Below are 72,089 nucleotides of genomic sequence, written 5' to 3'. Positions count from 1 at the left end.
CCAGCCGCTGAAAAGTGGCAGGGGCGTTCTTGAGCCCAAAGGGCATCACACAGAACTGGTAGTGACCCTGAGGCTTGGTGATGGCTGACCTTCCCTTTGCTCCATCAGTAAGGGAGATCTGCCAGTACCCTGAAGTAAGGTCAAAGGTACTTAAATATTGGGCAGCTCCCAGCCGGTCAATGAGTTCATCCGCCCTGGGGATCGGATGGGCATCAGTCTTTGTTACAGAATTTAGTCCTCGGTAATCCACACAGAATCTTAATTCAGGTGTGGTGCCCGGTCGGGCAGCTTTTAGTACCAAAACCACCGGACTGGACCAAGGGCTATTGGAAGGTTCTATCACTTCCAGCTCCAGCATCTTAGCGACTTCACCCTTGATGCTGGCCTTCACCTTGTCCGACAGCCGGTAGATCTTAGACTTCACAGGTGGGCTGTCTCCTGTGTCCACATCATGGGTACACAGGTGGGTTCTACCCGGGACAAGGGAGAACAGTGAAGAAAATTGCTCCAGGATTTGGCGGCAATCTCTCTGCTGTTCAAGAGTCTGGGATGGTGAGAGAATCACTCCCTCCACCGACCCATCCTTCTCTTGAGACGAGAAAAGATCAGGGAGAGGTTCGCTTTCCTCTTCCTCTACTCCATCGGTCACCATCATTAAGACAACCTCGGGCCTCTCATGGTGTGGTTTGAGGCGATTGGCATGTAGCACCCGGTGGGGCTGTCTCGGGGTCTTAAGGTCCACCAAGTAAGTGGCCTTACCCTTTTTCTCCAATACCTCAAAGGGGCCTGTCCAACGATCCTGGAGGGCATTTAGCTCTCCAGGCTCCATCACCCACACTTTTTGTCCAGGCTCCAGTTCCACCGGGTGAGCATTGTGGTCATACCACTCCTTCATTACTGCTTGGCTGGCTTCCAAGTTGTCAGAAGCTTGCTTCCACAACTTGGCCATTTGGCACCGGAAGGCCAGCATGTAGCTCACCACGTCCTGGGGAAGCTTCCTGGGAGTCTTTTCCCATCCGTCCTTCACCAGGTTGAGAGGACCCCGTACAGGGTGCCCATACAGAAGTTCGAAGGGGCTGAAGCCCACTCCCTTCTGTGGCACTTCCCTGTAGGAAAACAAGAGACAGGGGAGGAGGATGTTCCATTTCCTCCGCAGGCTCTCAGGCAGACTTCTTATCATGCCTTTCAATGTTTTATTAAACCTTTCCACAAGACCATTGGTCTGTGGGTGATAAGGAGTGGTAAACCGATAGGTAACACCGCACTCCTTCCACATAGCCCGCATATAAGCTGATAGGAAGTTGGTCCCCCTGTCGGACACAACCACCTTGGGGAAACCCACTCGAGTGAAGATCCCCATCAGGGCCCTTGCCACTGCAGGTGCAGTAATGGTCCTCAGAGGAATTGCCTCTGGGTACCGTGTGGCATGATCCACTAGAACCAGGATGAACCTGTGACCCGCTGAAGTTGGTGGATCCAATGGCCCTACAATGTCGATGCCCACCCTTTCGAAGGGGGTGCTAATGACGGGGAGTGGTTCCAGGGGAGCCTTCAGCTTCACCCCTGTTTTCCCACTGGCTTGGCAAGACACACACGTCCGACAGTAGGTATCAGACGCCACTCTCATCCGAGGCCAGTAAAAGTGGGGGACAAGCCGGGCAAAGGTCTTGTCCTGTCCTAGGTGTCCCGCCAAGGGTATCTCATGAGCCAGTTCTAGTAGAAAGGCTCTAAAACATTGAGGGACCACCAAGGCCCTGGAGGAACCATGTCCGGGTGCCTTGGCCTCACTGTAGAGGAGTCCATCCTCCCAGTAAATCTGGTAGTTCCCCACAGTGTTCCCTGCTGCCTGGGCTTTGGCCTGTTGCCGTAGCCCCTCAAGAGTAGGACACTCCTTTTGAGCTTTGCAGAATTCCTCCCTGGATGGACCTTCCTCCACATGCCACTCAGCAGGGATGGGTAGGTTCTCCAGGGAAGTAACATCCTCCTCCGTGGACTCCAGATCCACCTCCGCAGGTGGCCCATCTATCTCACGAGGTAGAGATGCTGAGGCAGGTTCCTCCTGCCTACTGTCCTTCTCTTCTCTGGCAGCAGGCTGGGCCATTGTTCCAGGCTCCAGCGTAAGCGAACTCCCCCCCTGGGTAGTCGCGGACCTTGTGCTGACACAGGCCCTGTCAGGTGTACCCAGCATCTCAGAATGAGTCCGGTATTCCACCTCCCTCCAAGCATTGTGCTCCATATCATTTCCTAACAGGCAATCAACAGGCACGGCAGGGCTTACGGCAACTCGAAGTGAACCTGCAACCCCTCCCCACTCAAAGGGTACCTCGGCCACGGGATAGTGGCCCAACCTGCTGTCAGCCATCACAGCGGGATGGAGTACATTTGGGATGACCTGCTCCGGAGACACCAGATGACTCCTCACGATAGTCATACTGGCTCCTGTGTCTCTCAGAGCCTCCCCTCTATGGCCATTGATGGTGACCCACTGCTCATACTTGGTAGTATTTGAGGGCAATTGGGTCTTTGTCACCATCTCCTTATCCCCCAGGGACACTAAAGTGACACCCGCCCGCTCCCCTCCCTTATCCAAAGGCATCTCCTCCCCGAGCACTACACTAGTTATTCCCGGGGCTTTTCCTCCAGTGGGAGGGGGTGGTCTTTTTGGGCATTTCACATCTCCTTTATAGTGTCCCACACCACCACACTCGAAGCAATGGACAACCCTTGGCTGCTGGCTTTGGCCAGGATTAGGGTTGCGGGGTTGGTTAACCTTAGGGATGAATCCTCTGCCCCTTCCTTGTGAAGTATTTTGTGGACCTTCTGAGAACTCCCTTTTGTTATCTCCCCCCTCTTTCTTCTGGGGGGCGCCCTGTCCAGTCTTATGGGAATCCCCTCCAGTCCCCTTTGAGGACACCCGGGTACTAGCCCAGATGTCCGCCTCCTCAGCAAGCTTCCTGGGGCTGGTCAGCTTGCTGTCCACCAGGTGTTGTCGCAGCTCGGGAAAACATTTCTCGAGTAGGTGTTCCTTGAGTATGAGGTTTTATAGACCTTCATAATCCCCTACCTCGCTGCATTTCACCCAACCCTACAAGGCTTTCTTCGCGTAATCTAAGAAATCCACCCAATTCTGTGTACTTAATTTATGACTTCCCCTAAATTTTTGTCGGTATTTTTCGGGGGTTAGTCCGAACTTTTTCACCAGCGCCACTTTCATTGTAGGGTAGTGGGTTTGCTCATCCCGCTCCAGAGCCAACAAGGTATCCCTGTCAGCAGGTGGCATGTACTTATACAGCCCACCCCCCCCCAGTGGGTTTCCAAGATCCCATGGGCCCTGAAAAAGACCTCATAAGCGGCTAACCATTTGGCAATATCATCACCTGGGGTGTAGCTAGCAATTACATCCTTGGGTAAATAGGGTCTGGGTTCTCTGGTGTTTTCTTTGTTTTCGCTGCCACCATTGTTTGGATTAGGGGACCTTAATGTCAAGGCTTGAAGGTCTAGCTCCTTTATTGTTCGTTCGTGGGCCAACCTCCTCTCCTCCCGCTCCATTTCTAATCTAGCTAACTCCAATTTCAGTCTCCTCTCTTCCCTCATGTCTTCCAGCTCGGCGTCAGTAAAGCTCCTCACTGACCTGAGCGTGTCACAACTCCTCCCAATCTCCTCACCAGTGCGAGCGCTGTACCTTCCTCTGCGTAGGACCGCCTTCACCGATGACGCTCGGCTCTCCTTCAGAAGCTCTTCCTCGGCCCGCCTTCGCTGGCGTTGGTCCGTCTTCCACCACTACAGAACCGCGGAAGTGCCGGCCCTCAGATACACCAATGCCGCTTCAGGTGATTCCGAGAGGGACGGATGATCTCTTCCTCGACCGCTGCCACAGGCTACTCTTCCTTTTACACGGTAAGTGTGCCTCGCCTGTTGTGAAGTCAGACACAGCGGTTGTAATTTCAGCTCCTCTTCCTTCTTCACGTTAATGCCGTTTCAAAAGGGGTAATCAAGTTGAATGTTGACAGGAGCGACCCAGGGGTGTAAGAACCCCCGCTAAGATCAAAGTACACCAAGGGGATTTCCGGTGCCTTTGAGGTGAAAGTCCAGGTGTGAAGATGATACTCAGACTCAGTGGGGTTTGATCGGATCCAAGGGGGTCACATCCAAGTAGGACACAGTAGGCCACAGGACAACTGTGCCCCTACTGGTGCAAAGCTCTCCTCTGTAATTCGCCTCTCTCCACACTGGTCACTGCTACCTCTCTGGTCACAGGCTTACACAAAATGGCCACCTGAGTACTGGCCTTTTATAGGCTGACCCTAGTCCGTTGGAACTTGCCAGTTGGTTTCAGAACCTTCCTCAGGCAACTCAATGGGTCAGCTTGGTTGTGATGACCGTTATGTCAGTTGGTGGACTCGATTTTAGGTTTCTGGGAGCTCACTAAATTTTCATGTGGATGACTAGGCCTCAAGGGTAAGGCCCAACGTCCTACTCAAGGAACACCTAGATCCACAGTCAATGCTGACAACCAAAAATCTGGGTGGACATAAAAAAAAAGAATAATAACACTCAGAGGCCAAAGGGGACAAAATAAATCATAGTTGTGAGAGGACCCTCAGAAGCAGACAGGTCTCACACCAGCGCACTAATTTACATCAGACTGCGATACAGACACACCCTCTGCGCTGGCATGGGACAGTCTCTGCTCTGCAAGCTCTTGACTATGCAGAACAATGTCACCACACTTGGGCTTGTATTCACACTTTCCTCATGGGTCCTGACCCTCCATCACACCTACTTGGTTCCCACCTCTCCCAGCATTTGCAGCTGTATGACAGAGGGGCAGGACCTTAGATGGAAGTTTGTCTCCAAGGCTACCCCCAGTGACTGCAGTCTCTTCGGTTCTTCTGTATGGTGGGTGGACATATTTCAAGGCATGTTGTATGACATTTGCTACATGTGCATTCTCACATTTGTGTGCTACATGATTATGGACTTGATATATGTGGTGTGCTCAGTTGGTACTTTCCAACAAGCAGTCCATTTCCATATATGCCAATGTTTTCCCTCATATGAATAAGGGGAAATAGCCTTTTGTTATTTGTACTTTGAAATTTCCAGGGCATTGCGGGAAAGCAAATGTGCTGGTATGAGAAAAAGACTATTATTGCTCCAGGTGTGGGGATGCAGCCATTTGCAACTGATTTAAAGAAGAAATCTTCCTAGGCATCCAGTGGGCTTTTTATCTCCACCTTTTGGAGGTTAAGAAAGACTGTTCGATCTTTTAGGGATGAAGTTATGTTCCAATGCCTAGTTGTGCCGACTCTGACCTCATATCCTTTTTTTATAACACAGTTGAAATCATTGGATCCAAGTGGGCTTTGTGCCTCCCTCTCTGGGAAGGTAGGAGGTTTGTTGGGCCCTTCATGGGCAAGGGTCAGGCCAGATGGCAGGGCAGGCCACCCCACCCTTTTGGTATCTTTATTATTTTGTGCCTCAATAGATTGGCGATAAGCCACCAATCTTTCCAGGGGGGGGGGGCAGACATGCTGTTGAGCCCTTTAATGTTGAGGGTCAGGAATGACTTCCACAATTGTTCCCTGCCCCATTTTTCTTTGCAAATGCAGAAATTACATCCCTGCATATCTAGTGGGCTTTCTAGCCACCTGAAGTGGGTATATGCGAGAAAAGCCCCCAATCTACCTCCCTTGGGTGCAGCAAGTCTAGCCCATTTGGATGACGGTTAACTCAGTGCCAGGGTGGGCCTGTAAACTATTTTTAAAAGAAAAAAATAAACCCTCCCTCTGATGGGCATTTTGCCCCTTTGGGTGGTGATTGCCCGTGAACCCTGTGAACTTTTTATTGAGAGGAACTTCCCTCACCTATGTGGGTCTCCTCTACCCACCTATAAACAATATCTGGTGCCTAGCGTGTGGGTCTGTGCTTGGAAATATGCCCTGCTGTCATCCCCAAGCAGTGATTTACTAGGCAGAGGAACCTGTCTTATTGTACCTCTCTTGCTCTAATTGGTGATCAGAGGGCAGAGTTTTGTACCCTGAGCATTAATCAAAATAAAAGCACTGGGCGCCTAATTTTGCCCACTAGTTTCTCATTCACATTGTGTGATGTCCGAGAGCTGTGTAAACGTATCATCATATAATGTAAAAAAAATTATAATCTCACAGTGAGAGGGAAACCCTCCCCTCATAAACCAAGATTCTTTAAAAAAAGACAATCCTTTTGGCACAAGCACCACAATGATTTTCTTCTGCTGTTTGAAGGACAAGACTTTCATGTCCTACACACAGCGGAGGTAATGAAGATTTGTGTAAATATTCCTTATTCTACTTTATTTTGCACATCCTTTCCCTGCTTGTATCTTAAAAATTGTAAATGGAATAGTGATTGTGGTGTACAAAGAAGCCAGTTGGTACATGCTCTGCTTCAAACAACTAGCTAAGTGGTAATGTATTCAGTAAATCTGGCATAATCCAAGACGTTTGTATTTTTCAAACAATATAATGCACAATTGGCTTTGGGACAGCATCCTTCAGCCATTGGCTTCTTTAGTTCAGACAGAATCCTTCCCAATCAAATCTTGAATCAGACCACATGAGTGGCTTAGTCCTAGCCTCTTTCTGTTGAATGTTTGAAAGTATCCTACCACCTCCAGTGAGATGCATGAGAGATTATTTTACAGAAAAACAGTAGACACTTATTACAAATTAAGTACTTTAACCCTCCTCTGCACTTCCACAAGGATGCAGTTCACTCCATGAGCCTTCTCCCCTGCCGCCTTGCTCACCCTAAAGCATTTTCCAGCTGCAGGCAAACCTTGGCAAAGTCAAAAGCTGTAACTTGGAAATCACAATTTGAGATATAACGATTGCATTTAATGGGACGCTTCAGGCTCCACCAAGGTGGGCAAATGGCTCTAAGATGCAAGCTTGAACTTCACTAACAACCGCCCTGTGAACTACCCCACAATTTAATAACCAAATTAAGAGACCTTCTAACGGGACCCAGTGCCCCTTGCCTACATCCCAGGAACCCTCAGTGGAAACCCTACTATAGGGCCATTGTCAACCACGAAGAACATTAGGGAGAGCCACTCATTCGCACAAACAAAATCTTACAGCACTGTCCATTAAGAACTTGGTCATTCTACGCAAACTGTACAAAATATTAACATGGGAAGCCAAGAAACTTAATTGACTGGAGGAATCAATACACTGCATGTTAAAAGAGAAAAGCTCAGCCCACTTTTGGAATCACATCAACAAACTCTGATCCTCCAACAGTTATAGGGGGAAGGCAGTCCCAGAGGCAGCCTGGATATGGTATGTCAATATACAATACAGCTGCGAGACTCCAGGCCCCCTCGACATTCCTAGCAGAGGGACAAACGACATCTCACCAATGGAAATCCATGCTCTGACTACACCGGGCCAGGTACGCAGATTCTTGAAAAACATGAAAAAAGATTCAGCCCCTGGCCCCACTGGCTTCCCTGCTATCAAATCAAATGTGCCCTGGAAGACTGGGCTAAGTGGTAAACATACCTCTTTAACCATGCCTATATCACAGCACAGATCCCTGACTCATGAAGAGTCTCGACCTTATGCCCAATCTTCAAAAGAGGGGACTCTACCCTTCCTTCCAACTATCACTCATTGCCTTATTACATCTAGATGCCAAGGTCTATGCTCGGTGTGTCCACACCTTGCTGGAAGAATGGGTTGCGAAAAAAAATCCCACCCTATTTCCAAACTGAGTTCCGCGTAGCCACCTCCACAATCGACAACATCACTGTCCTAGCCATCCTGAGTCATCGAGCAGCCCAAAAAAGTTGACTTCCTCTTTCCTGCTGGTTTATCAAATACAGTGCTGCTTTTTACAAAGTGGTCTCTGGCGGAAATTGGACGCCTGGGGGATACCCGTGGTTCTGCTTTGAGCTCTCATCTCCCTGTACAAGAATACATGGGTACAAGTGAGAACAGGTCCTTCAACCGTTTCTACAAAAATAACCACCTCAGACAGCCTGAAGCAAGGATGCGTTCTCGCACCCATACAGTTCAACCTCTACACAGCCGATCTCTGGAGAGTTTTGAGCACAACAGCATGCTTCCTCCACTACTGGGCCACTTGAAATCGCACATCTTACAATATTCTGACGATAACGTCAATAATCGACCACACCAAATCTGGACTCCTACGTGCCCTGAGCAGGCTCAACGAATATAACAAAACCAACTCTCTCAAAATTAATCAGGACAAGACAAATGTCCTGATCTCCGCTTGCTGCAAAACAAAAAAAAATAACTTTTTAACCTGAAGTATTGGAGCTGCCACATTCAAAACTACACCCAAGTACAACTATCTGGGTGTATGATTTAGCAAGCCTTCTAGGCCATTAGTCCATCTAGCCACCTTGAAAAAGAGAGCTGGAGCTATAACACACAGCCTAACAAGCCTTAACCAGACCCTACGCTGTGCTCAGCTGACCCTATACTAAATGTCATAAAAGCCACTCTTCTTCCCGCCCTACATTACGGACATCAGAACTTCCCACGTGCGAGTGAGTCCATCCTAGAAAGCATCCAATGCATGACCTACAAATGCGTCCTCCAGCTTCCCTAATATATACATAGGGCAAGATTAAGACTCGAGCTGGACCTTCTGAGACAATCACTTACATGCAAGGCTGATATTCTGAAATTCTTTATAAGGGTATTTAAAGCCCGGATAACACCCTCAAAGCTGCCTAAAAGAAACCTTTGAGAGCCCTGGGGACCCATGGAGCCAACAAATCCAAAAGGCCACAAGACCTCTACAAATTGAAGAAACAGTGCTAAAATTGGACTCCATCCCCTACGTATCCTGGAAAGAAGTTATAAATTGAGCTCCCTGTTTTCCATTTTTACAGAATTTTACAGATAAATACAGACAGAAAACAATGTATTTTGGGTCTGAATTTATTGTTAAGAGTGGATAAATACAGAAAATTGTGCTTCTTTTAACACCTTGGCTGCTAGTGGTTTCCCTCCTGTGCTGAAGAATGCAGGATGCTATTGTTCATGACGAGCTCAGCTCGTCATAAGCACATGACCAGTGTACTGCATAACGAGCTGAGCTGGTCATGAGCAGCGAAGGGGTTCAGTGACTCTCCGTGCTTTCTTTCATGAATTGTAGGAAAGCAGCTGAGCAGATGGACAGCATTGGAAATTAAAAAGCAGGATGATTTTTTTTTTTAAATAACTGCATATGTCAACATACATTTATAGTATAATGCTAATATTTGCCATTGGATGCATTGGTGTGTGATATCTGGTAGTTTAAATAGCTAAAACATGACAGACATCAAAGTAGGAGTGCTCGTCTATCAGTTAAATAGATATGGAAATGTACAGTTTTACAACTTTATTTACATGGAAAACACAAAATAAATATGGATAAATAAAGATAAAATGGGCAAAATATAAATATGGATAACAACAGATGGAAATGGCCCAAAAATAAATACCATAAAACCGGGTGCCCTAGTTATAAATAAGCAGGCGAAACAAATTTGATTCTTATTTACCAGGGATGTCTCAACCATACCTCGCAGACAGCCTAAAACAATCAGCTGTAGGAAATCATGTTTTTGCGCCTTCTTGGTCTCTGAATCACTGACCTTAACCAATGGGCCCCACAAGGAGTAAAGGGGGCCTGCAGACTATGCAACTATAAGACCAAATCATGGCTCCACCCCCTGCGCTGCTGTCCTTCCCTTGACGCCCCCAGGAGATCTCTTCTGAAGCCACTCTACTTAAAAAGGGGCATCCATACTTGCCCGAAGGTGTCAGAACTATGTTTCTCCCAAACAGACACTCAAACTCTAGCAAGCTGTGGCAAATATGTAAATAACCTGGAAGACCTACCATTCCCTTGCCCATCCCTTACCAAATCCGCTACCGCCATATAAAACTGATAATTAACTATTTCATGGTGCGCCCCAGAGTTTTACCAACACACTAAACCTCTTTAGACGAGTTTACCAGTCTCTACATCCCATATTTATATCTTCTCCACCATCTGCCCATAGGGATTGGCCCACCACCAACCTTCATGCTGCTTAACCACTCCTTGCACTAATCTATTTTCATTAAAGCGAACCGTGAACATCCATGCAAGAAATCATTTTGATAAAGCGAGTTACCAGCCGTTGGTCGATTACTCCATTGACACACCAGATGAGTCTGGCCATTACAGAAGTAACAGCAGGGTATCAACTACTTTGGAGTTCGACCGATAGTATCCTCTGTATATGGCCAAGCAATCCCAGTCCTCAACGATTCGAAGCAGCCCTCAATCAGGTCCTACTCGACCCTCAGCCTCAGCTTCGCATTTAGCATCCTCTGCCACAAACTTGCATTTGCCATTCTTTCTCCTAGGGGCTGACTTGATACTGCTCGAACCCTTGCACTGACACTTTAACAAGAAAAAGATGACAACTAGCTGCTGGTGTAAATAATGTTTTAATACTCATATCTATGGTTTTATCCGTAGCCTGGACATTGTGTAAGACTTCCTTTTACGAGTAGCGATTTTATCCTAATACATGTGCAATACATTACTACTAATGTACTCAAGGTTTTAGAATTGGTGTTATTATTGCAAAGGTTTTAAGTAACTGCACAAACAAATAAATACAAATAAAATGCATTTGTCAATACTTTATTTTCTTAGGCTAAATTGTATGCGGAGTCATGGCTTCTCCTTATCCACCCTTCACCTTTCTTTACAAGTGAATATTTCCGACCTAACATTGTTTGTCCTCTGAGACAAAACAAGTAAGATTCATTCAATAGGTAGAGAAGGGCACTTCTTTATACATTGAAAGAGATTGTGCTTTACAAAATTAGGAAACCCTAGAATGAAGGGATAGCAGATGGTTGCTTACATCATGATTCTGAATCTTCACTTCTTTCATGGGGAATTAGAGATATACAAGATTATTTTATACTTATTTAGAAATGTAGGAAAATTGAATGAAGGCACTGTTCAGTCCAGATTGTATGTTCAGCCTCATATTTAGACCCTGTGGTGCTAGTCTCTGTATTCATAGCAGGCAGAGCTCTAGGCACTAACACGTGGTTCAGGCAATCTTATACTTTTTCTTCCTTATTCAACAAATACAATTCCCTACAAGAATACAGATAAATATTAGTGCACTCTCTCTCGGATAGGGGCTACGCATATATGTATCATTTGCCACAACATCCACACCAGCAGACACCAAATGCCACCAGGCCTCTTCTAGCTGCCTTGAATGACTCTTTTTTCAATTTGTTGAATTTAACCAGACTCCCTCTTGTTTTATGGTTCCAGTATGAAAGTATATTGTTTGCTCTCATATACTTAACTAATTACACATACAAACCACTTACAGCATTCATTGGGGCATATGTATCAAACAAACCTTTTGTCCTTCATAGCGATTTTTAACGAATCGCTATTAAGGACTTGCAAAATGCAATGTATGTAAGAATCGCAATTATAATTCCGATTCCTACATATTCCTTAATTTCGAATTTCAAATTGTGATTCGCAATTAAGGAGCACCTTCCCATTCATTCCTATGGGCCTAGAGGCCCATAGGAATGAATGGGAAGACATTTGCAATTTACGAGTAACCATTGGGTACTCGCAAATGGCAAATGCAATTTCAAGGGTGCAAGGGTGTCAAAAGGACACCCTGTTGCACCCCTGTAATAATCATGTGTGCACCTGTGGCGCACATACATGCCCTAAGGGCATGTATGTGCACCACATGCACTTTGAAATATGCATAAAAGTGAATTTTTCAAGGAAATCGCAAATTACCACCAACTTGAAGTTGGTGGTATTTTGCGATTTCTTAAGGGCAAATCGCAGTTTGTGGCTGCTCCCAGAATTGCATTTAAGGAATCGCAATTTGCGATTCCTTAAATGCAATCGCAAAATAGGGTATAGCACATTTTTTAGATTCCCTAATTTGCGACGGCCTTTTGGGATGATACACCGCAAAAGGCTTTTTTCCATTTGCAAATGGGCCGATTCTGAGAATCGGCCCCTTTGCGAACGGAAATAAGGCTTGATACATATGCCCCAAAGTTCTTCCAGCTATCCTCTCTTCCTTCCTCTCAGTCTGCCTGTGACTCATTATATTCCAAGGGATGCTTTAGGAGATAGTTGTCTGTACACACTGTGTGACAGTTGAGTAACAGCTGGCATCACAATGTACCAACAAAAGACCCAGCTTTCCTGCATGTTTCTTGGACTAACAAGCTGTTATAACCCTTGTTGTTTCTATGACGTAAAAAATATTGTGATACAAAAATATAGACTATAATAATATAGTAGACAAATATATTGACATTACTTAGGAAAGCATATATATATATATTCACTGAAAAAAACATAGGTTTCACACCAGTTATAGTTAGCTGGAAATTTTACTGACATAAAACCATTGAAATTCCACGTTATAGTTAGTTGGACTCACTATAACTTGCGCGTGTAATGCACTGCTGATGACGTCACATATTACATCACTCATGAAATGGTCAGTGACATCACTCATGACATCACTGATGACACCATCCAGTGAATGTGTGCCTTTCTGAAAAATAAATATGTTTTATATATGTATATGTAAAGGTCGATGGAAGAATAAATGTTTAAATAAGTGTCTAAATGGATGTTTTTTTTTTAAAAATGATCGGTTAACTGGCTTGTTATGTGTATCTTAGTGAATACATATATTAACGAGTAATGTTTAAATATTTAAATATATGTATCAGTGTTTCACTTTGTGTATAAATGGCTGCATGGGTTGGTGAGTAGCTACATGTGTGTGTATATGGGTTATTAGATGTTTTTTTTAGTATCAGTATGAGTGTCTGTATGGTTTGGTGGGAGTGTTACTTAGCACATAGATGCATCAATGACTGACTCACTGTTTGTATGTGTTTTGTAGACGGCATATGTGCAGGACTGTATGGATGGATGATTGTGTGTATGGGTGTGTTAGTGAGTGAATGACTGACTCATTAGTGTCTTTATCACTAACTACATATGTTTTAATCTAGTATATGTGAGTAATGATGTATATGAGTGAGTATATGTGAGAGTGAGAGATTGAAAGAGTTCTTGTTTAAATAAGTATGTGTTTCTATAAGTGATTGTTTAAGAGAGTAAGTATGTGTAAGTTTCCTTAGAAGTAAGGTGGTAGTGTGTGTATAGCTGTATATGCAAATAAATGGATGTTCAATAGTTTATTTGCATGTGTGAGTATGTGTGTGAGTAACTTTCGGATGACTGTCGGTGTGTAACAGGATGTATCGGTGTATCACTACATATGATGAGTGAGAATATGTATGAGGGACTATATAGAACTGTTGGTGAATGAGTGAATGTGTATATAGATGGTAGAATCATTGAATTGGTTGTTATAACTGGTATGGGTATCTCCATTTTTTAAAAAAAAATTATTTATATTTTTCAATATGTGTTTCATGGGTTGCATTACAATGAAAGGAGGTATGTCACTCTGTCACAAGGATGATGTCATCAGTGATGTCATGAGTGATGTCACTGACCATGTCATGAGTGATGTAATATGTGACGTCATCAGCAGTGCATTACACGCGCAAGTTATAGTGAGTCCAACTAACTATAACGTGGAATTTCAATGGTTTTATGTCAGAAAAATTTCCAGCTAACTATAACTGGTGTGAAACCTATGGCTTTTTCAGTGAATTTAATATGCTTTTTAAATGCTAATTCCTAACTATAACTGGTGTGAAACCTATGGTTTTTTCAGTGAATTTCATAGGTTTTTAAAATGCTAATTCCTAACTATAACTGGTGTGAAACCTATGGTTTATTCAGTGAATTTCATAGGTTTTTTAAATGCTAATTCCTAACTATAAGTCTCACTTTATAAGTAAGACTGTTAGCGGTCTAGTTGTTTAGAACACTCTGGTACATTCTGTCATTGGGCTACAGTTGGGCTACATCTGGCTGATATTTGGGCTACATTTTTTTTTGTCTCTTTTGGCCATCTTTGGGCTACATTGGGCTACATTTTGGCTCTAACATATATATAGCCCAATGTAGCACAATATATATATTTTTCAAAGTTAATTTTCGTAAAAACCACTTGAGAATAGGGCTACCAGTCCCTACAATTTTTCCCAATTTATTTTTTTTAATTTATTTATTTTTTATTTTTTATTTGGAGCGCTCCCGGTGCGCACCCCGGGGAGAGCCCCAAAAAGCGTACTTTTATAAAGCGCCCCGGGGCGCGCTCCGGGGAGCGTCTCGTAAGCGCAATATCGCGAACGAAAACATGATCGTGACGAATCGCGTAGCCGCATCCGCGTGATACGCACAGCGTAAGCGCACCCAGAAGCACTCGAGTGAATACGATCGTGCAACGTAAACATCCGAAGCTCTTACGCAACGCGACCCGGGGCGCGTAGCGTAAGCGCGTCGGGTCATGTGACCTGAAAATAACAATTTTTATTGGTTCATAACAGTTTTGGTTTCATAATGATGAAGCCCCTGGTCATGTGACCTGAAAATAACACTTTTCATTGGTTCAATACATTTTTTTTTTTTCAAAAGGATGAAAGACCCCACCTTTTTTCCTTATTCTGACTTTGTCCTTTGACTTAGGAAGACCTGTTTGTAGCTCTCTCTACTTTTTTGCTCAAAATAATGGCTTCAGTAGTAGCAGCAGCTGGTGCATCTGCACCACCACCACAACCACCAAAAGGACCTCCTCAAGATATCATTGGTGGTCTTCAAGAAGAGGAAGAGGAGGAGGAGGAGGGGAGTTCAAGATGGCTGGAAGAACACAATACCCCATACCAGCCAAGACCACACATTCTTTGGGAGTTTTTTACTCTCCCAGAGGGGAAAAAAAAAGTAAATGCACCCAAGGTCATTTGCAAAATTTGTGGCATGGAACTTTCCAGGGGAAACCCAAATAAAAAATATTAATTTGGGAACTACACAATGATACGCCACATGCATCGCAAACATCCTATAAACTATTCTGCTGCAGAAATGAGGGAACTGGCCAGTAACCCTCCCCGATCAACAAGAACCAGCTCAAAAAGGAAACAACCCACTGCGTCTGCACCAGAGGAAAGTGAGACGATGCTGTGCATTCAGCCCCGATTTGCAGATTTCAGAATTATCTGTAAATATTGTGGGAAGACCATCTCCTACGGAGAACAGAGCGTAAAGCTCATCGTCCTTGCTGGGGACAACCATAAATGCCCCAATCAACCCTAATTTTTTCTTTTCTTTTAGTTTTTTGCTCCAGTTGAGCCATTTTCAATTCCCTGTTTTTTCGTTTTTCCCCATGAAAAATACAAAAAAAATCTAAAACTGTTCACAAAATCCAAAAAAAGTACAAAACGTTCAAAAAAACAACATAAAAAATATAAAACAACAAAAAGAAGAAAAAAAACAGTTCTTTTTAGAACTACCTCCAATTTCTAAAAAAAGGCTACATTTTTTAAAAACTCTATCATTCCTTTTTCCTCATGGTACGCTCCCCGCTCCGCTCCCCGGTGCGCGTACCGGGAACGCCCCCCGCGCCAAACAAAAAAAAAAATGTTTTGCCCCGCGGGCCCTTTTTAAGCCCCCACATCAAACCTAGGGGGTCAGGGGGAATCTACCCTGCCCCCTTATGGTAATTTAACCCTTTGTTTTGACCACCTCTTGTGTCTCGATACTACTGAGACACAAGATGGCGGCCGCTCCGGACTGTTTGGAATGTTTACAGACACCCAAGAGCCAATCAGATTTCCGTGCGCACCTCGCGTGTCTCGCCCGGGGCGCTCCCCGGAGCGCGTACCCGGGTGCGCTTACAGATATATATATATTTTTTTGAACCTAAATTACTCAAAATCCACTGGAGCACATATCTTGAGACATAGCAAAGGCACATCGGGCTACCAGTCCCTACAATTTTGCCAAATTTGGTTGAAATCCATTCAGCCGTTCGGGCTAAAAGTGAAATCGACCGCCCTATGGAAATTAACATGGGGAAAACGTGTTTTGGGACCCCCCTTTTATCTCGACCCCTGCTTGACGAATCCCCCCTAAACTTTCAGGGAAGGACCGGAACGCCGCGAGGCCATTTTGAGGAAATTTTCTGTCAGATTCGTCAACCGGCGCCAAAGTTATTCCAAATAGAATTTTGAGATTTAACATTGAAAAAAATCCTAACTATAACTACCTACTGGCGACCGCAAGTAGGTAATATATAAATATAATCCAGGACACACAAGAACATATGTACCAGGAAGTGGTAGAGTGAGGCGTTAGCTGTCATGCCTTAAAGCCTCACTCAGCCACTTCAGAAATGCTAGGCTGCACCATATTTACAACGATATGGTGCACCCTTGCATTTCCCCCTGCGCTGGAGCTACACTTAGCAGCCTAGCTTCAACGCAGGCACCCTTGCACCATGGTTCAAGTGTTTCTGCGTGTATGGGAGGATTGTTTATGTGCAGGAAGGTGTCCATTCCTGCACATAAACAATCCTAAAATATCATTTTGTCACTTTTATGTGTGCTGCTTCATGCAGCACACATGAAAGTCACAAAATGGAATTTTTTAACAGGTTGTTTATGTACAGGAAGAGAGACCTTCCTGTACATAAACAATCCAGGCAAGTTTGCTTTTTCAATGTGTGCTGCACAAGGCAACACACATCGAAAAAGCAATACCGAGGAGAAATAATGCATTTCTCCTCGTTTCACCAAGTCGAGACCAGGTTTTCGCTAGTCTAAATTTTGGCGCTGCCGCCTATGTATGCCACCCTTGTACATAGGGGGCAGTGTCAAATCCATGGGTGTTGCGGTGGAACGCCCACAGCAACACCCACTGCCCACACCTTTCATGCAAACCACAGCTTGAAAGTGGGCCTTATTTACAAGGCAGCTTTAAGCCACGTTAAGTGGCTTAATGCTACATTGTAAAAGAGGCGAAACCCTTTTCGCCACCACAACATCAAAAAAGTGACGTTGTGATGGCGATATGGGCTTGTACATATGCCCGCAGTGTTTTATTCCAAAGAACAGCAGCACATTTAAGTTTCCCTTTCCTTACGCCTTCGTCTTGAAGTACAGCCTTGATCACAGGTGAAAACAATTCCCTGCAAAGTTCATTGATGCATGTTTAAAAATCATTCTGTCACATGATTCAATTCAAAAATAAATTTCCCATAGTGCACTGTAAAAAACTCTTCAATGTTGAAATGTAAAAATTCTCTTTTAATGTCCTGTGTTTTCAATTCATTCTTTTTCAGTGCACTAATGTTCAAAACGAAAATACTTTAATAGCACTCTGGTTTACTTGACGTATGTGCATGGTGCTCTAGAAAAAAAACGGGGGGGAGTGAAGAGGGATAATAGTAGAATTGTCCTTCTCTAAATACTATTTCTCAACAAAAAGATTCTGCCGTTACATTACTGTTGGACTTGGTCCTTTTGGTAGGTTCACCCCAAAACTTTTTGCATTCTCCTAGCCTTTTTCTGTAACCTGGTGTTTGTGATTTTAGGCCTCTGAGCACTTTAGCAATGTGGTTCAGTGTAAAGTGTGTGCGCTCTGTGTGTGTGTGTGATGGGATTGGCCTGCCCTCCCATAGGAATGCATTGGGGATAAGTGTGTGTGTGGTAATTCCTGGTATGAGAGGATCAGCAGGGACGAGTGTAGTATGTATGAACTTGTGAGAATAAATGCTGCGCAATGGTGTGCGCAGATTTATATGGCTGAGATACCCGCCACCCCCTCTCAACACAATCCCCAAGAATTGGGAAACCGGAAACAGTTCTGAGCTTTTGGAAGGCGGGAGGGAGTTACCCTCCCGGCCGTATTTATTAAAATATGAAACAAAATCAAAACATTAAAATAACAGTTTCATATCATGTACAACTTCATATCCACATAACGATGTTTGGCTAACCTTAACACATATCTAATACAAAGGTTCTCCTAGCCGATACTAACATCCTTACAAAATGCATTTCAAATTGAAATTGTACATCCTAACGTTAAGGGCCAACGGCAAGGTCGTAACCGGTGTCAGATCCCTAAACCAGAACTCCCCCCTCACTTGTGAGGGGCGGCCGCACAGAGGACTGCACCTCATGTGCCATACCAATTTCCCTTGTCTTGACGGGGGCCCCTGTTAACTCGACGCCATCTACGTGGTCGTCCGAGGACTCGTGTGAGGTGTCTAGAAGGTAGCGTAGACCCCCCTCCCCGCCCCACACAACTTACCACATCTGCCGTCGCAGATGTCCTGGCCCCGGGAAATTCCCAGGAGGGGCCCGTAGCCCCTCCTATCCAGGGAGGGGCCTTGACCGCCTTCCCTTTCCTTTAGGCGTCCCGTCCTTTAGAAGGGACCGCCTCCCCGTTGAGGGGCCAATGGCCACCTCCCCCCGGGCGCTCCCATCCGTAATGGGTGACGCCCCCCCCTAGGGATCTTCCAATGACTGCTCACCGATCATGACCTTACCGCCCGACCAAATAATAAATACGACAAGATTAATTACTAACGAGAAAAAGACATTCCTACTTTAAACTGATCAAATATAAACCCTCTAAAACATTACTAATCACTCTGATGCAAGTCTTTAATAAAGCATACTGCAAAGAATTATCCACTTTATTGCAACCGAATCACAAACTTTATTCAGAAACAACCTGCAAGAAAACAACTACTACGTAAAATGACTTTATACCAAAACAACTTGCTGTCTTCAGGGGATGGTGGGTGGGTTCAAATTTGGCTCTTCGTTCCGTCTCGAGCTCACGTGCAGCGAGGAGGTGCAGCTTCAGAGCACAGGAACAAGAGGATGCTTCCTTGGATTGTCGCTCCTTTTATTCTTCTCTGGGCGGGCGTAAACCCGCCTCCTCCTGCCTCCAGGGGCGTGGCTGACGGCTTCAGTGTCTAGGACAACCCACTCTTGGGCGGGAAAAAGCGCGCCCCGGCTACGCCGCTTCGGGCCTACCAGCCGAGACGCGCCTCCCGCCCAAAATGGCTTCCCGGGGGGATCGAGGTACTCCACCATACGTTCGGGGGGACCGAGTGGTCGCCCCTTTCCATATGGCTGAGATACCCGCCACCCCCTCTCAACACAATCCCCAAGAATTGGGAAACCGGAAACAGTTCTGAACTTTTGGAAGGCGGGAGGGAGTTACCCTCCCGGCCGTATTTATTAAAATATGAAACAAAATCAAAACATTAAAATAACAGTTTCATATCATGTACAATTTCATATCCACATTACGATGTTTGGCTAACCTTAACACATATCTAATACAAAGGTTCTCCTAGCCGATACTAACATCCTTACAAAATGCATTTCAAATTGAAATTGTACATCCTAACGTTAAGGGCCAACGGCAAGGTCGTAACCGGTGTCAGATCCCTAAACCAGAACTCCCCCCTCACTTGTGAGGGGCGGCCGCACAGAGGACTGCACCTCATGTGCCATACCAATTTCCCTTGTCTTGACGGGGGCCCCTGTTAACTCGACGCCATCTACGTGGTCGTCCGAGGACTCGTGTGAGGTGTCTAGAAGGTAGCGTAGACCCCCCTCCCCGCCCCACACAACTTACCACATCTGCCGTCGCAGATGTCCTGGCCCCGGGAAATTCCCAGGAGGGGCCCGTAGCCCCTCCTATCCAGGGAGGGGCCTTGACCGCCTTCCCTTTCCTTTAGGCGTCCCGTCCTTTAGAAGGGACCTCCTCCCCGTTGAGGGGCCAATGGCCACCTCCCCCCGGGCGCTCCCATCCGTAATGGGTGACCCCCCCCCTAGGGATCTTCCAATGACTGCTCACCGATCATGACCTTACCCCCACAGGCCGGATAGTTCACCGGCTATCCGGACCCCCCACAAAACTCCTACCTCAAGGTCATGCTGTAAACTCCTTAACCAGGCTACGAGGTCTCCTATGAGTAAGGAATTCCCCACCCGGGACAAATGGACCCCATCTTCTAGATACATATTGTCCCCCCTGATACAACCATGAGGAATCGAATGCAATGTACTGGTACGGAACAGTCTACCCAGCTTGTTATTCACCTTTTTCACAGAATGATTTAAAGCAGACACTGAATTAGCCCCCCGCCACACTTTTCGTGGAATCATATGGGACCATGCAATCGTGCACCCTGGAACTCTTCTCGCCAACCAACTTACTGTGGATAGTATCGCCTCGAGAAGTAGTCGTCTACCAGTGGTCACCAAATCATTGCCCCCAAGATGTACTATGAGTATCGATGGCGGTGACCTTGTCCGCCCTAACAAACCCTCGAGAAAATGTTGAAACTGGTCAATACAGAGCCCGCCCCTTCCGTAGAAGGTCACCCTGTACCCGTATTCCCCAGCTGCGTGAATCATGTCACCTGCTTTGAATACGTCCGCGGCACGCCTCACGTATGAGTGGCCCACGACCCACACCACTCTTTCCTCAGCCGGTGATCTCTGACCGCTGGTTCCCAGGTGTCGGGTCGACTGCACAGTCCGCCCCGCCTCGTAGGTTTGCGAAACTGTAACCAAACAAAGACAAGAAGCGTGAGTACATGATATCAGCTTCACAACATGTGCAACCGCACATACCTTTTGTAACAATTCGAGGACCAACGCCCCAACTGTTTCACTTTTTCCACACTCAGACCCCTGGCTGTAGCCTCTGTAGCAGCCCCTATCCGGAAGGAATGAGTCCCAAACTCACCCGGGTTCAAGCCCGCGGCCGAAATTGCCATTGCAAACACCCGCTGGAACTGAAACCTTGTCAGTGGGGTGGCATCTGCGTGCCTCAGCAATGTCCCCCCCCATGATTCCGCCCTCTGCGCCAAATACTCCTCAACGCATGCAACCGGGCACATGGGAGATCCGGGAATCCGCTGAACTACTACACTGTCCCCGATCGCACCCTGATCGGTCTTGGACCTGACAAACGAGACAATCATCGTCTCCCCTTTTACTTGAATGTGCTCTCGGCACAAACCACCCCCGTACCCTGCTTGTTTCTTGCCACCAGTTCGCTTACCCGCATAGCCCCATGGAATGCTAATGCAAAAGCGGCCCGGAATAACACTGTTTCCGACTGGGATGAACATGTTGCAGTGAGTACGGACAGTAACAGGGCCAACCTATCCAGACCTATCGGGTGCCTTTCATCTACTCTGCGACCCTCAAGGCGTTGCCACCCACGCAGCGCTTTCTGTACTACGAAAGACGCTGTAGGATCCTGGATACCATGGGCCCGCGCCATGAAGGAAATGGCGGCCCGATGCCTCTGGGCCGTAGCCACCGATTTGCCTGCCCTGCGTAATGACAGTAAAAACTCTATGACAAATTCTTCTTGGCCCCAAAGCTCCCTCCTAGCAGAACCCAAAAAGGACCAATAGGAACGGAACGCCCCTTCATATGCCTTCCTTGTCCTGGGTGCTAAACTCTCTCCCACAAGGTTTTGTAGTTCGGGGCACCGAGAGACCAGAGAGCTTCGGGAAATGGTGCCGCCACCGGGTCCGCTGTGGGCAGAAAACCCCAGAAGGCCTGCATACGGAAACGAGAGAGCGCATCAGCAGCCTGATTCAGCACCCCTGGCACATGCCTCGCTCGAAAGAGCACGTTCAATTGCATACATAGTAAAACAATTTCTTTGAGCAACCTCAGAATCCATTTACATCGTGCTGCCTGACTATTGATACACTCAACCACGGTCATGTTATCAGACCAGAACACCACAGAGTGATCCCTAAACCCCTCAGGCCATGTTTTCAAAGCCACCAGAATAGGGAACAGTTCGAGAAAAGCAATGTTACTTGTAAGCCCACACTTGTGCCACCATGGCGGCCACCTTTGAGCCGTCCAGTGATTGCCAAATATGGCGCCAAAGCCTATACTGCCCGCCGAATCTGTCCACAGCCCCAACTCCTCGGAGGACACCGCCGGCTTGGTCCAGACAACCCGACCATTGAAATCCGCCAGGAATGCCAACCAAATGCGCATGTCCTGGCGAATCTCTGCCGAGAGCCTTGTGCGGTGGTGCCCCTCTTTAAGACCGACCATGGCTTGTGCAATCGAGCGGGATAAAGGGCGGGCCATTGGCATTATCCTAAGGGCAAAATTCAACTGACCCACAGTCTGCTGCAATTGATGCAAGCTCACCTTAGTTTCCCTAATGCATGCCTCAAGCGAGGCCCTGAATTTCCGCACCTTTTCTTCTGGCAACCGGAAGCAACCTTCTTCGGAATCGAGCTCTATTCCAAGAAACTCGAGCGAAGTTGATGGCCCCACAGTCTTACATGGCGCCAATGGCACACCAAACTGCCTCATCAGATCACAAAATTCTTTTAAAGCCTGTGCACATTCTGTATCCCCAGCAGCCCCCAGGAACAGAAAATCATCAAGATAATGCAGAACATGCTGAAACCCCGTCATTCTTGTGAATGCCCATTGCAGGAAACAACTGAATTTCTCAAAATAAGCACAAGATATGGAACAGCCCATTGGCATACATTTATCCATGTAATAGCGCCCCTGAAACATAAAGCCCAGGAGACGCTGATCGTCTGGGTGTACCGGGAGCAACTGGAACGCTGACTCGATGTCTGATTTGGCCATCAGTGCTCCGGGCCCCAGGCGATTCAACATGGCGACTGCATCATCGAAGGATGCGTACCGCACCGAACAAACGTCCGGGTCTATCGCATCATTAACTGACAGACCTCTCGGAGCTGACAAATTATGTATCAGTCTAAACTCACCCGGGTCCTTCTTGGGGACCACTCCCAAGGGTGAACAAACAAAATTAGGAACTGGTGGCATGTCGAATGGTCCCGCAACCCGACCCCGGGCCACCTCTTTCCCAATCTTCGCTTGCACCACGGCCGTATTATGCAGGACCGATAGTTGGTTCCTACACTGCGCTATACCCTGAAAATTCCCCACCGGGATGCGGAAACCATAGAAAAAACCGTCTCGCAACACCCCAGCGGAGACATGATCCGGGTATTCACTGAGCCAAGGAATCATTGCCATGGTATCAACTGGTGTAGGTAAAGGCGCCCCTCGGACTATGTCAGACCTGTTTGGCGCTTCCCCTACTTCCGTTATCACCCGTTTTGGCTCTGCACATGGTCTCGGGATGCGAGGACTGTCCACACCCCCCACAGTCGTGCCTAAACTTGCATGACCCCTGGGGCCTCGTACACTTTCCCCTGTTAAAGTTCCAGCATACCCCTTTCTTACCTGTATTGCCATTCGACCTTGGGTGATGCTCATTACTTGCCCCCGCCCGAAAGGGCGCCCCAGATGAATGGTGGGAAAACTCACCCCCGCCCCCCCCCAACAATGGCGCCTTTAACATGCCTGAGTTCTCCATTTTTTGCCAAGAAATGGAGTCGTAACAATCCCACGTCAGGCACGTGTCGAACTCTTTGGCCTTGCGAAAAATATTATCATAGCAAAACCACTCATTGCCCGCATATGTCTGAGAAAATTCCATAATACGTGTCTGGTACACAGGTAACTCGGCCAACAGTTCAGGTCTCCGTTCCCCCATAATTGAGGTGAATATGCCAAATGCTCTGCCCCAATTACCTATCGTCTCATCGACTCTAAAAGCGGCCATTTTTGCGCGCCAAACACTCGGATGCATAAGCTCTTTCTGGACTTTCACATGCTCGATCTCGTAATGATCAGTTACCAAGGAAAACATGTGTACATATTTCTCAGCCCATATCCGTTCCTTGATTTCCATCGGGATATGCTGAGCCAATTTCTCCCTTCTCGAGGGTACAGACCCCTTCCCCGCAATCGGCATTAGCTGCTTACCTGAGCTAGAAGCTGTAACCGCCGTTGCTGCCGAACTCGTGCCAGCTGCGGGTTGATCTACTGGAGCCTGCGGGGAAACAAACGGACAAGGTGGTTTCGCGGCCTCCCGTGACTGCCGCAACTGCCTCATTAATTGCTTGGCCTCCTCGGCCGTGTCCCCAGGAGCCACGGAACCCCCGCTGCTATTACCCAACCATGCCGCCAGCTGGGCGGCCAACTCCGGGGGCATGTCCCCATCGTTCACTGGGGTAACCACCACGGGGATCCGCTGGCCCTCGGCGGGAGCCGGCGCGGGAATCTCCGCTGGTCTAGGAGGGCTCGCCGGGGGAGCCTCCGGAACTGGGACCTCGTCCTCATTTGCCCCATTCCTGGCCCTCTTCCTTCTTCCGGCCGGGACCTCCGCCGGGTTGGGTCTTTTCGGCCTTCCCGCACCGTCCCTGGCTGCCATTTTTCTCTTCATCTCTGCCATGTCTTTCACCAACATCCGGAGCATTTGGTCGGTGCTGACCTTCTTTGCGACTCTCTTGCCCGGCATTTTCCCCACGTAGGTGAAAGATCCTGGACGCGATTTGCAGTGCTAGAAGAGAAAAGAGAGAAATTACAAATTCAAATTTGGCTCTTCGTTCCGTCTCGAGCTCACGTGCAGCGAGGAGGTGCAGCTTCAGAGCACAGGAACAAGAGGATGCTTCCTTGGATTGTCGCTCCTTTTATTCTTCTCTGGGCGGGCGTAAACCCGCCTCCTCCTGCCTCCAGGGGTGTGGCTGACGGCTTCAGTGTCTAGGACAACCCAATCTTGGGCGGGAAAAAGCGCGCCCCGGCTACGCCGCTTCGGGCCTACCAGCCGAGACGCGCCTCCCGCCCAAAATGGCTTCCCGGGGGGATCGGGGTACTCCACCATACGTTCGGGGGGACCGAGTGGTCGCCCCTTTCCATGATGACTGGTGGAGAAGTGCCACTTTTATAAGTTGGCCTGTGATCAGACAATACTGGATGCTGCACTCTCAACCAGGTATTACCTTCCCTTGAGAGTGCAGCCTCCAACATTGTCTGATCACAGGCACCCTTCCGTGCATGCTCATGAGGCGATATCTTCATTGAGACCATAACATTGACAAAATACCAATAGGGTATTAATTTAAATGCCATACTAGGGCATCCTATACGTGTACTAAGGACCAGTAGGCATATGTACACTTGGAATCTTTCACTTACAACAGTGAAGTAGGGATTGTTCTTGTTCCTGACAAAGAAATCCAGGGGGATGGATTTTGAAACATGTTGACCCCGTAGAAGGCGACTCATTACAGTACACCATCATCACCTCCCCGTTTTTACTGTTTCCAGCTAGGGAAGGCAATAAATTATTTTTTTCCACTAGCCAGTGAACTTTTAATTTTCGCACCACTTTTCTTTCATGACCGTCCCACCCAATGCAATACACATAACTTCTATCACGAACTTAAGTGCTTCCGCATCTACGTAGGTTGTATCACGCCCTGCCCCATAGAGGGACGAGAAGACCCCAATGATGAAGCATGAATGACACTGAATTCGTTTTCAGTGTGTGAGAGGTATTTTACAAACCCAAAGTGGTTCCCTTCTGTATACAGCTAGAAGGTGCCTTGGCTCACATCTCTTCTACACCATTGTTATAACTAGAACCTTCAAGGTTTGAAGGGCATAAGGTAAGGTAACGGTAGAATCTTTTTGTTGAGAAATAGTATTTGCATGGTGCTCTGATATGACAAGTCTTTGGAAAGCATTGGTATTCTCGAAAGATCAGGAGGAAAAGCTTTCCTCTCCGAATCTCTTGCTCACCTTCACATTTCACTGTATGGGCTAATCGTCCTATATATATGTGTGTCTATGTGTGTGTGTGACAAGAAAAATAAATGTAATAATTGCAAATAAACTGAAAGAAATAAATGACTTGAAAATAAATGTAAGCAAAGGAACACAAATATAATAAAATAATAAGAATATAACTAACAATACTCATAATAATTATTATTTAAGAATCTATATACACATTTATGATTAGAAAATAAATACATTTTAAAATTTACAATGTAAATTTAAATCATTCAATTTACATTTTAATAATGCATTACTAAAATTCAGGGTACTACAACAATGTGCAACACGAAATTAAAATGAAAATAAGAATATACTCTTGTTAGAAATGGGAATTTCTGGTTGACTAAGGCTTGCGCCAAAGCCAGACAGAAACCACCATTCTAAGTCAGGGCAAGGAAGTCACCCGCCAGGATAACCCCTGCTCACCCTCTTGGTAGCTTGGCACGAGCAGTCAGGCTTATCTCAGAGGAGATGTGTAAAGCAATTGCGCACGCACCCACCAGCAACAACATCCCAGGCCCCCCACAAAAGGAACTCCACAGAAGGTTATATCAAAAATAGCCTTTGTATTATACCAAACACATTAGATAATAAACACACACTTTACAACGTGCCATAGGCACAGGCAGACTTTACAGGGGCTTATAACACTGGACAGGGCCACAGGGACCACTGTAAGGAATAAGCACTTTTAGAACTTAGAACATATAATAACTGTAGCACACAACCATAACCACTGGTAAAAGGTAAGTACCACCTACGCAATCCTAAACACCTTAGGCAAATATCACGCAGGGAACCATGAACTCACTAGCATCACTATACTAGGGCAAACAACCTCATAAGCATAAAAATACATTTAAGGGTATAGGCATAATAGTATTGCATATGTCATAACAATCACATTAGGCAGGTAATCACATCTGCGCAAAAATCACATGAGGCACCAACATGTACCCCTCGCAAGGGCACAGCCCATAAACTGTCCCTAGGCCAAATGGCCTCACAGGGGCTGAAACACCCTGTGTCCAGCAAAGTCAGGGCAGGCTGCGCCGGCAGCCAAAGAAGATTGTGCAAGGGGCCTAAATGAAGCAGCTGCCCACTAAGTACTGGGCAGCTGGAACTGAGCCCGGCACCAGAGTGCCTCCTGGCTCTCCTCTGGGCTCCAAATAAACAAAATAGGGCCAAAACAACGTGGGGGCCTCGTGGGCTCGAGAGAAAATGCTGCCCACTGCAGGGGGAGCGGCCTGCTGCCGGCCGGGGCCGCTCTACCTCCTGAAATGCCCCCAAACTGGTGGAGCCTCTCAGGCTCAAACAATAATGCCGCCGTGTAGGTTGGAGCCTCTCGAGCTCTTTTCTTAAAAATTTTTTGTTTAATTTATTGAATTTTATGACAGCATACAGACAGTAAAGAACAAAAGCACATTTCGCCATAATACCGTCAAGGATTAAACAGTATCTTATCCATTACTTCAGGTCATAGATTCTTAGAGTAACAGCACATAGAGGACAAGGAAAAGAACAATAAAAGAAACACCAAATACATTAATTTCACCACAATTTTCCTAACAAGGCCAACCAGTTAGCTAACGGGGACCATATTTTAAGCGTTTTCTTCTTAATGCCCTTGATTTTGTATAATGCTATCTAAAGATGGTACATAGACAGCAATTTAGGTTGCCACGTAATGAAATTTGGTGGGTCTTCATCCAGCCATTGGGATGTGATACAAGACCGATATGCCGACATGCAAATAAAAATAAATCCTTCCTCAGATTCAGAACCCTGATACGTCGTACTTTCATCGCACCCAAAAATAACCAAAGGAGCTGGTAATTTAACAGAAATGCTGAAACTGCTCCTTAAATAAAGCTCAATATCCGCAATGAATTGCGATAATCTAGGGCATCTATAAAACATATGGGCGGCGACAGTTGCTTGTACATTACAGCGACTGCAGTTCGTCCCATGCGCTGAGTTCCATTTAGCCAGTTTATCTGGCGTATAGTATAATTCAAAAACTGACATAAAATGTTGACTAATTATTGACCCATTAAGTAGCACATTCCCCGCAATCTCTATACTTCTATCTAAATTGACATGTTCAACATTCAGCTTGCTTTGCCATTTAGATGCCCTATCATCTAAATCGTCTTCCACCTTCTCCAAAAGGAACTGATACAAAGATCTTATTTCATGCTGTCCCTTTATGGCTTCAACTATCCCTATTTTCCCTAGCAATATCATCTGTTTTGCAAGTTTCTGACCACAAAAACTTCGTATCTGAAGATAGTTAAAAAAATCACCATGGTACACATGATATTCCTTCCTTAGATAGTCAAATGAAACAAAATCATTCCCTTGAAACAAATCGCCAACATTCGGAATCCCTAGATTATACCACCTTTGCATTACCCCGTCTCTAAATAATTCTGTGAGAAAAGAACTTCTCTGCAATGGAGTATAAATATTTATATTAGGGCCCATTCTAAATCTCTTTTTTATTGTCCTCCATATAACATAGTCTTAAATTTAGTTTTTTTATAGTAACTGGGCTCAATAATCCGGTTTAAGCATTGCTTAGCCTCGGCACCCAGAAGCATCTCGTAAATAGAGGGCGAAGCAAAATCCTCAACCGGATCATCAGGGAGAATTAATACACCCATATGTTGCAAAATCACAACCCAGTGATAAAATTGGAAATTCGGAATGCCCCAGCCTCCTCTTTCTCGGGGTAACACACATTTTGCTAATGCTCTCAGAGCCCGATGATATCCCCAGAGAAATCTGGAGCACATTCTATTTATTCGGGAGAAGTACCAGAGGAGATAATAAATGGAAGAGAACAAAATAAATACAAAAACCCTGGAAAAATTAACATCTTTAGTACATTGCTACGGCCATACAGTGATAGCTTTCAATTATTTATTCTTTCTAGCAACTTGTTAGAGGAGCCAATAATAGGGTCCAGATTTATAGAGATAATTTCTTCAATGTTAGCTGTTATTTTAATCCCCAAATAGTTGGCTTCTTTTACAATTTTTATATTCTCCGGTCTGGCGGCGTCTGAGTGAATGAGCTGTGTCTTATCAATGTTCAATTTGTATCCCGAGAAGCGCCCAAACTTCTCGGCTGATTATATTTGGGATTGCGGCAGACAAGTCAGACGTCGCTACTTCAATATCATCCGCATAAGCACAGACTTTAAAATCCTGATCCACTATCTGCACGAGTTTAATTGCAGTATTGTCCTCTAAGCTAGTAATAAAGGGATCTATGTACAAAGCAAACAGCAAGGGGGAACAGGGACACCCCTGCCTTGTCCCTCTTGCTATTGATACTTTCCCTGACCTCTTCCCTGAGTTTCGAATTGTAGCAAACGGATGAAGATATAGTGTCTGAATTGCCCTTATAAACTCCACAGGAAACCCCTTCCTTTCCAGGACCAGCCACATGAAATCCCAGGCGACCCTGTCAAATGCTTTTTTCTGCATCCAACAGGGCCACGCCGACGGGAGAATGTGTGCCCTGTGCCCAGTCCAACAAGGATATGATCCGTCTTATATGATCAGTAGTGCCTTTGTGCTTTATAAATCCATGTTGTTGGAGAGATACTAAGCCTGGCATCAGATCGTTTAGCCGATTAGCTATTATTTTAGAAAACATTTTGCTATCCGAGTTCAATAAAGATATTGGCCGATATGACCCCATCTCCTCAGCATTTTTACCTTTTTTCTTAAAAACCACTATGGTAGCTTCCGCCCATGATTGGGGAGCTTTCCCCAAAAAGGCTTGCTGACAAACCTCCAATCGTTCTTTTTGTAATACATTCCTGAAAGTTCGGTAGAATTCTGGAGAGATATTGTCAGGCCCCATCGCTTTAACCTGGGCTAGATCTAAAATTGCTGACTCAATTTCTCCCCACTCTGGTACTGCTATCAGTACTGTCTTTTGCACCTCCTGATGAATATAGGCCTCAGCAAGGCCTGCGAGTGCGAAAGGGTTCGCCCTTCTGTTTATAGAGTCCTCAGACTTACACAAGAATTTGGCACGGAAACTGGAAATACAAAAACATAGTTTAATAAACCTTTAAAGGTGGTACTACAACCCACACAACACTCTACAGTATTGTACAAGGTAGCACAGTGGAGAAGTGTGGCTCACTGGTTAGAGCAGGCAGACCCTGAAGCAGAGGTCAGACCCGGGACCAGGGTTCGATTCCCGATGCGGCAGGGTGTTGAGCTCAAATGTCCACGGACTTGATAATTCTCACTTCGGTGCCTGACTTAATCATGGGTTCACACTCTGCAACTCTGGGCATTAAGCTTGCTTAATCTCCACAACGGCCCCCCCGCGGCGGGATGCCTGGCTTTCACCTTGGGGATGCCCTGTAGGGGCTATCTCACAGGGAAAAACCAGGACGGGTTCCCAAGGCAAGCGCGGAGATACCCCTTCGGGGGTCGATTCTGGCGCTATATAAGAAATGTAATAAAAGAACTCGGACATGCGGTCCCCTTTTATACACAAAGAAGGGGCTCATAAGTAGGCGGTTACAGCTCAAAACATGATTTACAACCATATATGGACATATCTTAAACATGATCGATACATGGGTGGAGTTAACGGTTCTTGAAGCCCGCCGAACACACATTCCAATCTTCATTAAGCAGAAACAGATGTTACTCGTACTGGGCATGCGCTAGGCAAGCTGGAACTATTTATAGCCTGTTGCTGGGCAAACTTCAGGGGTGACAGTCAGCGAAGTAGGACTTGCCTCGTGGCGAGCACATGGCAATATGTAACACATAAGATGGACGCCAGAAAACAAAATGGAGTCTGGCGGTATTTCAAGTATGAGCGGGAAAACTAGACATAAGACACAATAGCATGTCTTCATTGAATGCTTAATACTATCGCTGTTTTATTTACAACAGACGACCCTTTCAGCATTGCTGAAGACATTCGGTTTTCTTGGATAATCTAAATAGTCATCGTTTATATCGATGCTCATCATGTCGGCTATCTCTCTAGTTATAGTTTTCTGATGGGTAGCCTCTGCAACGGATTGTTTATTAGGCACACAAAATGAGACACATAAGGAGCATATCATTGGACTACATTGAATACATACACAACATGTGAATAATATGGCAACAACTATGCATAATCCAGTGAGAACCTTCCAACCCCATGTAGAAATTAATGTCCAGAACCACCCAGAGAAAGTCCAAGATCCATTTTCGACATGTATAGCAGATGCAATCTTATGTAACTTGTTAATGGCTTTATACACAGAAGGAGTATGGTCAGGGATAAACACACAACAGCTACTTCCGATAATTCTACAAGCTCCACCCCTATCTGCTAATATTACGTCGAGAACCATTCGGTTCTGCAAAGCAACAATCCTGGTAATTTGCAGTTCTTCAGTAAGATTCCCAAGAGCCGCAGCAGTTTGATTAGTAACAGCTTCCACTACTCTCGTTAATCGTCGTATCTTTCGGCTGTTTAGAGCAGCCCCCACAAAGAAAAACAATCCTAGGTTAAAATCTATATATTGTTGTAGACTAGTGTCCGTCTGGTCGACATCATCAACAGATAAAGTTCGCTTCAATCTATTTACAGTTACATTATTCAATAATTTCAAATCTTTATGATATGATGCAGGTGCCAAGAATACAGGTGGCCATAAAAACGATACATAACATACTCCAGACCATCCGACTGGTAATCGATAATAGCTTTTGTTCCCGCATACTAAATAGGTGTTATGTGAGGCAAGGAAAGTACTGTTATTCAGGCCATCAATGTTCAATACAACAATACAATCACTAACACCTACAGGAATATGGCATACACTTTGTACACATAAATCAGCTTGTGCTTGGGCCACTGAAATCACAAACTTCTCTTGTCCAATAGTGTCTCTACTGTTCGTAAAGATGTAAGGTGTGGATTCATTATCCGGTCGATACTCTTCCCACTCCCATATAGTTCCGTTTTCTTGTGGATAGCCTTCTTTGTCTTGGTGACATTCTTTATTCAGTCTAAAAAGCAGTCTTCCTACTGTAGGCTTTCTCGTAGGAAAAAGCAAAGTATACCATGCTCTACAAGAGCCATTATGAGAGAAAGGAAGAGGTCTGAACGGCGTTCGCCCTTTCTTTTGATGCGCTGGCATCATCCCACATATCCAACAATCTGTAGCATTTGTAGCAACATGGGTATGATGCAACATTTGAATAAAAGTGTTATTCAAATATGACTGTCGATGTTTCAACTCTTGATATGGGAGGGTATAGAAAAAGTGCTCATCAGGGACTGGAGTGGAAACAACATATAGCTTACGGGCAGGAGCCTTTTCCTCAACGAACCACATGGCTGTAGCGATAACTGCTATGACGATAATGAACCCTACAGAACTGAAAATTTAACTCTTATCCATTTGGGCAAATGTACACAGTACCTTCCTGAAACTAAAGTGTTGTCAGAACTCTTACCCTGTAGGTAGTCGTTGTTTTCTTCACCAGCGGGCCAAGACGGGTGTCACTACACTAATGCATGGCTGATCCCCCCCTTGTCTCATCGGCTCTCCGTTTCACTAACCTAGGGACCGTTCTGACAACCTCTCACACAATTGCAGATCCTTTTCTTGGTCGCAGATTGTATCTTCTCGATACAGGTATTGTCTGGTCCGGGAAGAACTCCTCAGAATCGTCAGGTACCACAGCACGGCCCTTCTCCATAGTCAGGAAATCTCGATGGTCGGTCAAAACAGCAGGTTCCATCAGGTCAGGTTGTACTTTCCGGCTGTGAATGGAGTGGATCCAGTTCCTGTGATTGGTCACCCGCACTGCTGTTCTAGTCGCAAGGAGGACCTGCTCGGGACCGCACCACCTCGGCTCCAGGCTACTCGACCTCTCAAAGGATTTCACGAGGACAAAGTCACCAGGTCAGAGATTATGGCCTTCTCCTGTGGACCGGTCAGGGAGTGCTTCTCGAACCTGAATGGAAACCAAGCTGTCAGTTAATTGTGCCAAATAGTCATTCATTAAAACACAAGGTACATTGTATACTGAACTTGGTTTGGGCACCCCCCATATATTCATGGGGCGTCCGAAAACAATCTCATAAGGGGTTAAGCAGGTCCGAGAATGCGGTACTGATCTGATAGACAATAAGCCAAAGGCAAAGCATCTGGCCAAGTCAGAGAAGTAGAAGCCTGTATTTTCACTATTTTCAACTTAAGCGTACCATTGTACTTTTCCACCAATCCTGCTGATTGAGGGTGGAACACTGCATGAAATTTTTGCACTATGCCTAATTCCTTCAGGACATTTTTAATAATGTCCGCCACAAAATGGGGCCCGTTATCACTCCACAACAAACACCGAAACAACGAAAAAATTCCTTCAACAGCACCTTAGCAGTAGTCATTCCAGTATTGTCCTTCGTAGGGTATGCTTCAATCCATTTGCGAAATGCACAGACCACAACCAGGACATACTTCAGATTATTACAGCGTTCCAGCTGAATATAATCCATTTGCAATACTTCAAAAGGTGCAGTGGGTGTTGCAAATCCTCCTGCCGGAGTTCGTGTCCTTTTCCTGGATTGTATTTAAGGCAAATCATGCAGGTCTGTACTGCTCTCTTAGCTGTGCTAGCAATTTCTGGATGCTCCCAAACTTGCGTAAGCAATTTCACAATTGCCCAAGCTCCAACATGGGCTAGCCCATGTGCCATCTGAACCATAGGTTGTACGAAGGCTGTAGGTAACTTCCACCTATCCATCTGCTTATTCCTCCAACAGCCTTCATCATCCAATTCTCCATCTTTGGACCATTGCTCTCGTTCTTTCTCAGTAGCAGTCTTTTGTATCTCTAGCACCTTTTCCCTAGCATTGTGCCATCGCTCAGCTTGTGACCTCACCACATACATTGGAGTAGAGGCAGGCTGCATCGCAGTTTCGCGTGCAACACGATCTACAAAAGCGTTTCCTTGTCCCAATTTATCTGTCACTTTCTTGTGTGCACTACATTTCACTATAGCTATCCTTTTGGGGTAGGTCAATGCAGTCAAAAGATTTTGTACTAATTCTCCATACATTATCTGCACTCCATGTGATGTCAAAAAGCCCCTTTCCTTCCAGAGCAGGCCGAAATCGTGCGCTACTCCGAAAGCATAGCGGCTGTCCGTATATACATTCACACATAATCCTGCACTGAGCTCACAAGCTCGTGTCAACGCTATCAGTTCTGCTGCTTGAGCTGAATTCTGTGGTATACATGCTGTCTCCACTATTGTGTGTAGCGTAGTAATTGCATATGCTGTGGAGGTGGTCCCATCTGGTAACTTTAAACAAGACCCGTCCACCCACAGTTCTCCATCCACATCTGTAAAGGGCATATCCTGCAAGTCAATACGACCCTTTGTCTGTTCCTCAGTCACAAAGACACAGTCATGTGTCTCTTGCGCCTCAGGCTGAGTCGCTGGGAAGGGCATCAACGTGGCTGGATTCAGTGTTGCACATCTCTTCAAAGTAATATGAGGAGCCAACAACGTCAGCTTGTATCCTGTCAGACGTGCACTGGTTAAATGCTGCGTCTTTGTCTAATTCAAAAGGGCATCAACAGCATGGGGGGCCAACACCAACAGCTTATGAGATAACACAATTCCTTCACTCTGGCGTATTGACACAGCTGTTGCTGCAACTGAGCGAAGACACCCAGGCAACGCTCGGGCGACAGGATCAAGCATTGCCGAGAAGTATGCACAAGGGCGCTGCTTATCACCGTGCATCTGTACTAACACTGATAACGCGCATCCATCTCTCTCATGCACATACAATGAAAAGGGCTTTGTATAATCAGGGGCGCCTAACACTGGTGCTGAACAAAGGGCCTGACGTAATTGCTGAAAAGCATTCTCACATTCATCTGTCCAAGGAAGAGGAACTGGAGTGTCTTTTGTCAAAAGGGCTAACAGTGGTTTAGCTATATATGAAAACCCTAATATCCACTGTCTACAAAAAGAGGTGAGATCCAGAAAAGCTAGAACATCTTTCTGCGTGGAGGGTGCTGGTGTGTCTAAAATGGCTTGAATGCGATCCGATGTGAGTGCACGCCCCTCCTTAGACAAAAGGTGACCTAAGTAGGTTACCTTTGGTCTACAATATTGCAGTTTCTTTTTCGATACTTTGTGATTGTGGGATGCCAAAAAGATAAGTAAAGACAATGTACATCCCTCACATTGTTCAGGGGTGTCAGCTGCCAACAAGATGTCATCAACATACTGTATAAGCGCTACACCTTCGGGTAAGACAAAAGAATCCAACTGCCTTTTCAATGCCTGGCTATAAATGCTAGGGCTCTCAGCATAGCCTTGGGGAATTCTACAAAATCTGCACGATCTATTATTCAATGTGAATCCAAAAAGATATCGGCTGTCAGGATGAATAGAGATCGAAAAGAAAGCATTCTTCAAGTCTATGACAGAGAATGTTGTTGCAGTTGGCGGGACCAGAGTAAGAAGTGTCGTAATATCAGAAACCACTGGGTATTGAGGTATCACTATCTTGTTGACCTCCCTCAAATCAATAATAAAACGATAAATCCTAGTGTCAGTGTCTTTCTTCAAAATCGGAAGTATAGGACGGTTACACACATTGTGTGAGACTTCTTCAACAACCCCTACTTTAATCAAATCCTGCACTATCTGTATTAGCGCCTCCTCCCCCTCCTGTAGATATTCGATACTGAGGCAGGCGCGGTAACACAGCTCCCTCCTTTACACTGATGTGCACCGGAGGGATGATCATTTGTCCCACGTCAGAATCTGAAGTGGCCCACAAAGTATGAGGCAAAGAGGCCAGTACAGCATCTACAGTAATCATGTACACCCTCTCCATTGTTGGATAATTGTCATTTAAGATAACACGTACTCCCTCGGGGGAGCACCGTATCGTGGCCCGAAAATACTTGAGCATATCCAGACCCACAATATTATCAGGCGTGTTTGGAGAAAGCAAAAATGGACATGGTGCAGCAAACTGATCCACATAAAATGCAAGAGGTTGTGATAGGGGGCTAACAGAAGGCGTTCCATCAAACCCTAGTGACGTAATTGTTGAGCCAGACAGGGGAGCCCTCGGAACCAATTTTTTTAGACAAAGCGCTATGAGTAGCTCCTGTGTCAACCAGGAACCGATCAGTAGAACCCAAAACATGTGCTGTAACATAAGGACCCCTCTGATCTACTGGCACTTCAACTGATTCCTTACCCCATCCTACACAATCCTATGCATACAGTGAATCGTGCTGTTCAGTAGGTACATAGTCAGACATTTGATATTGATTTCGTCGATCAAAAACATTGGACCCATCTCGTGATCGTGTATTAGACTCAAACCTAGCTCGATCATTCGTGTCGCCCCTAGGGCCCGAAAAACCTCCCCTACCCCTCATGGATCCCTGCCCACGCTCTTGCCGTTGTACACGCAACAATGGAAGCTCATTCGCCCAATGGCCTTTTTGCCTACAATATGTACATTGGTCCCGGGCCAAATCAGAACGGCCTGAAGGAGAACCAGAGAAATTTCGACTGACCCTATCATTACCTCTACGAGGCGGCTCGTACACTTGTGCTAACATAACCTTCATTTTCAAATCTTTAGATTTCTTCTCCTCACTACCCTTCGCTTCTAATTCCTGACGCTCATAATACTGAGCCATCGTCAGGAGGGATGCTGGTGTCGAAGTCGTCCAAGAGCTTTCACTCGCTTTTAATTGAGCTGCTATACTTGGTAATAAGTTCGAAACATATTTATCAACAAAAAGATGTTGACCCGTGTCATCCGTAAGCGTCTGGCCGCTAAAATCATGGAATGTTTCCTCAAATCGTGGAAAGAAATCTGAAACCGATTCATCTACTTTCTGTTTACATGACGCTAGCATAGTCCAATCAATCTTTTTAGGGGGGGATAAGCGTTTTTAATTTAGCTAAGATAGCAGCAGGAAGACCTAAAATTGACTGGGGCGGTTTCTGTGCCGGTTTCCTCTCCCAATCTTCATCCTCAAGATCCACCCATCGAACCTTAAATGTCTGAAGGTCATCTATCTTTCGTATTGATCTCCACATATCTGGGGATAATATAAGCCCGAAAATAAATCAATATCGGCCAGAGTCATAGTACAAGAATTCAAAGCCCCCTCAACTTCCTCATAGAAGGCTGCTGGATTCTTTCGATGATCAGGCAATGCAGCTTTTAAGGCCATAACATCCGCTCTATTCCAAGGAGTATAAACTCAGTTATAAATGAAATACCCTTGAGCATCAGCTGACCCTCTATCTGAACTAGTACCCGCTCCTTTAGGAGGAACATACAGAGGCGCTGCCTCCCGCATTGGTTTAGCATGCACTGCACCGATCTTATCTGAATAAAAGATGGATGACTGCTTCCCGCCGCCACTCGGATTCGATTGCTCCTCGCCAGCTTTCCGTCTCAGCGCTTCATCCCGTAGCCGAAACATGTCATCCCGCAACGCAAATAGCTGTGGAATCACAGCAGGTACCTGAGAAGGAAGAAGAAGGCCTGTACGCAGTTCTTTAGAATCAGCTATCACATCATCAGGTTCAAGAACATAGGAATATTTCCGAAAAGCTGACACCACTTCATTAGAAACAAAATCAGCGAAATATAGTTTCTCCCTATCCTCCCATGCCTCAAGCTCTTCCAATAATTCAGTAAGGGGAACAGTATCTTTGTTGACCCGGTAAGCAATCTTACGGAGATCAGCCATACGTTCGGTCGACAACATAGACCTCGTATCCACTTTCTGTCCAGGCGGTCTAGAATCTTGATCTCCTCCTCTCGGGGCAGACGGGCAGACGGGCCAACGTACGGGGGCAGAGAGCGATCTAATAACGAAAAATCATCATCCGATTTATTAAGGACAGGATAAAGAGGCTGTCGAACAGGATACTGGCCAGGTATTTGCAACCAACGTTCTTTCTCCTGTTTTTCTACTAATTCCTTTGCCTCGCGCTTCTTTGCCTCGTGCGCCTTCTCACGCTCACTCTTTCACTGCTCTTTCTCAATCAATGCCTGTTCACGCTTTTCATACTCCCGCACCTCTTTCACCCACATACGTATATACTCAAACATATCCTGACTCACTCGCCGCTTACACATACACTGCTCCACATACTCAATTTTCCGTAAATCAAATGATCCATACATAGGCCATCGTAACTCAGGATCTTTTTTGGTGTATTTCCGCCACAACGTGCTGTACATTATGGGGGAAAGACCAAATTTAACATACATATCCCTATTCGGCGTCCCTTCCTGGGGAGCCGGCTGTGATTCTTCAAGTATCAACCAGTCATTTCCAAAACAGCAGCACCACTTACGGAGTGCGCTAAAAACAGGCATGTCTAAAAAAATAGTGCAGAATATGCAATATTATAATAAAATGGCACTTAAAACATTGTGCCGCTCAAATTCAAAGATCAGGAGAAATATCTCCACAGTGCCTGCCTATATGGGTTGCAACACATATATAAATATTACCAAACAATCAATATGACTAGTCACCTCAAACAAACAAACAAATTAGTCAGGGCAAGCGTATCCTAAAACTGCCTTGCCAATCCAGACTACCAAAGGCTCGCAGTAAGTACCGTACAACAATTCTTACCAATCAAGAGCGTCCAGATTCCAACTGCCAAGTTCCAAATCCGCCCAAACGGCCACTATGCGGCAAACCGACAGAAGAGGTCTCAGTCGATGACCGGCGCCACCCAAATGGTCAGATCGGAAGGGAAGGAAGAATACCTCGGGATGCCAGGACTAAAGGCGCCGCTGGCAGTGATCACGTCCCCGGCAAGGTTCCCATCCTTCGTCACGACCAGTCCTTCGAGCATCCGAGTCGTCGATGAGCCCCACGTGACGGGCGCCAATTGATGAATATAGGCCTCAGCAAGGCCTGCAAGTGCGAAAGGGTTCGCCCTTCTGTATAGACAGTCCTCAGACTTACACAAGAATTTGGCACGGAAACTGGAAATACAAAAACATAGTTTAATAAACCTTTAAAGGTGGTACTACAACCCACACAAGTAGCACAAAGAACTCGGACATGCGGTCCCCTTTTATACACAAAGAAAGGGCTCATAAGTAGGCGGTTACAGCTCAAAACATGATTTACAACCATATATGGACATATCTTAAACATGATCGAACACACATTCCAATCTTTATTAAGCAGAAACAGATGTTACTAGTACTGGGCATGCGCTAGGCAAGCTGGAACTATTTATAGCCTGTTGCTGGGCAAACTTCAGGGGTGACAGTCAGCGAAGTAGGACTTGCCTCGTGGCAAGCACATGGCAATATGTAACACATAAGATAGACGCCAGAAAACAAAATGGAGTCTGGCGGTATTTCAAGTATGAGCGGGAAAACTAGACAAAAGACACAATAGCATGTCTTCAGCGAATGTTTAATACTATCGCTGTTTTATTTACAACACTCCAATAAGGTTTTCGAAATCACATCCCTTAAGTAGTCCCCAACATTTATCCAATCTGGCTCCTCGCTGTATAACTGTTGATAAAACCCTTGAAAGGCCATTAGCACACCCTCCTTAGTCTCTTGCAATACCCCCTGCAAGTCTTTGATTTTAGGGATATCGTTATACACCACTTTCTCTCTTGTCCTCTTTGCCAGCACTTTTTCTGTTCTCTCCCCGAACTCGTACGCCGTTTCTTTATGTTGTACATAATTTGCAGCAATTTGATCGGCAATGTGGGCATATACATTAGATCTTTTGACCGTGAGTTCCCTTTGAGCCAGCTTGACTACTTCTACCTCAGCACCATGTCTAATAACCTCTGCCAGCTTCTCCTCTGACTTGAGAACCTGCTCGAAATTCTGCCGATGCTTGGACCGGATTTTTTTGCTTTTAAACTTAGAAAAACTAAGGGTTTCCCCCCGTATTACCGATTTAAACGTGTCCCAGGCTATTTCCTGAGAGGCTGTACCTTTGTTAATAGAGAAAAATTCTTGAATTATTTTGGCTATCATCTGACAGTACTCCTCGTCCATAAGAAGCTTCCTTTCATAAGACCACTGTTGGAATTCTACTTTCTCTTGCGAATCTAAAGCCAACTCTAAAACAATCAGATTATGGTCAGAAACGAATTTCGGATAAATCTCAATTTGGACTTTAGTTAGCAGCTCACGCGTTATAAAAAAATAATCCAAACGTACAAACTTAGAGTGAGGAGCAGAGTAAAAGGTAAACCCTGAATCCCCTGAATATTTTGCGTTCCAAACATCGTGAAGACCATGATCCATTAGCAGATTCCTTAAAGACGTATAAACAATTTCCTTTCTTCCTGGGTGTACCGGATTGCTTCTAATGTTCATACGTGAATCAATATGGATATTAAAGTCACCACACATTAACATGGGCAAGGTCCATTGTGCTAATTCTAAATTCAGAAAATAAAAATTCTGCATCATCCAAATTCGGTCCGTACACATTGCAGAGTAAAAACCTTTTTTTCCCCACCTTGAGTTCACAAATAGCCCATCTGCCCCATTTATCCGCCTCAGCCCTTACACATTCTCCAACACCCCTTTTCTTAAGTATCGCCACTCCTCTTTTAATTCCGGTTTGCTTAGAACAAACAACTAATTCCATTCCCATGTTTTTTAAATAATCTCTGTTAGCCCATGCTATGTGCGTTTCCTGTAAACACAATACATCTACCTGTATTATCTGTATAATTTTAGCTAAAATTTGACGTTTCTTAAAATCATTTAGGCCACATATATTTAGAATACAAATCCTTATTTTTCTATCCATTTTTCTATTCATTAACTTACCATTTAACATGACTATTCATATCCTGTTCCAAGCTAGCGTAGCCATTTTCCCCCATTATTCCCCTGGTCAAATTTGCTTTTTTATTCTTTTATATCTCTTCTCCTTCATTTTCCCTTTCGTCTGAACTTTGCCGAGCTGTTCAGAATTCTTACTGTCTGTTGCTGTCTTTTTCCCCAACCCACATCACTACCCCATGTCCCCCCTCACTCCTCCCACCTTCCCCCCTCCCCACCCATCCTTCCCAACCTATGAGGCCCAAGGACCATTAGTCCCTGAAAAATATGGAGTGCCGTGTTCCCCCCCTAGCCTGAAACCCAATAGCTAAACTGATATCAATCCCTAAAAAAGAAAAGAAAAACTCTTCAAAGCCCCACCCCGGCTTCCTTCCAAGCTTGAATAATACAGTACTTTATAAAGTGTCCAGAAACTCTTTCGCCTGTATCTCGGACCAAAAAAATTTAGTCTGCCCTTTAAACATAACCTTCAATTTAGCAGGGTTCTGTAGATATGCCACAGCTCCTTTTTTTGAAAGTCTGGCATCAAATGGCATAAATGCCACCTTTTTGAAACTGTGGCCTTACAAAAATCCAGTCTGACAAAGAAACTACACCCCTTCGCTGTAGCTTTCTTATCGGGTCGAGCCCGAACATATATCCTCTCGAGCCAAAAAGTTATTAAAGCAGACTAATATTGCTGTAGGCAGGTTCTCTTCTCCTTGTCGAGGCCTTCTTGTTGTAAACGGAAACCGATGGGCCAGCTGTATTTCCCTAGACCAGTCCCAAGTTATTAACTCCTGAAAAGCTTCTTTTAACAGCTCTGCAACAAACATTCGTACATCCGCAGCTTCCTTTTTCTCAAGCACCCCTAAGAAACGTAAATTGTTCCTGCGGGACTGGTTTTCAAGTTCAGATAACTTGTAGCTCAGACCGTCGCTGTGGGCCTTTACACACTCCAATTCCTCCTTTTGTACTGCAGCATAATCTTCAAGGGCAGAAATTTGTGCCTCTGCTTCCGTGACTCTATCTGCTGTTTCTGCCCCTAATTTAATTGCCCGCCTGACTGCGTTCTTGACCTTACTAGAGGTAGCCTGCATTTTGGATGGTTCAGCTTTACTTTCCGCTCTGTGACCCATCATAGTTTCGTATATGGTGACTAAAGTAATCTCCTGGGGCATTAATATTCCTGAAGGTCCTTGACCACCTCTCTCCTCGACATGCCCGGTTGAATTTGGTGGTTGAGTTTCACTTATATTTGGGGCATTTTCAAGTGTGACTTGTCATGACCCTTTTTTCCTCCGCCTCCGAACGGTGGTAACACTACAATCGGGGGGTATAACACTTTCTCTTAGTTCTGCTTCCGGGCTACTACCTTCACTATAGTCCACCCACTCCTTGCTCATACTTGATCCCTCGTCTGAGGATGCTTCGGAGAGTGAATAGAAATTTTCACCAGGGTCAAATGCTCCTGCCCCCCTTGCATGTCCTGATCACCCATTACTGCGCCTGTCTCAGTCTCAGTTGCCAAGTTATCCACATTGTGTCTTTGTAGCCTGTCGGGTTTTCCAAAACTGTATGAACCACAATACTACTTAATCGATTCTAGGGTGACTAGCGTGTCTACAGACGCCCCATCTAACTGTGTCTGGCTACTGATGTCTAAAACCAGGTCACTAATGGCTTCAGCAGGGGTAACAGCGCTCCCCCACCAATCTGTCCCACAGCAAGTTCAGTATTCCGAGCGTTATGTTGCTCAAACATTGCGGGGAGAGTCTGGCTGTGGGATCCTTGCTTAGGTATGCGCTGTGGCATGCCACTTTTCCCTTTGTTATCACCACCTTTCTTAACGTTTTCTTTAACTCCTGAGGCTCTCTTACCTTCTTCGCTGCAGTCCACAAGAGCACTGCCACCCATTCCTCCTGCCTCGGCTCCTCCGACTTGATCCTTAGCTTTCCCGCTACGGGTACTTACTTTCACCCCCTCGTTTGGCTTTGATGGGGCTTTTGACGGCATCTTCCTCCTCGATGTAGCACCACCTCAGCCACGGTAAACTTTGCAGCGATAACTGCAGAGGAGCAGTGCGGGAAATCTCCGTATCAGAACTCTGCGCTGGAATACCAACAAATCGCCCAACGTCAGTGTCCGCTTTCTCTAAGTTTTCCTCAACCTGCGTTTAATGAGTTTGCGCCAAAGGCAGGTTCTCCGAGGGTTTCCTCGGGGAAAAGAAAACTTCTAATCCCACTATAACTGCAGCTCAACAGCTCAACAGCGTCCTGACTTCTCCCGCACCTGTGAGAGGGCTTTCCGCTCCCGCTGCCGCTGCTGTTGCTACTCGGCTATGGCTGCGTCCTGGCTTCCTCCGCTATCGGCGCGGCACCTGAGAGTCACCCCGCCTCCTCCTTGGCTCCTGGGCTCTCTCAGCAATCCTCAGTGTTCCCGACGCCTCAACAACAGACAGGCACCAAAAGGTACCGAAAGGCGCAGAAAAAGAAGATCCGAAAGCCGGTGCTTTCTCCGTCACACCACGCAATATCGCTGAGCAGCCAAATTGAGGTAATTTTCTCTGGTTTCACGTCCTTTCTAGGGTCGGGTACCATGGAAGAGGGACTGGGCTGCCTACACCGCCCACGCCACGGCCGCCATCTTACCTCTCGGGTTCTAAAGACAAAATGGCCCCAAACGCTGGAGTCCCGCCTCTGGGGACTCGGGATACAAAATGCCCCCGTTGTTAAAGTCCTCTTCTGGGGACTCGGAAACAATGGAAAACAAATGCCCAGGAATGCAGGGGCGGCCCGCTGCAACGTGAGGCTGCCCGGGAGAACGCCCAGAGACAACCTCGCGCCCCCACCTTACCAGGCTCCGGTCTCTGGGTGTCCTGGGCCGCTTGGGGGGATCCGGTCTTCAGGCAGGGCTCTCTCCATACACGGGAGCCCTGCTTAGCGAGCCGCCCGTCGTCCTAGATGTCCTGGTTGCACGCAGGAGCACAGGGTAGGCTCTGGCCGCTTCCTGCTTCTACTCCGGGTTCGTCCTGCTTCCTGGGCGCGCGGGGGGAAGCCCTTTAGGCTCGACCAATCCCTGCGCGGCCCAGGGATGACGCGGCAGGAATTCTCGCAGCCGGGGATGAATACCAGCGCGGTCTTAGGAGGCAGGCACAACACTCGGGGGGGAGGTTTCGGGGCAAACGAGGAGTAGGTACCATCTGAAATTTAGATATTAAACACGCGGGCCAACGGCAGGGTGGGCCCCTGCTCAGATTATAATAAAAAATGAGGGCCAAATGCAGGGTGGGAACCTGCTCAGTTCTGTAGTACGGTGGAGTCCCTCTCTCTCCCCCAGCAGCACGACGCTGCAGAGAGCTTCCCCGGAATCAAGGTGGAGCACTCCCCAGGGCAATTCCATCAGGGCCCAAAGTCTCGAGGAAGGGACGCAGGGGGGCAAAGGCTGGGCCCAGGGTCCAGCTCACAGGGCCATCCAGGCAGGGAAAGCGGCCGATTTCAAACGGAGGAAGAAGACGAGACTCGAGGATTTTACCCTAAGAAATTGGAACTTGACAAATAATCGGAGAAATTTGAAAACAAAGTTATTTTTTGAAGATTTGTAAACAAGAACATATGTTACTGTAAATAGCCTTGAAAAAGCCCCGGCGCAAATCGCCACAGGGGGCGAAACACGTGTCGGCTGTTCATGTTTTAAATCGTATTCAATAAAAGTATTTTTCTACATCACATGGACTCCTGACCCTGTTTACAAGAGCAAGGATTCAGCCTAAGGATACTTACAATCTGGTCAAACGCACTCATCACCCCCCTCAAAGTCCCATCCAGGCAGGGAGGAAGTCCCCAGTGGCGTTATCCTCCTGGCACCCAGCAGCAGCAGGCCCACCCTCTCTGGTCAGGAACTAGAGAGCCCTTTGCATGGGGACACATACCCTTTTTATCCACATAAATCCTTTGTCTGTGTCTGTAGGGTGGGGCAAAAACCAGTCACAGCTGGTTTTGGCGCACTCTAATGTGCTCAGCCCCTCTCACCATTCACTGGCCAGGCTAGGGTCATCAGTCGCACCATAGGGGGCAGAGCCAGCATTGTGTGTGGAAAGCCCAGCCCTATTCAGGTCCCAGGTGCACCCCTCCCTCACATCAATCATGCAGATCTCTCCACTCACCACCGGGGCAGACCCATCCTGACTCCTGGAGCCAGGCTCGCCAGCCATCTCCAGCCAATCATAAGCCAGACAGCCAATTAACATAAATTACACAGACAGGCCAACTTCTAGAAGTGGCACTACCACACTAGGTACATTCACGCCGGACACATCATCGTGCAGCATTCAATCTCACGAGTCCGCACATACCAAACTCGAGCCTGTACTCCACACGCATCAGGAACTAATCATGGACACATACATTCCCCATGCATTCCTATGGGAGGGCAGGACAACCTCACTACACGCACGCACTTTACCCTGGGAAACAGTGGGAAAGTGTGCAGAAGCAAAAAAATCACTAACACCAAGTCACAATTAAAAGCAAAAAAAGTTTAGGGGTGAACCTGCCAGAAGGCCCAAGTCCAACAACTCTATAAAATAAACTTACAAAATATATATTCAGAAAACAAAAACAAATATAAGTCAAAACAAAATTAAACTAAAAAGTAGCCAAAATTAAGAAATACTATAACAAATCTAATAAACATTTAAAAAACGGATTCAACATTAAAAAGGGAAAAGCAATATTTATTATTCAGCTTCCAAATCCCTAAACAAAAAAATTAAATAAATAACCACCACACAATTAAATTCCATTAAGACGAAAATTGAAAAACACAAATAAGTAAAACAAATTGACATTCCAACTTCAACAATAAAAGGCAGAAATAAGTTTAAACTTTAGGGGAAATAAGGTACTATTCTGACTTCAGCCTAAGCAACAATTGTAAAAGTGCTGATCTTTGGAGTAGTGAAATGTATTATTTCAACTATCACCAAAGCAACAGTAATAACTTTGGAACAGTGGAATTCAATATTCCCACACCAGCCTAAGCAACAGTAGCACTTTAGGGGGAAAGTTTGCTCATGTGGGCCATTAGAGTAAGTGCATAGCAGTCTTCCCAAAGTCAATTGCTTCATGCTGGTCTTTTTTTTTGGTTTCAGCTCCTGTCTCTTCAAGGGAAAGCAGCTCTAATTTTGGAATTGTGTGCACTCAAATTCAGTGATGAAGGTCTCCTCTTCTTGGCAGTTCTTATTGATGCATTTGCTGCTCTTAGGGCCATATTTATTACCCTTGTGGCACGTGCAGAGCGGCAAGTCACTTTGCTGCGCTGCCCTGCCTCACAGGGAAAGAGCAGGAACGCAGTCTATTTATCCAATGTGGCGCATGTATGTTCTCTCCCCTTGCACTGGCGCCGTTTTTGCAATCTAGTGTCAATGCAGGCACCCTTGCACCATGGCTCAAGGGTGTCTGTGTTTTAGGCAGGATTGTTTTTGTGCAGGAAGGTGCACCTTCCTGCACAAAAGCAATCCTGGGAGGCTTTTTGCTCTTTCTGTGTGTGTGAAGAACGAGGCACACATAGAAAGAGGACAGCATGAGAAGGAATAGATATTTATCCTAGTTACGCCTCACCGGGGGGGGGTATATATAAGAGCTTTATTGCGTGATTAAAAGAAAAATCATTGCAAATACAGAATCTTTAAAATATGTAAAAGATACATTTAAAATACATATAAAAAATGGCGACTGATTGGGATCCAAGGTGGATAAGGACAGCCGATGGAGCCTGCCCGAACTTTAAGCCATCGATGTATCACTGGCATTTGGCCCCTCGCAGAGTTTTTTTTCTGCGAGGTCCATGAACCTTACCAGGGCACAATTTAATTTGATGTTCCTGGGGTCAAAGCAGGCCAGAACTGCTGCTCTGCACGATCTAATCTTGTTTGTGTTCCAAAGGTGCTTCAAAAGGATACGTCTTTCATTCAGCAGTTTTGGACAAAGACATAAAATGTGCGTGATGTCTTCTTTGTGATTCCCACAAAGTCGACAAAGTTCTCGTCCATGATCTCTTTTCCATTTTGGGAAATGGGCCAACAGGTTGATAACTCCCAGTCTCAATTTTAGGAATTTTGATTTAGTTCGTGCAGTAAAAGATACAGTTAGATACTGTTGTGGAATCAACAGGGCATAGGAATGCAGAGTCAACCACCCATGACTTCTTTTTGCCAGCCGTGCCTTATCTTCCACAGTTGACAACTTTTTTGTGCTTAGTTTCGCTAGCCGTTTAAATTCCATTTGGCTTACATGCATGCTCCAAAGTTCATTTAAGCATAAGGTTGTTAGGCCTTTTTTCCAATAGTCGTTCCCTGCGCGCCATGAGTTCGTATCGAGACTAACCCAGAGATGGTGTGCTAGACTGCCTTCCTTAGATGATCTCAGTTTGTGACAGCACACAAGAAAGGTCATGGCTCTGGCGTATGGTTGATGGCAGATTCCCAGTTCCAACCTGATTTGTGCCGGAGATGTTTGAATTGGTAGTTTGAACACTGTTCTATAAATCTTTGTAATTATTTTGTCCAATTGGCCACTGTCCAGTCCTTTTAGGACTTCGCTACCGTAGGTTAGTGTGGGAATGATTTTTGCCTGAGCGGCCTGTAAAGTAGGTGCAAAAGTTGGGCCTTGTAGTTTCTTGTGAACGGATCCAATGGCGAAGGCAAGTGCTGCACCCTTCCTTTTTTGTTCTTCCAACTGAGATTTATATCTATTGTTGTTGTTAAAGATGACTCCAAGGTACTTATGGCATTTAGATTCGACAATGCTTTCCTTATTAAGGGTCCAAGACAGATTCTTAGCTTTACCTGAACGGACCGCCAATATTTTTGTCTTCTTATTATTGATCTGTAGGTTATTCTTATTAGAATAGTCGGAGGTGGCGTCCAGAAGCCTTTGCATGCCGATCTTAGTTTTACTAAGAAGAACAACATCGTCGGCGTATAGTATGTTTGACAGCAAGAGACCAGTTACCTTGGGAGCATGTGAATTGACCTTGTTAAGAGCACCAGGAAGGTCGGATAGAAATAAGTTAAAAAGTGTCGGGGCCAGGACGCAGCCCTGTTTTAGACCTTTTGTCGTTGGAATTGGGCGTGACAAACGTGAGCCGTCCCCGATCTTGATCCTGACCCATGTGTCCTGATGTAGAAGTTGTATGGCTCTTAGGAGGTCACTTGGAATGTTGAAACTAGACAACTTCTGCCAGAGCTTAGCTCTATTCACGTTGTCGAAGGCCGCTTGAAAGTCAATGAATCCCATGTAGAGTGGACAGGAGCTGAATTCAGCCTGATCAATCAGGCAGGAGAGGGTCATGAGGTTGACCGAGGTTCCAGTGTTGCTTGTAAAGCCAGTTTGATTTGGAGGAATGATAGCGTTGTCCTCCGCCCATGCCCTAAGTGAGTTCAGCAAAACTCCTGCAAAGTACTTTGCTTCATTGTCGATTAGGGCAATGAGACGGTAGTTCCCAGGGGATTTTTTGTCCCCACCTTTAAAGATTGGTGCGAGGACTGATCCACGCCAGGAGGGCGGTATGGTGTTTTTCTGCAGAATGGAATTGAATAAAGTGCAAAGTTTCCCAGCCCAGAAGGGTACATCCTCCTTAAACAAAGCTTGAGGGACTCCACCTGGACCTGGAGCCCCGTCCGTCCGACCCTTTTTAATCAATTTTCCAATATCTTGCTCCTGCACTTTTACAAGATCTTTGCTACTCCCAATCGAAGAGCACTCATTTGGTGATACTATTTTTTGACCGTCGTTGAGGGATATCTTCATAGAGGGATTGATAATGTTCCGGTCTTCATAGTCTTCAAGGGTGGAATTCTGATGAAAGGCTTTTGTTTTATAATCATTAAAGTGAAGATTGAGGAAGTCGACCCACTCCGACTCCAATATGCAAGAAGAAGCTACTTTTGGTACTTGCCCTGATATGCTGTTGATTGTTCGCCAAAACCTGGCAGAATTATTTGATTTAATATCGTGCTGAAGTCTAGCCCAGAACGAATTCCATTGTGTTCTACGTTGCTCTCTTTTAGCTTTTCTAAGGTAGCTGCGGGCCTCTCTCAATTTTGTTATTTTTGTAGAGTCCATTGGATCTATTTTTAATGCCCGCCAAGCACGATTCATAGATCTTGTTGCAGATTGTATCGCTAGATTTGAGTGGGGCTTCGGCTTTTGCCCAGTCAAGATTGCATACTTTACCGGTTTTGCATATCTGTCGATAAGTTCGATTGCAAATGATGCCCAGTTGACTATTTTATCATCCGCGCACTTACTGTAACGCTCGATGATTTGTTTGGCCTCTATTGCTACTTGGTGAAAATTGCTCAGAGAGTATTTGATTCGTTTTAGGCTGATTGTATAGCTCTCAGATGGCAGTCCCCTTTCTTCTTCATGTTGAATTAGACTGGTCCTCAGTGTTATTTCTTGGGGGCAATGGTCGCTTTCTGTTCTGCTCCCAAGATGATAGCCTGTTATTAGATGAAAGAGTGGAAGGCTAGCGAAGGTGTAGTCAATTAGTGAAGCACCATTTTTCGATAAGTAAGAGAAGCAAGGAGGCTTGTCTAAGGAATAGCGCCCATTGAGGGCTCTTAGTCCCAGATTTTCTAGGTTGCCTTGCAAGGAACGACCCTTCGAGTCGTCCTTATGCCATCCTGGCCGTACCTGCGGTGGTATCTCCCAGATACTGTCATGTGATTGAGTGACCTCGTTTTTTTGTAGATCTGACATTAGCCACATATTAAAATCGCCAGATAAGAGTATTTCTTGGTTTAGTGGACATGTTTTCACTCTTAGTACTGTCGCAGTCACTTCTTCTGCAAATGATTGTCTTGATACTGGGTTTGGGCGAACGTAGGCATTCATTAGAATCAGAGACCAATGCTGGCCTTTTCTAGAAGTAAAAGAAATTCCCACACACTGAAGGCAGTGTGACGAACCTGCAAGGTCCCGGGATGCGATTGCATTCTTTGTTGATATGTAAATAGCTAGGCCCCCGCTCCTTCTTCCTGAGCGGTTCAGTTTTTGTGCAGGAATGTGGTGAGTTTTAAAGCCTTCTATTTGCTGCGGTTCAGAGAGCCATGTCTCCTGTAATAACAATATATCAAATTCCCTAAAATAGGAGATTATAGATTTATCCTCCAGTTTGTTTGTCAAACCATTAATGTTCCATGAACAAATCTTTAGAGGAGGCGTTTCTTGACCATGTTCCGTGTGGGGTTGTCATCGTAGAATTCGAGTTGAGTTCAAAGTGCCTGACAACCATGACCATGTGCTGACCTCTTCCCGATCCCTAGATGGTGAGGTCCCGTCGTCTCTTGTTATCTTTGGTTTTAGGTTGATGGTGGGGGTTTTGTTGCATGCACCCCTAAGTACTGAGTACACTGCTCCGCTCCTCACACATCTGTTATCCTCACTATTGTTTGCCTGTAGAACGTGGGGGTAGCCCACCTCCCTGCCGGGTTGTATCAGTATGCCCCATTGCTTAAAGGTGTCAGCTTGCCCTAAAATGATGTTCGTTACCTCAACTGAACTCCAGGTGACCTTTGTAGTTTCATTTGAGTGTCCTTGACACGGTGCAACAAATTCTATCGAAATAATGTCTCGAGAAGTGATAACATTTGACAGTCCTGTTGCACGAATCAACTTTAGGATGTTCCCGCGATTGAGGACATCATGTCGACCTTTGGACTTGTATTCTGGATAGAGAAAAGTGGAAAGTAGATCGCCACTCGTTGATGTTCTAAGCGGCATTAAGGTTGCCTCTGGTGTTTGCGCGCAAGGCGTGTGAACTGGTTTTGCCTCCGATGTTTGCGCACAAGGCATATGAGCTGCTTCAGTGAAATGTACCTCATTTTGCTCACTTTTGGGCCTTTCATATTTTCCATGGTCCTCGGCGCCTTTATCACTTGCTGGAATTACGCCCTGTTGGTTGTTGCCAGGGCTTACAGTGGTTACCTGATCTGCGGTCATGATGCCATTTTGTTGATTTTTCGGGTTGCTTAAAGTTTGACACGGTACATTTTCCTTCTGCGTGATGGGTGTTTTTGAAGGAACCGTGTGAGTAGTGGTAATCTGGACTTTTGTCCCACTGTGCGTCTTTTTTCCAGGAGGTACCATTGCTGAATTCTTTTCGGATTTGGGAGTGCCGCTCTTCCTTTTATGGCTTTCCTGCATGATTTGATTTTTTTCCGTTATGGATCTTGACTCAGGGGGATTTGTTGACTCGTCACCTTCTGTAATTGCAGGGCCTCTAGCAATGTTGAACAACGGATAGAGTCTTAGATCTTGTTGGCTCCTTCTCATTTTATTACGTCCTTTCCGCTTCCTTTGTCTTTTCCCCTTTCCCACAGAATCACCCAGCTCTTGCTCAATTGAGGAAGGGAGGGTAGTGTTGGCTCTACTGGTGGTCGGTGATGTTTGCTGTTCACTCATTTAGCTAGCTTGCACAGACGGATCGTGGGATTCTTGGTTGTTGGACCCGTCAGCCGCTATTGAACTTGATTTAGTGGCTGTTTTTACTTGGGAGTTTCCACTTGGGTCTCCTAGTTCGACATCCCTGCTGTTCTCAAGGGAGGACTTTACATGTGCAACTCCTTTTAGGTCTGCAACAAGCTTTTCCATTATCCCTGGGAGAGTGCTAAGTTTCTCCACTATTGGTGTACAGTCGCATGCTTGTTGCGGGCGGTCAGCTGCTTCTTGAGCCCGTTTAATTAAGCTGTTTAAATTTGAGATCTTGTCGTCAATTTTGACTACATACACAGCAAGTGTGTTCAGGAGACTAATTTGGATGTCCATTTTATTTGCTTGATAGGACATTGCGTCCGCTGACCTCTGAAGAATATCAAGGGCGATGGCCCATGCCTTCTCTTGTGGGGGGTCCTCACTTTTCTCCTGCCTTTGTGGAGATGATAACTGTGGGTGTCCAGGGATGGTGTTCCCGTAGGAGTGCAACATTTTTTTCCATTCCTCTGAGTCGAGATATGAGAGTTCTTTCTCGACATGCTCTGAAACCTCTATGTTTTCAGCGGAGGCGGGAACACTCATTCTGTGTTGTTTATGTTGGACCGAGACTATTTCACAATCCCCAAAAGAGGTGACCACTCCTTCCATGTTCGAGTCCCTGGGGTTATCCTTTATGATACAGTTCGGAGATTTACCATTTTGACTACACGGAGTGCTGCTGCTGGCTTCGTGTAGAATTTGGTTGGAATCATCTAAATTACCGATTTTTGCTCCATTTGGTTCAGTTTGGAGATCCAATTTGTTGTATTCAGCATTGGAGCAGGCGACAGAGTTTGGAGCAGAATTATGCCTACGCACTCGCTGAAATGAGATGGACTTGGTTGGTGGATTTCCTGTGGCTTCAATTGAGTCTGTCCCTACAGACACAGTAAGTTCAGTTGAAGTAGTAGATGTCGAATGGCTGCTTTGGGGAATGCGAATCACCCCATTTGTGCCATGAGCACCAATACTCCCCTTGATGATGGTCACCATGGGGCTCAAGGGAGTTGGAAGGCCCGTAATATTCATGTTGCTTGAAAAGACTGCTGACCCGGCGTCTTTCAGGAAGGCAAATTTTGATGTTATCTTAGGTTGCTTACTTAGAAGTTTACAGCCCAACCTGTTGGGACCTTTCAAGGAGTGTTGGGTGCTGCTGTCTGTTGTATTTTCGGAGTCACTCAGCAGCAGGTTTGAAGTCTGGACGGAGTCCGAGGTTGTCTTTGCAGTTTTCCCTCTACTTTTCTTTTTCTTTTGTGGCCCTGATAACCTTACCCGACCAGATCTCATCTCAGGAGGTCTGGATAGAGCTCGGAGGCGACAGAAAAGGGTCTAATGTCCGCTGGCAAATGTTGATGGCTGAGAAGATGATATACTAAGATTTACCAGTAGCTGTGCCGTGGATATTCCTTTCTTTGCTCTTCCGACCACCCTTTGCCTTTTGCCCTTCGGGCGTGCCTGTAGGCTCCTTGACTTCACTAGTTTCTCTTCGTGCAGTGTTGAGGGATTTTGACAGCCCCGCAGATTGTGTTAACCCCTCACCTTGCAAACCAGCCCTACGCCCCCACGCCAGCTGCGAGATCTACCTCTGCTTCAGCCGTGAACTCCCTCGCAGATCAGATTGGGGTTGGCGTTGTTCCTCTCCGCCCTCTGATGACAGCGCCAGAACTTGTGCACCACACTACACTTCACTGATCCTCCTTGGCACTCTGCAGCACTGCGGCTCAGAGGAAGCAGGGGAAAAGAGGCTCTCTGGGATGCCGAGTATTAAGCATGTATCACTACTTCCAAAGAGATTGTTTTTCCTTGGAGGAAATTGCATGTGCATTGCCTTTCTACCTTGTTGTAAAACCCGTTTTCCATTTGTATTATTTGGTTGCATATGTTCTGCTTGTTTTCGGCTTGCTAATCGTGCTGCAGGCCATTTCTTTTCTGTCTGATCTATGATATTTTAAATGTCAAAATGTGTTAGGGTGCAAATTGTCATTATTGAGCGACTGCTCTTTGGACAAAGTGCAATGTGTGTTCTTTACCCTGCAAACAACTTTCTAGTCTGTCTGGGTTGGGGGCCAACTTATATTTCGCTCACTGCCTTTCCTGTTCCATATTGCGTAAGTGGTATGCTAATGTCCTTTTACTGCCCATTTCTCGATTTCTAATGGATTTTCAATCTTATGGTGATTTATTTTGCCTTTCTGCATGCACATATAACTCAGAACACATATGCCAGGATTCTAAAATGGTTAGCGTTACTTTTTCAAAGCAAATCCGACGCTAAACCTGTTTTGAGATTTACAAGCCAGCGCTAATTGGTATTAGCACTGGTTTGTATGTAAAAGGAACGCAAAGAAGTGCAAAACACTGCTTTACATTACTTTGAGTCAAGGTGGTTATACATGGGTAGTACATGGGCGATCCCATATAACCACCCATGATTTTTTACACTAAATCCTATTCACTAACATTGGCACAGCCGAACTAGGTTGTTTTGCAGCTATGCTGCAAAACAGACCCCAGGTAACAAAAACGTGTCCCAAGGGTCCAAAACCGGCCCCCACCTTGGCGATCCACCAGGGAAATGCACAGTGCCCGCTACGGCCATTCTGGCCCTGAACTTTGGTAGAAAGGTTTTAGCGCCCCAAAAATTAAATAAAGACATTTTTAATTTCTTGTGCTTTTCCAACTTTGCATATGTGCTGAACTGTACAGCACACATATAAAGTAGAAAAAGCTTTGAAAATTTGAAAATTGTCTAGGTGTAGTATTTTGTACAGTAAGGGTATCCTTCCTGTACAAAACCTGTGCTAGACTCAGGCACACTACCTACCACAACAGCGCTAAGGTGTGTGCCTGGCCCACGGCAGCTGAAATCAGTGCTAGTTCTAGAAAGAGGGGTGTAGAGAGCCATATCTTTGTGAATATGGCAGGGGTGGCTCCTCCATTAGGGCGGAGGAGCTTTGCCCCTTTGCTTTCTTGCAGTGCGAGAAAGCAGAAACATAAAATGGAATTTTAAATACCATTTTATGTTTCTACTTCTCGTGTTGCGAGAAAGCAGAAAGCAGGGTATGCCTGGTTAGGGGCGAGCAGGAGGGTATGCGTGGTTGGGGGCGGGCGGGTTAGGAGTGGCTTGGCCACTCTGAGTGCCCTGACTGTTTGGTCAGCCCTCTGGGGCCGACCAAACCAGTCATGCGCACTCTGGATCTTCTCTATGTAGGCTGCACGCAGCCTACATAGAGAAAATGGCCTCCCCTTAGTCACCCTGCTGGGCGCTGTCCGCACCAATCACAACGCTGCCATTGCAGCGCTGTGATTGGCTTAGGGGAGGGGAGGGAGTGAGGTTCCGAGACAATTTGAACCCGTGTTTTCAATATTGTCGGAAATACATAATATTGGTATCAGCGAACCGCAAATGATCCATTTAGCATATCCTGGTGTTTTCGCTACGATACGAGCAAGAGTACTCCTGTTATAAACACATTTCTGATCTACCCACGGCATCCATCTTAGATCATGGCAGCCATTTCGTGTTTCTTGCCCTCACATATGCAATAACCTCTGATCACTTCATTTCGATTAAGGACACGTAGCCTTAGCCGGAGATTCACCTCTTTCATGACACGTGCACCTTAAACCAGATCACGCTGTAGCTGCATGACTCGACAAAGACTGCCTCCTCTGCCCGAGGCCAGCCCTACTGAACTGGTTCTCGTGTCCATTGTCCCGATCATGATTAGGCGGCCGAAGCCGGTAGCCTTGCCCATTTACAACCCACAAACATCTCTTATCCCGCTTTTCTATCTTCCACACCTGGCTCCGTTCCTTTCTTTCTGAAACTTTATTAGGGGGAGGTAACGAAATTTACGATGAGGCGGTCCGGCTCTTGAATGCAAAATTGACAAGGGATTGTGATGAACTAGTGGGAACCCCTCTTCGTAATGTTTGGCATCAGATATTATCGACAGTTCCTGTGTAACGCCAAATATTTATTGTTTAGGACACAAAGGTTTGGGAATGTACTAACATGTGAAATATCTGCCTGGAGCACAATTTTTAGTATATAAGGAACAACCCTCTATGTACAAATCGAACAGGCTCCTAGTTACTGCCCATGCGTAGTTTCTGTGACTTCTGTGTCCCTGCAGTAATAAACCTTTGGTCTTTGACGCCACCATCGAGAAGCCCGTGTTTCTGTTCATTTGCGCACCAAGGCAGGTGGAACTCCGGGGTCTTTGGGTGTTGTTCCCTGACACCTCTGGACGGAACCAAAAAGTCCAGAACTCCAATTGGCGCCCAACGTGGGGCCGACGTCATTCGGTACCGGTCCAAAAGCCTGAAGAGTTCGAGAAGCTTCGTGTGAAGATTCCTGAGGGAGGCGCCCCACTTCATCGATCCCGGCATATCGCAAAAGTGGCCCGAAGTTCTCTTCCACGAGGGTTCCCGTTCAGGACGGCTGCAGTGGGCCGTTGCCTTGACCGTCGCCCTGTCTTGGACCCGAGGTGCAGCCCTTAGTACAGCGAAACGTGACGGGTTTCTCCTTGGTGACGTCTTCAGTGCCTCAGTTAAGTATTTAGTGGTTGCTAGCTGGTTACTTCGTGAGGGTTGTTAAAATCCTTTTTTGGTTCTTAGTTTGGTTCGGTTTCGTAAGATTATCATTGGTTGTTCTGGTTACGATAATCTATTTGGTTCAGTTTGGGTATCGATACATTAGTTTGGTTTTGGTAGGCCTAAAAGTTCTTGGTTCAGGTGCACATATCTGTTTTGTGTTTTGTTTGTTTTGTGTTCCGGACTGAAAAATGGTAAGTCGGAAAAACTGTATGTTGTCTTGTTTTGGTTGCAACAGTGACTCACGATTGGAGGACTCATGTCTGGTTCCTCCGATTGGGACTCCCCTATATGACTTATATTGTAAACATGGTGTGGGTCCTATATCATATAATGAGGTGTGGGTCCGCTACACTGTGAAAGACGGTGTCCTTAGTTGGCCACTGCATGGTAGTTTCGAACCCGAAATTCTTGATAATTTAGAAGCGAAATTGTTTAGGAAGAAAGCCCGGCCGGCAATGTTTGATTCTTTCCATTACTGGCGAAAGGAATCCAAACAGAGAGAAATGAAGAGGTTAAAGAAAGAACAGAAAGAGAAAGAAGAGTTGACTCTAGAGCAAGCAACTAAACAGTTGCAAGATAATGAGTGTGAGAAAGCCATAGAGGTGGCCATTAGAGAGCATAATTTGGCGATCGACAAGTGCTATCCTGCCTTGCCATCGAAAACAGCTAAGATACTAGAGGACCCCGAAAACGATCCTCTGTTGTCTTATCTGTTACGGTCACCTCCACCGTATGCACAAGGTGCTACGGCTCCACCTGTACCGAATGTTCAATTGCTGGTTGCTGGACAACCTGGTATTCCTGCTCCTGCCCCTCAGAATCAAGCTCCTGTACCTCCTGTAGTTAATGTGAATGTTCCTACGGCTCCTCCTCCTGGATTGCCGACTTCTATACCTGTATCTGTCTCACTTATACCTACTGTTCCACAAACTATTTTTCTCGATACTCCTACTGTTCCGCTATCTGTTCCTACCTCTACTGCGTTTTCTACGTCTGCGAGTGTGTTGACTCCACTTTCTGTTCGTCGAAGAATCACTGATTCTGTGTCTAATATGCTGTCTCCTTTCTATAAAACTTTAATCAAGACTCCTACTTCTGACTCTGTTCAGAGACGTAGCCAGCATCCAAGCACTGAGGAACGGGGAATTTTAGATTCCACGGCTCTCAGATGGATTTCGAAGAGTAGGAGATATAGTACGAAGGATGTATTAGATACATTTATGCAGTGGAAGGAACCAACGCAACGGTACGTCTTTGACGAGATGTGCTCGTTGTTACGTGAGGAGATAGAAGAAGATGATGTTGAATCGGATTTAGAAGACTTAATTAAGGTTCAGAAAGAGTTTGCTGCTGGTATGATAGTAGGTGAAAATATAGAAGAAGCGATGGAACTGATCTTAAGTTTTAGAAATGATCCATCTCTTCGTTCACCGAGAGATTTAGAGAAGAGTAAGACGAAACTGAGTCGTCAATATCCAATGAGGGAAGTTCCTCCAATTTGGCGCGAAGCTGTGCAAGCTGACAATGTTGCTGGTATTGTGGCTGCTCCAGCACAATTCCAGAGAGTGTGGATACACATTCCATGGAAGCGAGCCGAAGTACTAGCAGTGAAACAGGCCTTACCAGATCCGCGTAAGAATCCTGCTGGATATTACAAGGAATTAACACAGACAGTTGAGGCTTGTATAATGAACTTAGCAGACATTGATATGCTATTTGGAAATGTAGTTCCTCAACCAGTGTGGGCTAAAATTCGTAGAGAGGATCATCAAGCAGCCTTAGGTGGTGATTGGGCAGCTATCACTGCAGCGGATGGTCAGCAAACGGGTGGCGCAAAACCTGAGCCCCTAATTGCTAATCTTCCGGGTAGGATAATCGACTTAATGAAAACTCTGATGCCCGCATTACGTGTTAACTGGGACAAGTTATCTGCATGCAGGCAGAAGAAAGACGAAAGTGTCTCCGACTTTTTCACGAGGTTCGAAGAGACTTTTGTGGATCATAGTGGTCAAGATATGAGCACTGAAGGAGGACAGAGACTGTTTGTCGATAAATTTGTGCATAATTTGTTACCTGAGTTATGCAATAAATTAAAGGATTCAGAGAGTGCGTGGGCTGTCTCTACGACTGCGCAAATACTTGCAACTGCCCAGTACTATGAAAATAGGGATAAAGAAGAGAAGGAAAAGTCAGAAAAGAAAACGAAAGATTTAAAGACTAAAGTTCTTTTGCAACAGGCGTATCCGCCTCGCACGAATCAGACTAACACGCAACAGAATTCGTATCAAAGGACAGATTATAGTTCAACGAGGCCCCAATATCAGTGGAACCAGTGTGCGTACTGTAAGAAAGAGGGTCACTACAAGAATGAATGTCCGATTTTAGCGCAGAATAATGCAGCAGCATCTCAGAGAGGTCGTGGTGGTTTTGTGCAAAATTCTAGAGGTCGAGGGCGAGGTGCTATGCCTCCTCAGACGAATGATCGTCCTTCCAATCACTTTGATCAGCGAAATGGACAGTCTACTCAGCAGAATAGATCTCAACAATATCTTGTTGAAGACTATTGTGAAGCGGATGAGGGATTTCAGCAAAATGGGTACTAGGACAGCCATGGACAGAGAGAGGGAGTAGTATCAGTTCCAGTGGATCAGAGTGGGCCTTATGTCGCAGTAGCAACATCAGGTGTAGTCGAACCGTTTCTGTTGGATACTGGTGCCGCAAAAAGTTCTATCATTCATGCGAAACTCCCTGGCGCACCTTTGTCTGGCTCAACAAATGTTTCTGTAGGTTTTTCAGGCGCCCCTGTTTACAACCCCATATCTGGCCCTTTGTCTATTTCTGTTGGACCGTGTCAATTGAAAGCACCCCTGATTTTGACGACGGGTTGTAATGAAAATCTGCTTGGGTTAGATTTGTTAAAACGACTATATGCGACATTGTACTGTTCTCCAGAAGGGGTACAGCTTACATTGGGTAAAAGAATCACCTCTCCGATGTACTTGTCAATGGATGCACTCCCACCAGAGCTGCGTTCTCTCCCTGATTCTCTTTGGGCGACTGGTCCTAATGATGTAGGCCTTTTAGAAATACCACCATATGTAGTAACTTTGAAAGCAAATGTGAAATTTCCAAGAATTCCTCAATACAAAATATCTAGTGAAGGTGAGCGTGCACTTTTACTGATTGTGCAAGATTTGATTAAGAAAGGTGTGGTTGAAGAAACTAGAGGAAATGTTTGTAATAGTCCTGTATTACCGATTTTGAAACGAACTGATGCTACAGAGCCTCCAGTGTATAGGTTTGTCATCGACCTCAGAGAAGTCAATAAGATTGTGGTCCCGCAGTTTCCTGTGGTTCCAGACATTACTGCCCTGTTAACGTTAATTCCTGCTACAGCCACTTGGTTCTCAGTCATCGACTTGAAGAATGCCTTTTTCAGCATTCCGATAGCCGAGGAAAGCAGAGATATTTTCGGCTTCTGTCTAGGAGGTCGCAGTTTCAGATTTAAACGCGCTCCACAGGGCTACTGTGAGAGTCCATCTATTTACAGTCAAGCATTAAAGAGCCAATTAGACTCCTTTGTCCTTCCTCCAGGTTCTGCTCTAGTGCAGTATGTAGATGATCTTTTAGTGGCTGCCGATGACAAGGAAACTTGCAAAGCAGCTACAGTTTCGTTATTGTATCACTTGTCTAATTTGAATCACAAGGTATCACCTTCTAAAATGCAATACTGCTGCCAAGAAGTGACCTACCTAGGTCATCTCTTGTCAAAGGAGGGAAGGAAGTTGACCCCAGAAAGAATAAAAGCAATTACGCAAATGAGTGTTCCACGCACACAGAGAGAAGTACGTGCCTTTTTAGGTATTACCTCTTACTGTAGGCAGTGGATTCCAAATTTTTCTCTTTTAGCGAAACCATTGGTAGCTTTGACTGGGAAAAATGTTCCGAGTCCGGTGCCATGGTCTGATGAATGTCAAGAGAGTTTTTCTGAGTTACGAAAAGCACTGTGTTCAGCTCCTGTATTGGGTACACCTGACTACAGTAAGCCATTCACGCTCTATGTTCATGAGAGAGAAGGTTGCGCGTTGAGTGTTCTGACACAGAAGTTTGGTGATAAACAACGCCCTTGTGCGTATTTCTCATCAACATTGGATCCGGTAGCTAGAGCGTTACCTAGTTGTTTGAGAGCTACAGCGGCAGCTGCGGCTTCCATTCGACAATCTGCTGGTTTGGTGATGAACAATATGCTAGTGGTCATGGTCTCTCATGCGGTGGATACACTCATGAATCGAACGAAGACACAACACCTTACTAGTGCGAGACTATCTGGTTACGAGCTGACATTACTAGCGAGTCATATTCAGATTAAAAGATGTAATGTATTGAATCCAGCAACGTTGTTGCCGGCTAATCAAGAGTCGAGTGATTCCGAGCCACATGATTGTTGCTTTAAAACGGAGGAAGAGACAAAAGGACGTATCGACTTAAAGGATACTCCATTATCAGATCCAGATGGCACATTGTATGTGGATGGGTCATGTTTTAAACTGGAGAATGGTGATGTGACGGCTGCTTACGCAGTAACGACTTTAAAGACGATTGTGGAGACTGCAAGAGTGAATCAGAATCCTGCCCAAGCTGCAGAATTAATAGCTTTAACCAGAGCGTGTGTCTTAGCTAAGGGAAAGAGAGTGAATGTGTTCACAGATAGTCAGTACGCATTTGGCGTGGCCCATAGTTTTGGCCGTTTGTGGAGAGAAAGAGGTTTCATTACGTCCCATGGGACGAAGATTCAACATGGTCAGCTAGTTAACGACTTGTTGGAATCTCTAACCTTGCCGACTGAAGTTGCGATTGTGAAGTGCAGTGCTCATAAAGCAATCACGGATGATGTTGGTCGTGGAAATGCTTTTGCTGATGAGACCGCTAAACAGACAGCTAGAGACATGATGAGTAGAATGTATGTTGCTACGTCTGCAAGATGGATTGCTGAATCTGGAATGTGTGAGGATACAATGGAAAGTGTGAAAGAGATTCAGAAAGAAGCAACTGAGGAAGAGAAACGTGTATGGAGAGAGACTACGGGCAAGTTGGATCCGAATGGGTGTTGGATTGATTTGACAGAACAGCAGCGTTGGATGTTGCCTAATGCGTATGTGTTTGCAGTGGTGACGATGGCGCATGGAGTAGCGCATATAAGTTCTAAAGGAATCTGTAAGATGTTGGCTCCGGTCTGGAAGAATGATGGGATCAGTAAGTGTGCAGAGAGAGTGGTGAAAAATTGTATGGTATGCCTGATGCATAATCCTGGCAAGGGAACTCCAACTCCTGCTGGTCACTTCGCTCCTCCTTCCTGCCCCTTTGAAGTGATTCAGTTAGACTTCATTCACATGGATCGCTGTAATAATTTGAAATATGTCCTGGTGGTAGTCTGTGCTTTTTCCAGGTGGATAGAAGCATACCCACTAAAGGACAACACTGCCCTATCAACTGCCAAAATTCTTCTCAAAGAATATTTCCCTAGGTATGGAATGCCACGGATTGTATGGTCAGATAACGGAAGTGAGTTTATAGGGAAAGTTATGCAGAGTGTGTGTGCAGGTCTAGGTCTGAAACAAAAGTTCCACAGTGCGAACCATCCCCAGTCTGCTGGTCTAGTGGAGGGTTAGAATGGCACCCTCAAACTGAAATTAGCTAAGATACAAGCATCCACAGGTTTAGCCTGGCCAGACGCACTTCCTTTGGCTTTGTTATCAACGAGAGCAACTGTACATTCTAGAGTAGGGCTTAGCCCGTATGAGATAGTGTTTGGCCTCCCGGCAAACATTTGGGGTGTGCCGAGGCCTAAAGAGTTCAGTTCTTTAGAATATCCTATGTTGATAGACTACCTTTACGACTTGACTGCTAAATTGAGTCTTATTCACCAACAGGTTTTCGATGCTTTACCAAAGCCTCCGGAGAGTCCAGGGCATCAGCTGAAACCCGGAGAACACGTGGTTATCAGGAACTTCGCGAGGACGAAGAATCTTCAGCCCCGATACGTCGGTCCCTTCCAGGTCCTGCTTGCAACGAGGACAGCAGTTCGTGTAGCTGGCCGCAAGCACTGGGTGCACGCGTCCCATGTTAAGCGTGTCCCTTTGCCACTTCCTTACGACGACTGGGTGAAGAAGGGAATTGGTGCCTCCGAATCTGAATGCACACCGAAGTTCATCCCTTTCAGCGATGCCGAATTGATTACTGACACTTCGAAATCTGACTCTCCTCCTGAAAAGACTCCTTTGAACTCTGAACATTTGTCTCCTGCATCAGAAGAAACTCTGCCATCTGCGAACTTGAGCACTACAACAGCTACTAGTGATACACTATTTGCCGATCAAACAGTACCTGCGAAGCAAAGATATAATTTACGAAACCGTAAAATGGACAAATAAAGCAGGCAACTGCATATTGTGATATTTTGATACATTGAACTTTTGCCTTCAGCCAGGAAGTTTGCTATTGTTTTATTGTTTTTAAAATTGCCTTGCCGTCTGGGTAGCCGTAGGGTCGTGGCTGTGTGCCTAGTTGAATCTGCAGGGGTCTGACACAAGGTCGATCTTTCTGTTAGTTCTGGGAACTCCCAGGGCTGATAGAGGCATTTTCATCTACGTACACATCATCAGTGGTCGCGAGCGGATTGTAGAAGATGGAGCTTCCTGCGCTGCAACGAGAAAATGTGATTTATGTTCGCAGAAACAGACTCTACAGAATTCTTCATAGCAAATGCTTTTTGACGCAATGTGCCATTACATTCATAATTGTTTTGATAAAGTTGGTGGGTGGAATCGTTTTTGGTATAAGTTTGATTTATGTGCCAGTAACTACAGTACCTCCCCTTAATCCTGTTACTTCTACTATTTCCTCTATACACTCTTTTCATTCGTTTCCTGAACATGAGCAAGCCCGACGCTCAGAATTCATTAATAACACTTTTGTACAGCTCTTGCACCAACACCAACTGGTAGTTAACACTACAGACTGCTGGGTGTGTGGCTTGATACCCCACACTATGGATAAAGGCATTCCCTATCTGGTTTTGCCTTTCAGCTACAATGGATCATTTCAGGCCCTTCAAACCATCTTTGCTTATGCCCTTGAAACCTATCCTCCGCGTCCACCACGTTCCACTAAATATAACTCTGCCAACAAAGCCTTAGTCCAGGGAATTATTGACATGATCAAGGACTTCAATAATACTCCATCATACCCTAGAGACGAATTACGAGTATATTTAAGTTGGAATTCTTCAGAGTATCGCCTTAGTTTGGGAGAAAGCAAGCGTAAAAGCTCAACTCCAGTCTGGGTCGTACCTCACCGAGGTCAGGTCTGTTTGCAAGGTAATGGGAGAAATCCGAGAGCTCAGCTAGGGAGGAGTGAGTGCGTTGAGACTTATGTGTTTCCGGCTAACTTTTCCCCTGCCTTCCTTACTGCTAGGGGTACCTACTTCATCTGTCGAGACAGAGCGTATACATGGTTGCCTGCCGACTTTTCAGGTTCATGTTATATTGCTCGATTGTTGCCATCAACATACACTGCTTCATCTGACTATCACAGAACCAGAGTAGCGAGAGGTGTCTTCAGCAAGGAAGATACCGCTGGTCAGGAAGCTGGAGACTTCTTCAAAGGCTTCCTTCCGTTCTGGGGGCCTATGGCCAATAGTAGAAACATACGTCAGCTAACACGGGTAGTTGAATCTACTATTACCGAAACTGCTGGTGCCCTTAGCAATTTAACAGCTGAGCTTCAGGCGGATAGACTCATGACGTTGCAGAACCGTATGGTTCTAGACGTTATACTTGCGGATCGAGGTGGGGTATGCAGAATGATCCAATCGAGCTGCTGTGTCTTTATTCCTAATAATGCTCCAACAGTCTATGAGGCGATCTCTAAGCTACACAAGATTTCCGACTCTATTCATGTAGACAAGGGAAACTGGTCCTTCATGGAGTGGTTTTGGACTCTGATCTCAGCGTGGGGATGGAAGGTTCTAATGGTCATTTGTGTCATCTTAGTATTCCTATTCTCATGTTGCCTGATTATCCAGTGTGGTCCAGCTTTGTGTAGTCTTTGTGCTGCAACCTGTTTTAGAAAACCACCTGCGTTTGGAGAAAAGGCACAAGAAAGGATGATGATACAACAACATGTCACTGACCTGATGAGCATAGAATTAGACTCTGACATAGACTGAGTAATTGCCTATGTAAGGGCAAAAGGAGGGTCTGAGGTTCCGAGACAATTTGAACCCGTGTTTTCAATATTGTCGGAAATACATAATATTGGTATCAGCGAACCGCAAATGATCCATTTAGCATATCCTGGTGTTTTCGCTACGATACGAGCAAGAGTACTCCTGTTATAAACACATTTCTGATCTACCCACGGCATCCATCTTAGATCATGGCAGCCATTTTGTGTTTCTTGCCCTCACATATGCAATAACCTCTGATCACTTCATTTCGATTAAGGACACGTAGCCTTAGCCGGAGATTCACCTCTTTCATGACACGTGCACCTTAAACCAGATCACGCTGTAGCTGCATGACTCGACAAAGACTGCCTCCTCTGCCCGAGGCCAGCCCTACTGAACTGGTTCTCGTGTCCATTGTCCCGATCATGATTAGGCGGCCGAAGCCGGTAGCCTTGCCCATTTACAACCCACAAACATCTCTTATCCCGCTTTTCTATCTTCCACACCTGGCTCCGTTCCTTTCTTTCTGAAACTTTATTAGGGGGAGGTAACGAAATTTACGATGAGGCGGTCCGGCTCTTGAATGCAAAATTGACAAGGGATTGTGATGAACTAGTGGGAACCCCTCTTCGTAATGTTTGGCATCAGATATTATCGACAGTTCCTGTGTAACGCCAAATATTTATTGTTTAGGACACAAAGGTTTGGGAATGTACTAACATGTGAAATATTTGCCTGGAGCACAATTTTTAGTATATAAGGAACAACCCTCTATGTACAAATCGAACAGGCTCCTAGTTACTGCCCATGCGTAGTTTCTGTGACTTCTGTGTCCCTGCAGTAATAAACCTTTGGTCTTTGACGCCACCATCAAGAAGCCCGTGTTTCTGTTCATTTGCGCACCAAGGCAGGTGGAACTCCGGGGTCTTTGGGTGTTGTTCCCTGACACCTCTGGACGGAACCAAAAAGTCCAGAACTCCAGGAGGCTGCCTTCTTCATTTTCCAGCACTGCAGTGAGACCCGGCCAGGAGCGGAGGCGGTGCGGGACCCGGTAAGTAAATTTTTTTTAAAGTATTTTAACCCCCCCGCACAAAACCCCACGCAACCCTCCCACCTGCCCGCCCACCTGCAAGTCATGCGAGCTGTCACTGGAATACGCCGATCTACTGCTCTTTCCCTGTCACGCAGTGCTGGCTCTTTTGGTTGCCAGCCACCTACGAGAATATAGGCCATATTATCAACAGTTAAAACTTTTCGCTGCATTTTTTAGTTTTACAAAGAATGATCGGATTCAATACATTGGGCTGCATTATGACCAAACAAGGACCATCCTTAGAAAATGGCGGAGTTACACCATCTTCTCTGACAGTGTTGGATTCGGGAACCATGCACCTGTAGCTCTAAGTACATCAGGGATTTAAAAAAAGTGCGAACATATCCTGATGCACCGTCAAGAGCACAATGGCATTTTCTGTGACTGATATTTCTTAAGTATAAGCTGATGAGAGGGGACGCCTGCTTCAGGATAAGGCTGCCGCCGAGGATAGAGCAGATTAAATTACTACGCAACACTTGCCTTATTTTTAGGCTCCCTTCGTGTGACATGAGCAGGATCCCTTTCACAATAGGCCCATAGACTATACCTTCCTTAATTATAGCCATTTTATCTTCACAGGATAATCTCGCAATAGAAAGCCTTTCTATAGGATCAGTACATTATCATGCAATCTTGTCACATAATTATCTGTCCGTGAGCTGCAGATAGGCTTCGGTGCAATCAGATCCTAATTACAGATAAGTACCTGTGCAGGCAGATCCGTACAAGTGCTCTAGTCTACGCCTCGGATAAAACCCAGCAGTAATCCATCTGAATGCATGTCACCGAGATCTCGCGAGACAGAAAGGCCATCCGAGAACAGACAGGCTTTGACGAGAATCGAAAAGTGTGCATTCGACTGTTCCTGATTTTTAAATCTCAAAGCGGTGTTCTTAAGATTACATGAAGAATAATATTTTTTTGAAAATTAAATTAGAAGTAAAGTTTCAGAATTTATTTGCAGCGTATTAAAAGGATGCTAATGCACACAACACATGTCTTTTTTGTAGATATTCTAACAGAATATATTTGAGAATTAGTCAAATTTATGTGAATTTAATTGTTTAGCACATTTCAAAAAATAATCAGTAACCTTAGATTTTTTTTATGTGAAATAAAGTGAAGAAAACTCGCACAAAACATTTGTACCTTAGGCTGCTGGCAATAAATAAAAATCCGAATGTGAGGTTTCTATACCTCAGCTATAAATGAAGTACATTGCAAATTAAATTTTACACGTTATTTCTTTTTAATTGCAAAATGAAGCATCTTCAAAGACTGCATGTTCTCACACAATTTAAGTGTTCAGTGTGAAAAAGTTAGTCTGACATTTCAGCTCCCTTTTACACAAACCAGTCTGAAAACTCAAATGACAGACACTGCCGAATCCTTACTGGTGGCATTACACATGAAATCAAATAAAAATCGTAAAGGTCAAGTTTGATGGAGGCACAGATATGTCCTAAAACAGTTTCATAAAAGAAAAGCAATAGAACATCTTGGGAGATATTTACTAAAGCTTTACGCCATTGTTTATCTGGTGAATAGAAACGCAATGTGACGCAAATCATTTAGCATTGAAAATCTGGATGAAGCACCACGCAAGTGCCTGCGTAAACCTTAGTAAATTACTCCCACTGTATGATATGGGTAAGAGCAACTGAAATGGAGAAGAGTAACTGCCATCATTATACATTGCCCACTGTGTTGCAAACAAGTGGAGTTAATGGTCAAGGACCCCTGGCAACTATATTTGACCTTGCCTGTCATCAGCATTGAATAAGTTGTGTTTCATCACAACGTGATTATATATCTATAATCCATGATTATATATCTATAATCCACGGTAGTGGTTGTGCATCTTCAATTAAATCTAGATAGCATACTGTTCATATTTAGAGGAAATGTAGCACCTGATGCAGCGTTTTGGGCCAACGCTCTTACAATTCTTCTGCTGATGGACCTTTTATTATCTGACTGAAAGGTGATGGGAGTTAACATTACATCAATCAATTCCAATTAATGGATGGTGTAACTCTTTTGGCTACAAACTAAGGACCAGGAATCAGCAACTATAGTTAAGAAGGTTTATTACAAGTTAACAATCAAGTTAAGGTACACACATCTTAGCACCATGCTATAAAGGTACATAATAACAACTGGGGAACCCAACCTCATAAAGTTGTTTAGGGGTACCAGTATTAAACATCAAGACATTCAGGCATAGCAATACAAAAAGATTAACAGTAGTATCTGATGCTCAGAGAAAAGTCTCAGATGTTCTTGCCTATACATAGGATAAATCTAGAAATAGCTAAATTAGTGTAAAAACTAAGAGGATGGTTTTGAAACCTAAATGATTTCAACAATCAAAGATCTGCAAAAAACGAAGGAATATGGAAACATATGAGACGTAAGGGAAGATGAAAGCATTGCAAAAGCTTAGTCAAGAGTCTTCTTGGGTTAGGAAAGTAAATATTGGCCTAAGCCACACTCACCAAGAATTGAAGGGAATAACCATAGAGGTCTATGCTCTCAAAGTCCAATGAGTCTGGGATGGTTCCAAACTCAAACAGTGTGAATACTAGATTTTAACAAGAGTCTCTTGAGCAACATCCCTCTCCATGCATCATCAGGGGTTCCATTGTCCTTTTCCATTCTCACGTTGTAGACTGCAACATTAGCAAAAGATCCCACACTGGACATGGAAACAACATTGTTCTTGTGCAACTAGGCTAGGTTACAAAACTTGCTGACTAGGCCTTTCAGTTAACGCTCTTTTGTCAAGTTCTTCTATACAGGCTCTCACCTTTTATCACTAGCACAGTAATGTATCTATTCTCAAACTAACAATACTTTTGAATACCTGCAAGAAAGTCAAGTAATCAGAAAATGGAAAACAGTATTTTATGCAGCATGGAAATGTAGGCCTAAAATGTCAATTTAGCATGTTAAAGCAAGAGTGCACATTGAATGTGTGTGTGCACTTTCAAACACAAGTAAATGTAAAATGTCAGTACGCTAGATTCACATTACATGTGGAACACATGAATCTTAAATGTATGTGTGTAAGAATGTTGAAGAACTACACTTTAAGGCAATATTGAAAAATTAGTACATTTATCAAACATATTATATTTGTTTCTGATATAAATGAAATGTCATAATGTGGGTATGGTTTCTAGTGAACATCTAAACAGTAAATGTCATTTAATATATTGTAATGCTGTATGACATTGTTCTGCATTCAGTCCATCAATTGTTGCTTTTGCATTTGTCACCCCGATTGGGACGGCTATGCCCAGACGTGGGTCCCGTGCACGCCATTTCCTGGAGTCAAGAAATCCTGGTTGAAGAGGGGTGAAACCCGGAAACCGGCGCTTGGACGCTTGTTTCCAGTCCAGGGAGGACCTGGCCTGGCAGTTCGGGCTGGACTGTTCCCATTGGGCGCAGGGTCAAGACTGATTGGCATATGGCTGGGTTCAAACTTGAATGGCATGGGGGGCAAAACAACTATGGATTTTGGCCCAGATCTCTGTACTGGGGTGAATGTATGATATTGTTCTGCATTCTGTCCATCAATTGTTGTTTTTGCCTTGGTCACCCGGACGAGTGGGAGAGGTATGCTCAGACAAAGGTCCAGTGCACTCCATGCCACCGGAGTCAAGATATCCTGGCTGATGAGGGGTGAAACCCCGAAGCCGGTCCTAGGATGCTTATTTCCAGTCCAGGGAGGACCTGGTCTGGCACTTTGGGTTGGATTGTTCCCATTGGGCGCAGGGTTTAGACTGATTTGCATATGGCTGGGTTCAAACTGGAATGGCATGGGGGGCAAAACAACTATGGATTTCAGCCCAGATCTCTGTACTGGGGTGAATGTATGATATTGTTCTGCATTCTGTCCATCAATTGATGTTTTTGCCTTGGTCACCCCGAGTGGGACAGGTATGCCCAGACATGGGTCCCGTGCACTCCATGTCACTGGAGTCAAGGTATCCTGGCTGATGGGGGGTGAAACCCCAAAATCAGTCCTAGGATGCTTGTTACCAGTCTGGGAAGGACCTGGCACGGCACTTCGGGTTGGATTGTTCCCATTGGGCGCAGAGATAAGACTGATTTGCATATGGCTGGGTTCAAACTAAAATGGCATGGGTAGCAAAAAAACAATGGATTTAGGCATATATCTCTCTACTGGGGTGAATGTATGACATTGTTCTGCATTCTGTCCATCAATTGTTGTTTTTGCATTTAATATATTAAGGCACACATCATGTGAATCTATTTTATTTTATGTTGAGCACATGTCTAATAAGTAAAGGTAGTTTAGTCATCAAGCCTTGAAAGGATATTGTTTAATACAGTTATGGCACACAATATGAGTATATTTGAAAATCTTACAGTGAATGCACTTTAGTAATAAATGTCAAGTGCAACACTTATTTTAATGTTGTTAGACCACACAGGAAACATGTGTCAAGTTCACGTTTATGTTACGTAATTGTAACGTGTGACGCTGTAGCCAGTTCTGTGCTGCACTACTGTCAGGTACCACACAAGGCTTACCTGCTGCTTGTGAAGTATTATCGCGGAAACGATAGGAGCTCTCGCCCCTGTACCCACCTTACCCCTGCTATGGAGTGTACATCAACCGGGATGAAGATGGGACCGGGGAGGATAGCTAGAGATGACAGGAAATGGTGCTCGAAGAGCCAGAAGAGGACCACCCTTGGAATGAAGAAGGACTGTTGACTCTAGCTGCAGGAAAGACAGAGTGACCCAGTTATATCTGGCTCAAGTATAACCCTCTCTAGGTACTACCTCCTGCACGCATGCGGACCAGCTCTTACCTTGTGAATGGTAGGCCCCATTGTGGAGATGTCTTCAGGGAAACCAGTAGAAAGGTAGCAATCCTCAGCTAAGCCGTAGGTGAGTACAAACAACTCCACAGGTCAGTAACCTCAGCTCTGTGAGGTTCTCAGGAAACTTAGGTGAAATAATAGTTTATGTAAATGTAATCATTGAAACTGCTAAAAGTTCATCAGCCCAAAACAAAGGAAATAAGTGCTCCTGCGCAATGTAGACAAAAACAAACAAGCGCTCCTGCGCGGGGGAAATAACCCAAACTAAATACCCATGTAGAAAAACCCAAACAAGCGATCCAGTGCGGTGATTGCAGGAAGCCAGTAAGCACTCCAGCGCGGTGATTGAAAGCAGCCAGTAAGCGCTCCAGCGCGGTGTTTCAGGGCAGCTTGACAAACTTTTCCAGCGCAACCTCAGGAATACCTGAAATGAGGCCCAGCGCTAAAAACAAGCATGCGGGTCCGAAAACGGGAGCAGGCATTGTAGAGAGCCGCCCGGGCTCTCCCACACAACGTATCCTTTCCCCCACGCACGCACGCACAACCCCGGGGTGGGCTCGCGCCGGGGTATAAATAAACACGCGGAAGACCGCTCGGGGTCTTTCCGGTTAACTGTTATCTCGAGTCTGAGTCCCTCATTACATGCTATTCCCCACACGTGCTGGGCCTTACCCTACATCACCACACTGGCGACGAGGCCGGTTGTTTCCCACGCGTGCCTGCTGCCTCCTACACGTGGCGCTGCTGATATCCTGCTGCGGTGCCCACCCGCTTTGTTGTACCGGTCCCCTCTACTCGAGGCCCGCCCACGTGTCTCCCGTGAGGGAGCGCCTTCAGCCGGCGGGACTCGTGGGGCCAGTGTGCTGCAGAATCGTCCTGCGTGTGAGTGAGCCGTCTGCCCCGCCTGCGCGATCCCCGCGCTGCCTTGATTCGCCGGCAGGCGCGGAGGAGGTGTGCCTGCCTGCCGCGAACGTCTTCAGAGGCCCGGCGGCAGCACCACGTGGCTGCGGCCTGCAGCGGACCCACCCCCCTTCCTGGAAAGAAGGCGCGCGAGCGGCATTCTACCCGCGTGTGCACAGGAGGCACTGCGCCAAGCCCCAATCACGCTGCACCTGCCTGCGCTACACGCGCTGTCATCAAACCTTGGCAAAAGCAAGCGGGGTCATCTGCAGTGCTTCTATCACGGGCCTACGCGGCGCTCCCACGCATCAGCGGCCACAAGTATCAAAGGCCATCAGAACATTAAAGAAAATCAGCAAAAGCACAAGAGTCTCACTGCTGCACATACTCAAAGAAGCCTTGGCAAATTCAACCAGGCGCCCTGCCTCGCACTCATTCCAACTCCGGAAAGCACCAGGACACCTCGCATAGAGCCTCAAAATGAGCCAGAACGCGACAGGGGCGGCCCAGGACGGAGCTGTCCAGCCCCCACCGCCAGCAGTCCAGCCATCACCAGCTGTACCTGCAGTACTCCCACAGGTCCAAGCCCAAGCGGGAGCCCAGGCCCCAGCGGGACCTCCTGTACCTGCACTTCCTGCCCACCTGCATGCCGGCGCAGCGCCCATCCCGCCCTTCAGCGAAACGGCGGATCCTGCGACAGCTGCGCTCCGATGGAGAGCGTTGGTCGGACGCCTCAATCTATACTTCAAGGGCACCAGAGAGACGGATGGGACAGTAAAGAGGTCACTCCTCATCCTATACGGGGGTCAAGAAATCTACGATCTGTTCGAGTCGCTCCCCAACACCGGGCCCGAGCACGACTATGACGCCGCCGTCGCGGCTCTCAACGCGCATTTCGACCCCCAGTTAAACAATGACTTTGAAAAGTTCAAGTTTAAGCGCGCCTGGCAAACTGACTCTGAATCTGTCGACATGTACTATGCCCGACTCCGTCGGCTCGCAAGCACGTGCCCGTTCGCCGACCCCAGGGAGGAAATCAGGGATCAGATCATTGTCGGATGCAAGTCGAAGCTGCTGAGAAAGTTGATCCTCAGGCAACCTGGGATATCGCTCGACGAGATACTTATCCTGGCCAGATCACATGAACTGTCCGATGCCAGGGCGGAGGAAATGGAGGTGGCTCTGCGCACCCCGGTGATCGCCCCACCATCTGCAAGAACCCCTACCATCAAAGAAGAA

The sequence above is a fragment of the Lissotriton vulgaris genome, chromosome 10 (genome assembly GCF_964263255.1).
Source record: "Lissotriton vulgaris chromosome 10, aLisVul1.2, whole genome shotgun sequence".
Lineage (NCBI taxonomy): Eukaryota > Metazoa > Chordata > Amphibia > Caudata > Salamandridae > Lissotriton > Lissotriton vulgaris.
This window is presented reverse-complemented; position numbering follows the sequence as displayed.